Source organism: Microtus oregoni, unplaced genomic scaffold (genome assembly GCF_018167655.1).
Source record: "Microtus oregoni isolate MIOR12 unplaced genomic scaffold, Mior012 000067F_001, whole genome shotgun sequence".
Lineage (NCBI taxonomy): Eukaryota > Metazoa > Chordata > Mammalia > Rodentia > Cricetidae > Microtus > Microtus oregoni.
This window is the reverse complement of record NW_024543954.1, coordinates 32,779-104,473: the sequence shown is the minus strand read 5'-3', so window position 1 is coordinate 104,473 and position 71,695 is coordinate 32,779. Positions and strand designations below refer to the sequence as shown.

The 71,695-nt window shown below is 46.8% G+C and overlaps 1 protein-coding gene and 2 pseudogenes across 1 annotated transcript; 2 read left to right on the top strand and 1 right to left on the bottom strand.

The window, feature by feature from the left end:
* Nucleotides 1-40,160: 40,160 nt before the first annotated feature.
* Nucleotides 40,161-40,336, bottom strand: LOC121440320 (annotated as a pseudogene).
* An 11,148-nt stretch (nt 40,337-51,484) lies between these two features.
* Nucleotides 51,485-67,099, top strand: LOC121440280 (X-linked lymphocyte-regulated protein 3C-like). The gene is made up of 6 exons (XM_041641059.1): nt 51,485-51,590; nt 54,701-54,818; nt 55,861-55,960; nt 65,366-65,464; nt 66,858-66,953; nt 67,043-67,099. The coding sequence occupies exons 1-6, from the start codon at nt 51,485-51,487 to the stop codon at nt 67,097-67,099; spliced, it is 576 nt and encodes a 191-aa protein (XP_041496993.1).
* Nucleotides 67,100-71,276: 4,177 nt separating this feature from the next.
* On the top strand, nt 71,277-71,452 carry LOC121440319 (annotated as a pseudogene).
* Nucleotides 71,453-71,695: the final 243 nt, after the last annotated feature.

Below are 71,695 nucleotides of genomic sequence, written 5' to 3'. Positions count from 1 at the left end.
GAGAAAGAAGGAGAAAGCAAAAGCAAACAATCTTAGTCTCACTATGAGGAGATAATTGATTTTCAGGATCCTCCCTCAAAAGGGCACAAGACTGCCCAGGACTCTCCCAAATCCCCTATGAAGTGCAGTGTTATTCCATTCTCCTAGGTTGTGTGCATATTGAACTGTCCCCTGTAGCCATTATCAGTAACTGCATGGTTTGCATTTGTGGATGCTCACTGCCCTATATGTCCTATATGATGCTGATTTGTGAACAGCAGGCAGGAGCATGTGGGAGACATCATAATGCTGAAGGCTCACAGTTAAGCAGTAATTAGTTCAAGGGTGTGGAGGAATATGGCATTTCTTCTACTTGTTATTGGACATAAAACAATAAATAGAACAAGGTCACTTCCCATGGAAATGTAAGAATCCAGTACAGAGACAGATAAAAAGAAAACTAAGTATTCACAAAAATGGAGATTATTGTCACTATAGTAGTAACAGAATGTCAAGGTTGCCAGGGAGGATAGACCATGGGAAGACTATCTTGTATGAGGATATGTGGAGGGTGTCCCTTGGGTGATTAGGAAAAAGGCATTACAGATAGGGAAAAATGGATATCCTTAAAATACACAGACAAGGGAAGACCTTCAGCAGCACAGCCCTGCTGAGTTGGTGTTGATGATTTGACCAGAGAGGAGTTACAGAGGTGGGGACAGCAGCCTCAAGATTGCCCTTCACTTTTCAGAAATGTAGAGTCTCTTCAAGTTGTTCTGCTATGTAGGAAGGCGTTAGAGCTGCTGCGGAGCACCAAGACTACATGACTTGGTGGGCCTTGATTCTAAGCTCAACCTTCCTAGCCCACCTTAATAGACTTGTAACCCTGACCAATGCTCTCTAGTTAGTCTTTCTTAACATCTCATTTTCACAGTCTATGGAATGACCATGATGAAGACATGTGGTGGGTATGTATGGACTGTAAGTGGGGCAGTGTGTGTCAAGTACTCAGGCTTGTCTTCCACATGGATGTTTGTGTTACCCCTCAGCCGCCGGTTGCATTAGGAAACATTGCCTTTGATCCCCACAAGACAACTCTCAATATGAAATTGAGAACCTCAATTACCCCTTACCACTATCTGTACTTGCTTTTGTGTTATTGTGCACTTTATCTCAGTGAACACCATGCCCCCCTTTCCTCAGTTCCCTCATCTGAAGGATAGGGATTATAGAATGTCCTCCTAGGGGCTAGAGGGATGGCTCAGCAGTTAGGGCAAGCATGCAAAACTGGAAGTTTAGATTCTCAGAACATGTATAAAGCCAGACTTGTTCGCATGTATCTGTAACACTAGTGACATCACAGCAAGATGGGAGGCAGGGGACAGGAGAACCTCCAGAAGCTTATGGACAGAACAAAATGGAAGAAAAGAGACCCTGTCTCAAACAAGGTTGAAGGCAATGGCTGACACTTGAGATAGTATTCTCACTTCCACACTTATGCCTGTGAGCTCCTGTACTTAAACATATGAACACACACACACACACACACACACACACACACACACACACACACACACACAAAGAGAGAGAGAGAGAGAGAGAGAGAGAGAGAGAGAGAGAGAGAGAGAGAGAGAGAGAGAGAGAGAGAAGTCCAGTGGGGAACAAAAACAAATTCAGCAACTGCCTAGTGTTTACAGAGGCTGTCCTCCCCTCCTTCCTTCTCGTAGCTGCTAGGATGGATGTTCATGTGGCCCAAGAACTTCCTTTGGGACTGGGCATCATTCTCACTTCTCCTCTGCACTATCTATCATCCTCAGAGAATAATGCCACTATGGGAAGGAGCAGTGGGAAGATCTACTGTCATCCAGCCTATATGGCCTACCTCTGTCTGAGGGGCACTGTGAAATCTCCCATGAGCTCTGGAAAGCATGGAATTGTGACCAGGAATGGTCAATGGGGCTCCCAGGATGCTGAGTGGTGCATGGTTATATAATCAATATTTTCCTTACCAGACTTGACTTCTGGAATTGTTTGCATTGGAGTCAAGTTGAAATATAAACAAGTTAACAAGTTCAATTCCACCACTCCACTCCTTACTTACTGAATACTTATTCTGGTGCTCAGCACTGTGGTACATGTAACACTAATGGGTGGTGTAGTCCGTTCAAGTTTTACTTATCCACAAGCATTTCTGTATGAGCTCCTGCTGTGTGCCAGGTAGTGTCTGCCTCTGAGAAAATTAAAGCAAGTACAAAGCCACAGTCCTTTGCCTTGCAAAGGGGGCAGGTTACTCAGAAAACCATATAAGGCAATTTGCAGCTCTAGCCATAAAACAGTGAGACTCTCAGGGCAGTGAGAGTGAGTGTACAAAGAGACCTGGCCTGTGTTTGCAGTCCTGAAAGCTTTGCCAAGCCGTACCTCTACACAGATGTACAGAGTGTGCTGTACAAAGCAAGGGATCTACTTTCTACTTATCCGTTCTCTGAATTCCTCCCAACTCCTAAACTCTCTACTATTGGCAAGCATAACTTACTCCAAAGAGGCACTAATAATGTCTTAGGGTTTCTGTTTTTGTGAAGAGACACTATGACAACAGCAACTCTTATAAAGGAAAGCATTTAATTGGGGTGTCTTACAGTTCTGAGGTTTTGTGTATTATCGTCATGGCAGGACATGGTAGCATGCAGGCAGCCATGGTACTGGGGAAGGCACTGAGAATCATACATCTTGATCCTCAGGCAGTAGGGAAAGACTGTTGCACTGGACATGGCTTGAGCATATATGAGATCTCAAAGCCTGCCCCCATAGTTATACCCTTCTCCAACAAGGCCACACCTACTTCAACAAGGCCACACCTACTTCAACAAGGCTACCCCTACATCAACAAGGCTATACCTCCTAATAGTCCAATCCCTATGGGTCAAGCATTCAAACAAATGATTTTATGGGGTGTTGGGGTCCGTGGCTCCAACATAAAAACTAGTTTTCCCTAACTCGACCTGTACGGAGGCGTGGGAAAAAATGAGACACAGTTCACACAACAATATCGGAAGGGCATCTCAGGCTTCATTCAAATCCTGAAGATCACCCGCATTTATTATTCAAACACCTTTTATCCCCCAGGTAAACCAAGGTGGAAACTCATTAATATTCTCTTTCCAGGGACGTGGGAATACTGGAAACACCTGCAACTTAAGTCACCAGCTTGGAATCCACACCTCTCCCCAGGCGATCTACATACTAACAAAAGAGAAGGAGCAACAGTACATCCTGAGCCTTTGTTAGGTGGCTACCTGTGGTGTGGCAGGATTGCAGCTGCCTTGGAAATTAAGCATGGTCAGAGAACCTGGCTGCAAATATTTTGTATGAAATATGGGCCTACCATCCATTCTCTCTTATTAATTTTAATAACACCTGTGCTTCTGCAACAGGATAGATAGATCGCATCTGGCTTGGGCAAAGTCTTCTTCCTTTACCCAAATTTTCCCGTCTTTGGAACAGGCATTGTCATATGCAAGCTCCTGTCTTAGGCATCTGGGGAGAAGAAGCTTCAAACCCATCATTGACTGCTGATCTCTGTAAAGAAAAGAGATTAATGGAGAGAAATATACTTTCAGGCCCTGTGTCTCATAGCCATACCTTTTGTCAGGATAAATCATAACACTTTATGAACCTGGCTGCAAATATTTTGCATGAAATATGGGCCTACAATGGGGGCCAAACGTATTCAAAGTACCACAACTACCTTTGTAGAAGGGGTAGAGGATATGTAAAAGTGAAGCAGGCAGCATGACTGGCTTGTGCAAACAAAAAGGAAAAAAAATCTTAGTTTAAGCATCTTTCAAGGGTGAGTTCTCACTGCAGTTACTATGGAAGAATATTGAGGTGGTATCACCTAGCACTCTCTGTTTGGTTCCACCCCTTCTCATTTACTGGTTCTGTGATGAAGATGGACTGGTGACATTGCTACATAAGGAAAACCCTTTTATTCTGTGGTGGTTTGAAATCTTGACCTTTTTCTTCAGGGGAAACGACGCCTGTCACAGAGTAGGTACTCAGCTAGACTCTGTAAAGTGAATGAGTAACACAAAGAAGAGTTTTAACACAGGTTTGGGGGTGGAACAGAACGGTGCTATCAGGAAGCAACAGGGCTTCTGGGGACAGCTTCAGAGAACCCAGATCATGGTGATCCTTAGGGATCTTCAAGATTTCAGGCAAAGGAAGCGTTTGAAATTTGAAAGGCTTTGGAGCAGTCATGCGTGTCAACAAAATTCTTTTTTTTTTTTTAAATTGGGACTTTTATGCCCAAGGTTCTAGTCCCCAAATGTCATTCATGAGCCGAATTTCTGATGCAAATTACATGAGGGTTTTTAATAATATTCAAACTCAAGTTTGGACCAACACCTTTCCAGCACCCCGGCATGATGGGTACAGAAAGAATGGCAGGGAGCCCTGGGACGGTAGAACTTTTAAAGGGGAAGCGCCATAATCAGGAGAGTTCATGTCCTGTCTTCTTGGGGTTGGGTAAGAAGGGGATAGGATAAGGTAATTTTTGAAACCATTGGTAAGTTTTTGGGTGCAAAACCCTAACAAAGGACCATTAATAACTGACAAGGTATCTTCAAGGACAGGATGCCTCCTAGGAACATCTGAACCTTGACAAATTTTATGGTCCTGCTTCCTAGTTCCTTAATTGGCTATTTTCAGGGTAACTGTTCAAATTCTGCTATGGCAGCACATTTCTGGAGCTGAGATGGGCCCCTTGCTTAATATATGGCTTAAGATGAAGCCTCTTCTTTAAATCAGAGTTTGCAAAGTCAGGTCCTCACAGGACAAAGAGCCACTTAAGGGAAGAAGGGTTAATTTTGTCTTGCAGTTGAGAGGAATTCTGTTTATGGTGGTGGAAAAGTCATGGCTGCCAGTCACATTGTTGCACCAGTCAGGAAACAGAGATGAACACTGGTGGTCAGCTGGTTTCCTACTCGTTTCCGTCTTTTAGTCATTCTGGAACTCCAGCTCATGGGATGATATGGCCACATTCAGGGAGAGTCTTCTCTCTTCAGTTAAACCTCTCTGGAAATACCCTCATAGACACATCTCCTAGATTATTCAAAATCCAATTATGTTGACAATGAAGAGTTTGGTGGTCAGACAGAAGACAGGATTGGTGTGGGAGAAAGATTCTGAGAAACCTTTGGGGTTTGCAAGAGATTAAATCGACATGCCTGTGGCTGTTCTAAACTTATGGGTCTGGGAACAGGTGGCTGTATACTGTAACTATTTAAGAGGTGAGGTAGACAGAAATTGGTCTGCTTCTCCCACGGTCTGAGTGGCTCCCCTGAGCCGGTCTGTGGCACTATTGGGCTACAGTTCAAGGTGTAAGAATTCTTTCTGGAGGCTCCGACTGAGAACCTGTTCCTTGTGCCTATTAGTTTCTAGTTTACTGTCATTTTCCTTGCCTTACAGCCTCATCACGCCAATCTCTACTTTTGTGCTTACATTTTTTTCCCCTGATGTGGAACTTCCTGCCTTCTCCTTCACCACTTGAAGGCCCTAGTGATGACATTTGGTAACCAGGATACTCAAGAATAATCTCCCATCTCAAGATTGTGGAGTTGATTACAGTTGCAATGACCCTTCTGCTTTGTAAGGTAGGAACAAGTTCCAGGGATTGGTAGACATATCTTTGAATATATGCTGCAAGCATCATCCTACTGACCATGGAATACTTCCTGTAATGGAAACCAGAATGGTAAGCCTTTATATAGTAGGATTAAAGATTTATTTTGGGTAAGGGTGATGCTTTTCTGAAAGTAACAAAACAAAAACCAGGATTTTTACCTTTACGCCAGTAATGTTTGTCAGAAAATGTGATTTTGTATCAAACTTGACTCTTCTATTTGTCTGTTTCTTTTTCCCCTGATTTTTATCAGCACATTTATTGTACAAAGCAATGGGCATAATTATAACATTTTCACATGTATATCATATTTTTTATCACATCCTGCACCCCCATTATCTATCTTCTGTTCCCACCTTCCCATACGTCACTATCTTTGTAAAGTAATGTCCAAAGCTTATATACCATTGACAAGGGAACAAAGCTTCTGAAGGCTGGGTAGGACTGAGCCCTGATGGAGATACTAAAAAAGTGTCCACCTTCCTGATCTGCCTGCTGAAGACAAGGAATGCTGAGTGAGTCGGGCTTACATTATCAGTTATGAAACTGCCATGGTAGAAGGATGGATGATGAGGAGGAAGGGATGTTCTCTAACCTTAGCGAAATAGTTTCAAGATTTCTGTTGCTTTGTAGGTATAAACAACTGTTACTTTTTCACCTAACTTATTCTCCATTCCTCTTGAAAAGCAAAACAAAAGCCCAGTTTTGAAACAAAATATCATCTATTCCCAGTGATTGCTAGTGTCCTGTGATAAAGCCTGAGTCACTCAAGGTCATTTCTTGCTGATTTTTGTTCCAGTTCCCTCTGCTTCTTTTTTTTTTTTTTTTTCCGAGACAGGGTTTCTCTGTGGCTTTCTAGCCTGTCCTGGAACTAGCTCTGTAGACCAGGCTGGTCTCGAACTCACAGAGATCCGCCTGCCTCTGCCTCCCAAGTGCTGGGATTAAAGGCTTGCGCCACCATCACCCGGCTCCCTCTGCTTCTTTCTATGACTTGTATTTTAATTTTTAATTTCACCATATGCACATTGGTTCTCTGACTTCCATTCCTCCAATGACCTTGTTACCACATTCCTTGTCCAGACAGTTATTCTAATGGTTGTAAAGTAGTCTTAGCACCACAGCTGACGCTCTCTCCATACTCCTCAAGCTTGTGATCACATCCCATAACCTCCAATACACTAACTAGGAGTTTTACTATCTTTTCACTGCACATTATTCCTCATATTCCCTCTGTAGTTCATTATGCAGGTTCTGATTATACACCCAGTCGTTGTCATTATATCCTTGCTCAGTCCCTTCAGCTCCCTGGCTTCTTCACTCATTGCCTCCCACTCATGTCTGCTCATCATCTGCTGCAGATTAGATTTAGCTTTTCCACTTGCTTCCACAAACCCTAAGCTGTAAGGCTGATTATCACCACACTCTGATTTAAGGTCGGAGTTATCACTTGGGAGATCCCACCCTTTGTTATTCAGAGATAGTAGTCCTCCTTATTTTTTGAGATAGAATCTTACACTGCACCCAAAATTCACAAATAGATTAGGCTGGCTATTCATCATTTCCCCAGGATTCTGCTTCCCAACACTAGGATTACAGGCTCACACTACCAAGCTCAGATTTTGGTGCAGGTGCTGGGGATCTGAAGTCAGGTCCATATGCTTGTTAAACAAGCTTATTACTCACTGAGCCATCTCTCCAGCCCTTATCTATCATTCTGAGGTATACAGTACGTTATTGTTATCTACAGTTACCTTCCTGTGCAGTAGTACACCAAAGCTTCTTGCTAACGCTAGCTACCGATCAGCCTCTTCCACCCTGCCTTCTTCCTTGCTCTTCCTAACTTCTGGAAACAACCATCTCACACTCAACTTGCATTAAATAAAATTTTGTGTTTTAAATTTTACGTCCCTTTTGAGTCACTGTTTTCTTTATCTCTTCCCTTCATCGCAAAACTCCTCAGAATCTCCTAACTCTTCCTCTTTTTTCCCTTAACATATATTTAAGTAATATAATAATACAACACATAAAACAACACAAATAAACATAAAATAACACCAAAGAATAACACAAATCAGCCATTTTGTGACACATTTGCCATGCTAGGACTGATCTTGAACTTCTATTCCTCCTGCCTCTGCCTCATAAGAATCGAGATTACAGGTATCTGCAAGAAGCCTGACTCATCCATTATTCTTAATGCTTAGATGCCTACTTTTCTGGTGATAATTGTTATGGTTTGAAAGTGAAACACCCCCATAGGTTCATATGGGGAATGTTCGGTCTCTAGGTAGTAGTCCCATTTTGAGAAGTGGAGAAGAGCTGGAGGAAGACTGAGACTGAGGGCATGCCTTTGGAAGTTAAACCTGGTCCCTATTATCTTCCACTCTCTCTGCTTCCTATCTGCCTTGAGGTGAGCAGCCTCCCATGCCAAACACTCCTGCCTTCACGATGTTTCCTCCTCACTACAGGCCCAACAATAACAGAACCAAGAACTTAAACTGTAAACCACAACCACCCTTTGTTGTTTATCTCTGGCATTTTGTCACAAAGACAAAAGTCTGGTCAATAATAGTAATTCAAAGTGACCTTCACTTAGTGGGTGAACTACGTCTATAGAAAGGCTCTGGGCCATATACAGTTTGCACGGCAAAGGTCTCTGCTATGCTCTGAATATTTGCAGCCCCTCCACTCACTATTCATTTGTTGTAATCTAGTTCCTTATGTTATAGTGTTAGAGGCTGTGGTCTAAAAAAGTGAGGAGCTTCTGAAGATGGAACCCTCATAAATGAGATTCTGAAGGGCAAGCCTTACCTCATGAGGCCATAGGTATATGGTGTCATCTATGAGAAAGCAGACTGGCACCACTCTTGAGATCTACTGAAACCTTGATTTTGGCCTTCTCAAGTCTCCAGGCTGTGAAGAATACATTTCTGGTGTTTCCAGGCCATCTGATTCGATGCTATTTTGTTATGACAGTCCAAAGTGTCAGAAATTGCTACAAGTTAGATTTTTTCATTTATTTGCTAATTTTCCAAACAATGTGTAGATTTCTATCATCTAGTAACTTCCAAAGGTTCATTTTTTTTTTGTAGTGACATTTCATTTGTATTTTAAAAAATAAAGCTTGCCTGAAGATCAGAAAGTAAAACAGGCCCACTGGTCAGCCTTACAGACCAGGCAGTGGTAACACACACCTTTAATCCCAGAAGCCACACTAGTTTGCCACAGAAGCTGGGCAACAGTGGTGCATGCCCTTAATCCCAGTACTAGAGAAGAATATAAAACGGGAGGAGACAGCTCTCAGATCAGTCTCATTCTGAGGATTTGTGGAGGCAGGATTGCTATTTCAGACTGAGGTAGAAGTAAGAGCCACTGGTTGACAGGCTTGCTTTTCGGGTCTTCAGGTTGAACCCAAATCTGTGTCTTTGGGTTTTTATTATTTGTGCTACAGTTTTACTATTTTGAACTTGAAGATTTACATGCATCTATATATTTAATTAATGACATTGCAATTCTTATTTAACTGAAATGGATCATGCATTGGTGTGGGAGGTTCTTCTATCTGTGTGTTGCTTTCATTGGTTAATGAATAAAGAACTGCTTTGAGCCTATGGCAGGGAAACAGAGCTAGGCAGGAAAAGCTAGGCTGTGTGCTGGGAGGAAGAAGGGCAGAGTCAGAGAGAAGCGATGGAGCCTTCATCAGAGTCAGACGTGCTGAAACTTTGCCGGTAAGCCACTGCCACGTGGCAATACACAGATTAATGGAGATGGGTTAAATTAATATGTAAGAGTTAGCCAATAAGAAGCTAGAGCAAATAGGCCAAGCAGTGATTTAATTAATACAGTTTCTGTGTGATTATTTCAGAGCTAAGCTAGCCGGGTGGCCAGGAACCAACAAGTGGTCTCCTACTACAATATGAGGAAACTCCTTTAGGTTATTTCCCAAGACTTCAGAACAAGAACTTAGCTATTGTTGGGAGCTAGAGCGATAGCATAAACAGAGTGTTGGTACTCTTGCAGAGGACCTGAGTTTAGTTCCCAGCAGCCACATTGTGGCTTCACTGTAACTCCAGTTTTAGGGGATTCAATTCCCTTTCCTGACCTCTAAAGGTACCACACACACACACACACACACACACACACACACACACACACACGCGCGCGCGCATGCACACACACATAAAGGTAAAACACTCATATTCACAAAATAGATAAATCTAAGAAAAAAAAGAAGCTAGCCATTTTGGAGCTTTTTTTGTCCTGTGGGATGACAAGATGTTTTATTTTTCTCAGGGAACTGTTGCTAAACCTTCTTTCAAAAACATTTTTTAAGTGGGTAATATAATTTCTAGAACAATCTGAGTGTTCCAGAGTCTCCCTACTTCTGTGTTCATCACTTGTTATAGACTTCTGTAATGTTCAGTTTTAGGAATCACATGCATACTGTGAAAGATTAAGCAGTTTCATAGACTACAGAGATGATTCCAATTCACATTCAAGACTACAGAGTAACTTTATATACTTTAAATACATGTGACAATTAAAATATAACTTACATAAAATTTTCAACCATAATAAAAATAACAAAGATAGCCTTCCATTACAGTGTTAAAGGATGGTGTGAATAGTGTTTGCATGCCTGGTAATTCCTTGATCTTTTTGCTGTATAGAGCTACTCTAAGGTGTGTACTATAAACTTTCTTGTTAGCCTGGAACTTCTTGATTCAAGGTACAATTAATTTCTCAATCTCCATCCAGTCATTTCATTCAGTTGAAGCTTATTCTTGTACAGATTCATAAGAAGTGTCATGCTAACATCATTCTGCAAGTTGTTGCATGTCCGTGAGGCTTTGCTGAATTCACACTTTGAAGATGAACTTGCCTGGATTTAAAACCTTTGCTATGATTCTCTGTATCATGTATAATAAAAACCCAGAGATGGAAATTGGGGTTCAATCTGAAAAGCAAAGCAGCCAAGCCACTAGAGAAAGTGGCTTTCTACCAAGGCTGGGCAACCACAAAACTAAGCGGCCTAAACCTCTCTCTCCTCCCATTTTATATTCACTCTAGTATTGGGATTAAAAGTGTATGACTCCTTAGGACTGGGATTAAAGTGTAGTGCACCACGACCTGGATTTGTTTCTGCTCTGATCTTGTGTAGCCCAGGGTGGCCTTCAACTCACAGAGATCCATCTGTTTCTGTCTCCCAAATCCTGGGATCAAAGGTGTGTATCACCATTCTCTGACCTCTAGTGGCAATAGCTTTGCCTTTAGTCTTCAGGAAAGATTTATTTATTAAAACACAAACACTATACCGTTACAATTCCCTTCTTCCTTTTTTTCTTAAATTTCATTCTGTCAGAAAGCATTGCTTTTAATTTTCTTTCCATTATACACTTACCCTTTTTGGCTACATAGCCAGACTTGTTTTCTTTAAAGTTCAATAATTTCCTTATAATACAGTTTGCTTTTGCTTGGTCTGTGCTAGTTCTCTCAGGTACATGGTGTTCTCTTTCCATTTGTGATTTTGAACCCCTCGGGAAACTTCACTGAATTAAACATTTTCATGTTTGTCCTTTGCATTTACTTTACTTTTAATCTTAATATGAAGCATAGATTTTTTTTGTCTACTGTTTTTGTCATCTCATTCAAGTCTTCTTCCTCTCTTTGTCATTTTGTTTTACATACAATCTGGTTTCTTCATCTGTTTCAGTTTTTTAGAAAGTATGTGTATAGGTGTTTCCTCGTGTGCATGCCTGATGCCTATGGAGGCCAGAAGAAGATGTTGGATCCCTCAGAACTAGAGTTACAGATGCTTTTGAGCTGCCATGTGGGTGCTAGAAATTAATCCTGGATCTTCTGCAAGAGTAACACGTGCTCTTAGCCACTGAGCCATCTCTCCAGATTCCTTTCTTTTGAGTCATTATGTGTTGTGTTTAATCACTTATGGGTCTTTTAAATTCAATCTTATTTTATGAAATAAAAATTCTTAAATTTCACCTATAATTACTTTATAAATCAATTATTCCATTCATGTGATTTTATAATTCTGATTTGTGTTGCTCCTTCATGAATTGGATTCTCCTCCCTTGGTACCAATAATTTAATCCAGAGCCTTTGGAGCATGGTAGGCAACTGCTCTACCTCTGAGCTCCATATTGTAGCCCTTTCTTACCAATCATCTTATTTCCCCTGACAATTTTAGTTCTACTTTCCTTAGGAAATGTTATTCTCTCCCCACTGTCTACTATTTCCTTTTCTTTTTCTTCTCCCAAAGAACACAGACTGGCCAGGTTGGAGGATCTCAGTAGCTCAGTCTCTTGAAAGCTAAGAATGACAACATCATTTCATTTTATAGCTTTTTCCTTTTCTGTCTCCCTTCAGTCAAGACTGCTTCACTGTTCCTTCCTTTGTCCCTACCATCCTCTGTTCTATGTATTTTCTTCCTCCATCTTTTTGCAGCTCACTCATCACAAAGTCTCCCTTAGGTTCTGTTTTCATGGTGTTTCTTTCTCCTGTTGGTGCAACACAAAATAACTAATATTTTGGTATATAGCTATTGTCAACACCCCCTTTTCTTCCTAAGATAATTAACGCTTCAGAGGGGATTCTTCCCAAACATTTCCAAAGGCTTCAATGATGACTATGTTTTTTCTTTAGAAAAGATATTTCATCTGGCCAGTGGCGTGAAGAGCTCTGTCCAGCGATCCATTTATAATGGAGGAAAAGGTCTGGTTTATCCACCTCTACTTATAGTCCCTGCCATGGGCACAAGACTTGCCAATCAGTTCTTCAGGCTTAAACCGTACACTTGTCTCTTTCCCAGCACTTGTCACTGAATTGTTGCCAGCTTGAATGTAGAAATTCCCTTGAATGGTACTTGTCTCAGATTCAGCTGGATTGATCTCTCTCAGCATCATGCGGCCTGTCTTTACCACACTGAACCCCTCCCATAGCTATCACAGGCCCTGAATTCATGTACCTCACCAGCCCCAGGAAGAAAGGACGGTCTTTCAGGTCAATGTAGTGTTGCTTCTGGTGCTCATTAAAAGCCCAAAGAAACTTTATAGCTATCATGAGGAATCCCTTCTGCTTAAAGCCCTTGATGATCTCTCCCACCAGCCCAAATTTTGTGGTTCTCTTGACTGAGCCTCCAGAATATCTGAGATTATGTGTGTTCATTAACCTCACACAATTTAGGTTATTCTCTTAATGACTTTACCGTGGTTTAAAATGAGGAGTCTATGAGGGTATTATTCTGCTCTTATTCCTCTTCCCTGTTAGTGCTTTGCATGATATTTACCTTTGATCATCTCCTGTTAGTTCATTTCCATGTGAAATGAAATTTGTTTTCCTGCTCTTGGAGAAGTACAGCATAGGCTGATTGTCTCTGTTCACATATGTAGAGCGCCCTCTTCCGTTGACGTTGAGAACTCAGCCATACTGATAGCTTGCCTTGTGTTTCCTAAGTAGTTGTCCCTTCTCTGTCGTGAAGATGTTCTTATTTCTCTGACACTATTCTCATCACTCTGCATCTTTATTCTATCCCTTGAATTCTCCTCAGTAAAATATCCCCCATTCCTTCTGAAAAGAAGTTGAGATCTATTGAGCTAAGTTCTTCCCAGCCTCCAGCTACAGTGCATTGGCAAGCCCCTAGGTTATTTGGAGTGTGGGATGTTGTTAGCTGCTGCTTCTCTGTGTCTGAGGCTCTGAGGTCTGAGGTCTCCAGAGCCATATTCTATTCCTCATGAGTCCTAGGCTTGCCACTGAATATTAGCACATAGAAATTAGAGTTTCTAATCTAATTTCATTAGAAAACATATTTGTGGTGTCTAAGAACTGATTGTTTATTTGTGTTGTTTTAGTCCCTGCCTCAGTTCTGCCGCCCCTAGCCATCCCTGATCACATCGTACCAGATGTGGGTCAACTTCCTTGATGGCTAGATCTAGTGTGAAGACTCTTTGGAGCCTGGTTGAACTCAACTGAAAATTGTCCATGCTTCCATACAGTTCCTGGTAAGTGGGGACTTCCAGGTGCATCATTTCGGATTATGAGTTAGAGAAACAGTGAGGGAAGGCTGAGGAGTGGCAGGGTAGCAGCATCATGCAGGAGGTAAAGTTCCAACCATTTGATGAGTGATATAAGAATGTGACTGGCCTGCAGAGCTACTGTGAATGAGATGGACGCTAAAAAAAAAAAAAAAAAAAACAAACAAAAAACAAACAAAAAAAAAAAACAAAGGTCAAATTGCTTTAGGTAAGAGGCAGCCCCACATTTTTGATTCCCTCAGCCAAGAGAGAATTGGAACAATGGAGATGTAACTATTGTGTACACAATTAAATTAGACATTCCACCAGGCAGCACTTGTTGACTGTGTTTCTGCTAAGTCTCCAACATGCAGATGAAAGAGTAAATGCCTCTGCTCTGATGAACAAGGGACAATAAATAAACAACAGGAAATTTATAGCAACTCCAATTTCAGTGGTATTGAATGCCTTGACAAGAACAGAATTGGATGTTATGATGAGGCACAGAAGAGTTAGGCGGTCTCTATGTGGAATAGTTAAAGAAGCTTTATTCATGAGTTTGCTATTGCTGGCAGCCAAGTGCAATTGCAAGTGACTGTATCTACAGCCAAGAAATTGACTAAGATGGTCTAGTACAAAAATTATTAAATCTGATAGTCCATCAGAAAGACAAAAGGGATTGTGAAAATTTAAGCTGCTGGGCATCACCACCGAGGATTATTTCAGTCAAGATTTTGCTTTCCCATAAAGTTACCAGTTAATGTTGAGGATCCAGGTTCTGCAACACTGTGTCTGAATGTAGCTGGGAACAGAAGCCAGATTAAGTTCATATTTCAAGGTTAGGAGCATGAAAAGGGGCAGTTTGAGGTAGACAGAAAATCTAGAGGAGGGATTGTCCCTGAATCCAGGTGAAGGCAGTTTGAGAAAAGTAAGAATGATTGGTTGCATTTCCTGTCAGCTGAAGAGTTTGGGAGCTGAGACCTGTGAAATAATATTGAATTTAATGAGAGAAGGGTCATTGATGATTTGAGAAAGAGCCAACAAAGTGGTGGGTATATATGGAATTTTTAATACAATGGGTTTAAAAATTCCTTCCAAGAAAAATTTGTATTCAAGGGAGACGCAGCGAGTGATGAGTGGGAAATGGGAGTCAAAAGAGGCTCCTACTTCCTGGAGGTGGATGATAGCAGCATACATTGAAATTATCTGCTGAGATGAGGCGAAGAAAAGAGCGTGGTAAGTTTGCAGAGAGGAGACCACGAAGGGGTAAGTGGATCAGAAGGCAGTAAGAACTTAATGGTCAGTTCCAAGGAGTGAGTGACTTGATATGATTGGGGATATATCTAAAAAACTAGCCAAATGGTTTTGTTGGAATCTGATCACGGTGGTGTGAAGACACAGGAAGAGGGACTGGTGAAAGATTTGGTGGGACTTAGAAACTATTTGGAAATCAAGTGTGTATAGAAAGGAGAGAAGGGGTAGTCAGAGGGCAAGATTCTTAGCATCAGTTGTTCATAATAGGAAGTGAAAATGGGACCAAAATTGTAAGTGACAGACACTGTAGATCTGGAAAAATCTTCAGGAGTTGAGAAAAAGAGGGTGTGGAGAGTCAGTTATGTTCATGTGTTCTCTTGTCCCATGGCTGGTATACAAAGTGAGCAGTAAAAATAACACCAAGTTAACTTGCAAGGTATGAAAAAAATAATTGGCTTCTACCTCTGGAAGAGGATGGTGTAGGCAAGGAAAACGCCGTTACTGGGACATATAGCCCCATGAATGGTAGGTGAGGAGACAGGGTTTTGTTCTCAGAACTTAACGTACAGGGGCAGTGGCAGTTAAAGTCAGAGGAGAGGCTGAATATGCAGGTAAGAATATTTCTGACATGCAGGCTCTGAGCATTGCACTGCCATGTGCATGGCTAAGTAGAACACAATGGCCTTAGACATGATCTTCTCTTAGAAAAGAAATTAACACATTGAAATTGCTATTTCCTCCTCTAGATGGAGTCAAAAGCAGGAAGAAGGGAGGTCCAGAGATTTTTCCATTCTTAAAGGTAAGAAGGATTGAGTTACACTGTTGATGGCTTTTACAGAGAAACAGCTCATAACAAAGAGGGAAAATGTGGATCCATTTAAAAATCTTCTGTACATGTTCATTGTTGTGACCTTCTGAGTGTGGAATCCAGAAGCTGACAAGACGTGTCTGCCTCATCTATTCTTCATGTTAGTTTTTTAGACAGGGTCTCCTCATAGAACTCAGTACTTGCAAATCCAGCCATACTGGCTGGTCAGCAAGCACCAGGGTTCTTATCTTTGCAGTCCCACTACTGAAAATACAAGCATGCACACTATGTGTGATCTTCTTAACCTGGGTAAGAGCCCACATTGTGCAGAAAGGAAATCCAGGAATTAGTAGCAAGGACTAACGCTGAGCATTCTCCCGTACGAGGCAAACGGTACTGTGAATCTAGAGGCACAGGCTGGAGGACACAGGACATTTCACAGAGATTCAGACAAGAACAGAGACTGAGAAAGAAGACCGGGCTTGTGTAAGGTTGCACTTGAGAGCCCACTGAGGCACCAATTCGGTGCACAGTCACAAAAATATGTCATGGACTGTGATTCCAGACAAGAAAACAGGAGCTTCAGGGAGGTATGGCAGGGCTGCCCCTCATCAGTACATCACAGATGTCAGTGACTCCAAGGGATGACAGGTCCCCTCCTTTCCTGCAAACAGCAGAAGTCTCTGATCTCTGAAATGTGAGAAAAGCTGGGATACTGATGTTTTCTGCAAAAAGTCAGCCCACAAGTAGCAAATGTCTCATTTACAGTAAGAAGTCTCCGGGGAGGGGAAGATGGCTGAGAATGGAAAGTGCTTTCTGCATGAGGTGAAAACCCGACTTCATCATCCAGTACTCATTTGACAAAAAGGTATGTGGACAGGTATGTTTAATCTCAGCACCAGGGAGACAGAGACAGGAGGATCAAAAGGAGAGCACACACACACACTCACAAACATGCACGCGTGCAAGCGTGCTCACACACAGAGAGATAGAGAGGGAGAGACAGAGAGAGACACACGCAGAGAGACACACGCAGAGACACACACACACACAAAGAGAGGGGGAGTCCTTTGAAATCAGGCTATCCCTAGGGTCACAACATTTCCAACCCCTTCTTTGGCTTCAAAGCACAGCCTCAAAGCACACATGCGTTCCTCTCCTTCAACGTGAGTGAGCCAAGAGGGAGGTAATGGAGAAAGCAATGGGACCTGCCCCATCCAAGGCACCCTAGAGAGGACAGGGAGTAAGGGGAAGAGTCAGAGACACATAGAGAGACACAGTGTCATCAGGAACCTGGTGTGCTGTCTGGGTGCGTGGGGTCCGTGCAGAGAGGGCAAGTCTGCGCATAGCTAGCTAATACCCCACCCATAGCTGGTGACGGTCCAGAGAGGAGACCCCAAGGGACTTCTCCACGCTTGGGCACAGGCCACAGAGGGCTAGGCCCGGCCTGAGGCTAACAGGAATTGCCGAATCCATGTAGACAATCTGCAACGTCAAGCACGTTCGTGAACGTTTATTTCGGGGGTCAGGGGGTAGGGGTGGGGTCTGTGTGTGGAGAAACACGTATGCAGTGAGGAGCGGTCATAGCAAGCCCCACAGTCTCCCAGATGGTTCTCTTTTGGAGGTGGAGCTGCAGGGGGTGATGGCAGAAAGGAGGAGGCTCCCTTCTAAGGAGTGGGCGCAGGAGGGTCCCTGCCAGCCCCAATCCTGGCTGCTGACCTCTTCCGGGCCGCCTTTAGGATGGTCTTCTCAAAGAGCTCTTTTTCACGATAGTGCACAGGTGGGCCACGCAGGTACTTCTCTTCTGCCTCCTTGTAGCTGAGCTCATCCAGGGCAGCGATGGAGCAGATGATTGCCTCTGGAAGAAGAACCTCCATGGTGAGCCGGACTTGGTCTCCTCTTGCCAGCGAGAGCAGGGCCTGGTCTGCTTCCTTGGATATTTCTTGCAAATGTCTGGCCACGAGGTGCAACTGGTCTTCATCCTCCAGGTAGGTCTCAATGCAGAAGACTTCCCTCTTTGACTTCCAGAGGTCGTCCAGCCACCGGGACGGTTTCCTGCCCTTCACGATGTCCAGCAGGTGCTGGTCGGCCCCCTTTCTCTTCACGATGAAGTCTACGAGCTTCTGGTTGGCTCTGTCCCAAGCGGCTCTCATGCGGTCAGGCAGGAGTTTCTTGCGGGGCCTCTTCCCACCGGGGGCGGTCTCCTCCTCCCAGTCTTCCAAGTCGGCATAGCTCACCTTGGGGAAATCAATGCGCAGGTCGCCCTCTTGAATGGCTCTCCTCAGCGGGTAACTGGCTCGGGCGGTGTAGTAGTCCATAAAGGAGCCCCGGAAGGAGCCACAGGCGAGGTCCTCTCTGTAGCGGTCGATCACAGAGAGGCACCAGTTGATGCCCTGGCCGTACACTTTGCTGGCTCTCCGCAGGAGGGAGAATCTCTCCCCACAGTCCAGGAGCTTCAGCTTGCGGAGAGGGACGCGGACACCCCTGCGCTCAAACTGCATGTTGCCCTCGATCAGCAGCACCCTGGCCGTCTTGTCGTTCTTGCTGACACTCTTGACCACCGCCGGCCAGAAAGGATGGTCCTGGAATTTGAACCAGACCAGCATCCCTCGTTCGATGGTATTCGTCTCCTGGGCAGAAGCCACACTGGTGGCTTGGCAGTCTTCCTGAACTCCAGGGGCTCTCCTCTTGACCCTGGCCTTAGTCACCTTCGAGCGCACTCGAGTTTCCAGTCCCGAGAGCCCACAATGTGCACACAGCACATGGATCTTCCTTTTCCTGCCAGCAATGCGGACTGATCTTCGCAGGCTCGGGACTGGAGGCGTGCAGGCTGCCGATGCCCCCTCTGAGTCTGGCCTCGGGGTCGGCGGACCGGGATCCTCCTTGTTCTCTGGGAGGGTGGTCTTCCTTTGGGCTCCAATGGCCTGGATCTCTAGGCCACCACACCCTACTTGCTGCTTGAGAGCTTTGGGCGAGGTAGAGGCGTGCCTCCTCGGTGGCCCAGAGGCAGGTCTATGCTCATTGTTAGCAGGGGCACCCTCCCTAGTGGCCCGGGTGCTCAACTTTCTCTTGCCAGGATTATCACCAGCATTTCCTGTTGGCGTCTTGCAGGAACTTGGCCGAGCTCTGGTGCCCCTTAACATGTTCCCTTGCATTTCAGAGTAAGGGGACTCTACAGTGGCATGGGCCTGGGCTTCCCCCCCTTGCACTGCAGGCTCATTCCCTGAGCCCATCAACACAGGTCCTGGGCGGCCTCGCTTCCCAGGACTCCTGTGGGAGAGCCCTTGGCCTCTCTGGTTGCGCCCTTGGGGGTGCTGGCGCTGGCGTGGGCTGGAGCTGGTCTCCTCTTTTGGAACCTTGGGAGCCACTGTGCTGGTTCTTCGGCCACCTGCCCTTTCTCCTTGATACAAGCGGGTTCCCTCGCCCAGAACATCCAGGGCCACCCTGAGGGCTCTTCTGTATGCCCTGGTCTGCCCTGGCGGGCCACTGCCCTGTGACTCCTTTCCGGCCAAGGAGGCGATGGTTACGATTTCAGACTTGGTTAGGGGCCTCGCCTCTGTGCTCCTCACTCTGGTCTTCTCACCAACAGAGAGAATTTGGACCTCCAGGAAAGAGGCCCCTCTCCTCTTACTATGGGCCGAGGTCCTGGGTCTGGTCAACACCCTTGCAGGCCACAGCTGGCCCTTCCAGCCACAGAGCACATACTCTGCAGAGTCCATGGCGATGGAACCCTGGGGCTGTTCTGATCAGGGCAGGGTGACCCCCTGCGTTGTGGTGGGCACTGCTCCCTGCTGGTCGTCTCTGTCTGGCCTGGCTCCCCTGCCTGCGGTGCTGTCCTCCCTCCAGAATCTGGTAGACAAGCTCAACCTGAGGGCCTCTCTCAGGGTGATGTGGGGCTGCCCTGTAAGTGTGGGAGAGGGAAGCAGAGCTGCCTTAGGACGGAATTAGCCTTTAGTGGATACTGAGCAACAGCTCGGTGAGGTGAGGAGAGAGAAAGCAAGGGGGTGCCCAAAGTCTGTCGTTCCACAGGGATGAGGGTGTGTGCCTGAGAAGATATGGAAGGATCCAGAGCAGATGTTTGACACAGGGTCACCGACCCTGAGGCTAGGGTGGTGAACTTCCTCCCGGAGAGGTGAGTGTCTTTACTTGGCTTGTGTATTTTCCTGCCCATCCAATGCCTTGGGGGCTCCCCGGGATTCCGTCGGGTGGGGGGAGCCTCATTGCTTTCTTTCCTAGGGAGCTAACCCCCCCTGTGCCCCACCCCAGGAAGCCTGTGCACACCTAGTGCACCTTGCCTTCTGCACCAGTATGATACCAGGTTGAGGAACGGTGTGTGTGTGTGCGTGTGTGTGCCTGTGTGTGTGCGTGTGTGTGCGGAAATCTTCATGGCGATTTGCATAACATGGCAGGTAAGGATGGTTGCTGTCACTGTCATAGCTTCTGGCCTCCCTCCCCTTCCCCCGCCCCCTCATAGTTTGGTTCTGACCTCTTGCTCCCAACTCCGTGCTGGACCTCGCTATGGGATCAAGTGCACGCGTGGCACAAAGGAGAGCCCCCCCAAGGAAAGCACTTCACCGTGGAGAAATGCTTTCTAATTGGCAGACTCAGTGGTGTCAGATGAGAGCAACAGGGTAAGTGTCGCCATTGGTATTGCCCACTCTCCTGCTGCTGCCTCAAGTCCATGGGCCCTGCACGCCCATATCTGCTGGCGATGGGCACTGTTCTACCATCAGATCCCAGGCCACAGAACTCTCCTGCCCACAACCTCTGTGCCATAATGTTAATCCACAGGGTCGTCTTAGACAGACAGGAAATCAAAGCGGCTGTTTGATGCCCTGGATGGTCACTTGCCCATCCCTAAGTCCAGAAGGCATGCTTTGAATCTTAAGTGGTGTCCAATCTCATCTGTAGCGTAGCTCTCCCGTCCATGTCCCTCCATTCTCTGCCTCTCCACACAGGGCCTCCCCCGTGATTCTCAGTGGAGTCTCGTCCCTTTCTGCTCACTGTGAGTGGGTGTGTGTCAGGGGTCTACTCCTTTCCTGACTGCTCTTACCTTGGGCCCGCGCTTTCCTATCAGCAGTGAGCATGCCGTGCGTGTCGTGCATGCACTCTGGAAACAAAGCCCACATCTGTCTGATCCTCAGGAGAGGCCCACTGAGGGTGCCGATGACCACACATGGAAGAACCACGGAGGGCTCACAAGCCACAGTCGCTCACTGTTCCTGCCAAGACGCAGGCGGCTTCTGTCATTACCGGGCCAGCACCAGGCACAGTGCTGCAGAGCACTGTGGACCCGGGCCTCCTGATGCAGTTCCCTGAGGACCCTGGTCATTTTGGGGACTCCTGTTAGCCCACGACCCCTTCGGTGAGTGCGGGCACCCCGACCTCTCCCTTAGGGACTCCAGGCCTTGCCTTACCCATGGGAATTCCTGACCGGACAGAAATATGGGAGGCAAATGATATTCGCTTCAGTCCCTCAGCCCTCCCCTTCCCACCCTCTGTATCCATAAACACCAGTCGTTAATTCTAGCACCAGATCCCTATTCACTGCTCAAATGTGCAGTGTCCCCTCTGCCATATTCCCGTTCAAGTCTTACCGACTTCCAATCTGATCTCACAGTGCATAAAGTGGCTCTCAACATGCAGGAGTCTAGGTCTGTCCCAGTCTACACCTGCTGGATGATGCAATAGTAAATGTGGACTGTGCAATCTGGGGCCCAATTTAGGGATCACCCGCAGTAGTTCTTCCTCCGAGAAATCTGTGTGACCTCACAGGGTTGGCCTGCTCTGATCCAGCCTCCGTGGAGTCCTCGGCCACAGGTATCTATCTGCTGAGGACACAGAGGAAAACATAGGCACCTCAGTTACTTCCGGCTGCCCTCTGCTGGACCTTCCGAGCACATGCTCACCAGCAAGGCTGACTGAGCACCATCTAGCCCAAGCAACCATGCCCCCATCCATATGCGGGTACCACACCTCGGGCACAAGAGAGCCCACTGCTCATTCGGTGCCCTTAGCAATCACGGAGGCCCGCGTTATAGTTATAGAATGCAAGCTTTCCACCCCAGGCAGGGGTGCCTGCAGGAGCTTCTGCTTCCCTCAGGCGTGATGTTCTCAGCCTCACACACTTCCTGAGTTAGAAAACATACCCGGGAATATCAAGTTTGTGTTCAAGCCCACAAGCCAGGACATCCAGGCAGCATCTGTATCTCAGTCACAGAGAAAAGCGTCTGCACCCATTATCAGGCCACGCTCTTCCCGGCGTGTGTATTCCATCTGTGCAGGCCTACTGCGCCGTGCCTTAGAAAAGCCCTCCGTCTTCTACAACCTGCTTAAATATTGTCAGTTTTGCCATCCGGCTCCATCGATTCAGGCATCACCTCTAGTGCACTACCTTCGACAGTTACCTTTCCGATGAAAGCAGCAAAGTCTTCCCCAGAGGTGCACGGAGAAGGGTGCAAGATGGAACCCTGAAATCCCTGTCTCAACACATGCTTTGGCCCCGTGCCCGAGGCCTTCTGTCAAGAACTCGCACACGGTCTCCGTGTGCGACGTCCATTCACGTTTTGTCCAGATGGGAACTTCCAGATGGCTCCCCTCCCTGTGGTGAGACAAACAGACGGGGCCCAGTCTGACGAGAGGGTGCGAGAAGGGCACAGAGCGTATTGTTCACACGCAGGGGCCGAGATACAGGGAGAGATGCCGATGATGGGCTGCTGGGTCAGAGGGAAACCCCAGCTGCACACCCTGTAACACAGCCCAGCTGATGCTTAACCCATCTGTGAGCAGAGCAAAGACTCCGACCCGGGCACAAACTAACACCCGTCGAGGGAACAGACGCTGCCCCTTCTTCAGGTGCTCTCATACCGCACTGACTTTTTTTTTTTTTGCCTCAGTCTGCCTAGCTGCGATTAGTGGCCACTTTAGAGGCGGCTGTCTTTTGGAGGCATTTCTTCCCTTCTTGTGTCAGGTCTCCAGGCCAAGAGATCTGGAGACCTCGGCTTCTATCCTCCAAGGGAACTGCCAGTCCTCATCCACGTTTACCTCCTCCTTAAATGCCTTCCAGCTTCTCTCTCTCAGACAACACAAGCTACAACTCTCTCGGGTAAGGTGCCATCGCACCAACACGGCCATTCTGTCAAGAGCACGTGTGACAATCATTGCCAAACAGCGACGAGGCAGCCATTTATGTAGGTTGGCGAGCTATCCTTTCAGGATATCCTTTCAGGGCCTGAAAGGATAAAGCTGGCACCAACGCGGTGAGGTGTCACCCGAGGACAAAGAGACAGGGCTGGCTGAGCACCAGTCCTTGGAGCTTCGCGTCAAACAGTAATAGCCAGAACCTTTCCTGTCCCACGAAAGAGCCAGCACGTACCCACGGCACACTCACGGGCCCAGCTCACATTCACTCAGGATGGCTGCAGGCACCTACCTGTGTGCCTCGCGTGTCTGTCTAGTGATCCCACGTCTCCGCTCTGTGAGTATCTTTCGCTAATGTATCTGTAACCAGGAAAGAATGGCTTGTCCCCATTGTCATGGCAACCACAGTGTCATAGGAAAAACGTTCTCCCCTAGTAAGAGGCCAGTTCTCGGTAGAAATCAGGAAGGAGGCTGCCTGACTGTTCACTTACATCTCTGTCACCTAGTTCCCCCACCATCCCCTGCAGCTGCACGCATGAAACAGAGTAAGCATGCACACAACGACAGAAGACGATGTTGCCTGCCATTCCAGGGTGCAGGGTCCTTGGTGCTGGGCTTTGACAAGGGGCCGGGACAAGGCAAGACAAGAGCTGACAGGCTCCGTTCTACCTTCTACTATAATAAGATCAGGCAGGGGCCAGGTCTGAGAAGGACACCTTTTCACCTGACAGAATTTGGAAGGCAGGCACTTTGTCTCTCCAGCTGGAAATAAGTGTTCTAGGTCACTTTGCAACAAATATGGAGGACCGGGAACCTCCAGGAAACCAGGTGGCAGCATCATTCCCCCCACCCCGTCCTCACAAAAAAAAATTACATGGTGAATCTCAAGCAGAAAGGAGAGAGAACCCACTTCAAATGGCAGGAAGCTTTGGAAACCTCAAAGCCATGCACAGTGACATATTTCCTGCAGCAGTGCCACACCCCCAAACAAACCCAAACAGCAGCCATCTAGGAGAAAAGAAGTATTCAATATCCCCAGGCGGTGGAGGCTATCTCATTTAAATCAACACACCACACACACTCACACACACACACCACACAAACACACTCATACACAGACACACTCTCACACAGACACCAAACAATACACACACACACCACACACACCACACAAACACACTCAGACACACTCTCACACAGACACCAAACAATACACACACACACACACACACACACACACACACACACACCACACAAACACAGACCTCTTACACCTGTTTAAGGTAATGGCAGAACAGAGAACAAAGTTAAGTTTAGGGGAAAAAAATTAGGACCAGGGAATTGAAGGGGGTGTTTCTGACTGTTTTTTCCTGGAACTCACAAGAATTCTTAGGGTTTGTGAAAAAAGAAGTTTCAGACATATACATTGTGTAAACAGTAGCATATTTATGTCAGAATGGCTGTGACAGATATTATTGCACAATGAAAAGTGTTAAGACTACGGAAGACAGCGTGTGAGAGAAATTTGATAACTTGTGTTCATAACTTGTGTTTATAAAAGCTCACACCTTTATAACCTGCAGGTCTTGTATTTGTATTTTACTGAAATTTGTTTGGTGAGGTTGTCCTTTTAAACTGACAAAACCTCTCAGCTGTCAAACTGCATCAGAGATCTTTGAGAAGGATGAAATTTTACTTGAATTACTGATTAAAAAACGACAGAGGACTTACTTGTTTGGCACCTAGACCTCAGGGTTCTCCGTGGTCACTGAAGGTCGCGTTTGCCTTTTGATGTTTAGAGCAGGGCCTGCCAGGCTCCAGAAGATCCTGCGGGCTACGAAATCTGTAGGCAGACAAGCCTACCTTGACCTGAGCAGCTAGGCTGTCGATTCCAGAGATTCTTTTCGTGTCTGGAGATCCTCAGTTCAGATGAAAGGCAGTTTTTCTCGGTGGTCAGCGCTTGGCAGTCGAAGCAAAGTGTGGATGGACGTTGTTCTGTGCCCATTTGCTTTCTGTCTTCTTTGAAGGAAGTAGAGTGCTGCTGCTAGGAGCCAACCTGTCTCTTTTTGTGAGGAAAAGTTTATTAATAATTAAATATTTAAATGCCATGTCTCCCAGATCTCGGAGCAGTTGTGGGCCGTTTATCAGGTGGAACTACAGTATAGAATCTGCCTGGAGAGCCGGGCCTGAGCTTGACTGTACCGGCTCTTAATTTACCAGGCAAGATTTACATTTGTAAAAAGACAGAAAGAAAAAAAAATGCTTGCAATAGAAGGTTAAGGGCAGAACTGACAATAGTAGAGAACATCTTACTACATTTTAAATGAGGTTTGGATCAAATATAAAGTGTTTTTGTAAGAAACTTAAAAGTACATGCCAGCATAAAACATAAGACTTATTGTTTCTGTAGTCTGAAATGAGATGCAATGAACAGACAATTATAACATTTAACGGTAAACATAGGTGCACCTAAGTTACATGTACGAACATACACACAGAGGGAACAGGAATTGGGCAAAGTGGATGTTCTTGGTGCGGCCAACCTAAGGCGTGCCACTGCACAAAACACACAAGCAACAGAGTCAGCACTGGGGGAGCAGACAGGGAAAACTTCAGTAAAGATGACAGGACTTGGTCATCTACCTGGCTCTCAGTTAAGATGTCGGTGAAGTCATCTGACCTCAGTTAAGATGATGGTAAGTTCACCTGACCTCAGTCAAAATGGCAGCGGGACATATAGTGTATGGAAAAGCCACGAAATTTGAGCCGCAGGGATTTTAAGTTTAATAAAAAGAGAGACCCAGAGGCGTGATCCGCCCTGTACCGAACCACCATACCACAAGCCGTGGTGGGGAGCAAAAGGCTGGAATTGAAAACAGCCGCCTCATGGATCCGACCAATCTTGTTGGCAGCAGTAGTGGTGGCAGGGACAGTTTGAGGAATCTCCTTCCGTTTGTTTGTATGTTGACAGTAGTTAGAAAGCTCCCATAAAAGTGGAGCCTGGGGGACACTGGCGGAGTGAGGGAAGGAGCTGAAGAATTAGGACATTAAGGCCTGGGGTCTTAGGGCCTCTAAAAGGCACTCATCCCAGGGAATGGCTGGACTGACGGACATGGATGAAAGCCTGTGAAAATGGGGACACCACAAGGCCTATAGGGGGACATCTCCCATCTAAGGGCGGGTGACTAGGCTTCAGGGCCCGCGAGGTGATCATGGGCCTCACTTCCACCCTGGAGTGGACAAGGCCCAGAAGGGCTGCCTGGGAAAGCTTCCTGAAGGTGCTAGGGACCCCGAGGCATGAGCAGGACCGCTTGTACGCCCCTGCAGAGACTCGGGGCCTTCCACATGGCTCGTTCAGTACCCTTTGAGCATTCCCGCCATTCCTCACAGGTCCTTACTTCCACATGTGGGAGCATTGCAAACAGGGAGCAGAGGTGTTCCGGGCACTTTCAGCCCTTCCTAGGTGAGTTTCCAGTTTGTGCATGCACAACCGAAAGCTCCAAGTCAAGTATGCTTCATTGCAGGGTCGGTCTCAAGACGGACCAGCGCCAGCCTGGCTCACATATGCTGACATGGTTTTCTATAGAGGTAGAACACTTCCCCATAGTGAGGCCGACCTGGGATGCCGCCCCCTCCCTCGCCCACCCGGAGGACCAAGAGCTAAAAGGGAGTCTGAGGATTGTGGAGAGCTGCGTCCCTCTGGGTGAGTGAGTAGTTACTGAAACCCAGGTTAGTCTCTGAGATGACGTCCTGAGCCCAAATTCCCCAGTGGAGTGGAGGAGGCCTGGAAGGGCTGTGTGGAAAGCTCTGATAGGAAGCAGGGACTGAGAAGAGTGGGCGGGACGATATGGGTGCTCACAAAGGACCAGGGACCTACCACATGGCCCTTTCTGATGTCTGGGCCAGTGAGACATTCATCCGGGTCCACAGGTCCACAGTTGTGCTGAGTCAAAACACGAGTGTGGGTGTTTAAGGTCCTCCCGAGCCTTAAAGGGAAATTTCCCCTCGACACGTGCATACGTGTGTGCATGCCTGCGTGCATACGTGCTTGTGTGTGGTTGTGGGCGGGCCTAAAGACATTGGACAGGAGCACGCCTGCTCACGCGCCCACGCTTTTCCACAGAGGCCGACGATTTACCGGAAGTGAGAACTGTCTGTGACCACTGCCTTGGGGAAGCCGGGTTTCGGGTCGCCCTCCCGAGGCCATTCCTCTAGGTGAGTGACCAGGTGTTAGGACCCAGGATCTTCCCTGAGGTGGTTGGTGCCTGGCTCCTGAATTCCACACCACATCTCCTCTCCTCATGGCCCAGGTTCCCGGAGGAAAGTCTAGGAATGCTTTGTGAGGGACGCGGGACTGAGAAGAGCGGACCAGAAACAGGGGTGCTTGGGGAAAGACTTAGGGACCTCCCCATGGCCCGTTCCGAGGTCTCTGGGCACTTCTGATGTCCTCTGGGACATCCGTGGAGGGCGGGCCTAGGTGAAAGGGGCGGTGGGTGTTCAGGTCCTCGCAAGCCTTAATCCGCTCTATTCCGGGACATGCGTGTGCCACCCCAACACTCAAGTCACGTATGTGTCATTGCCCCGTGGGCCTAGCTAGGTGTGACGCACCTTCGTGGGTAAGGAGGGTCTGTGGGGATCAACGTGAATCCTGTCCTCCTAGGTTTGTGACGAGGTATGGGGCCCCAGGAGAGCCCGTGATGTCCAGAGCCTCGCTTCTGAATGTGACTGGAAGAGGCCAGATTGAGCAGTCTGAGAAAGCTGTGCTGGGGCCCCACGGCCTGAGGGCACTGGGCAGGGCAGTTTTGCCTGCTGCTGGAGGGACTAGGGACCTTCCAGGAGGCACCTTTTGTACCTCTTGGGCATTTTCCAGATTGGTCCAGGGCAGAGAGCTAGACGGGCGGGCACACCGAGAAGAGGAGGTGCTCTGGGCCTTTCCCACCCTCGATAGTGCGGTCCTGTTTCAGCCATGTGTGACTGCAAGCCCAGAGTCCCTAGACATGATTTCTAGGTGAACCTTACCATAGAAGTGGAAGAGCCTTGGTTAGACCCTTGCCTACCCTCCTTTCCGCTCTTCCAGAATCAGGGATTCTTAGGTTCAGGAAGTGAGGACGAACTAGGTGTGATCCCCCTCAAGTGGAAGGACAGTCTCAGAGGATGGTGGTGAAGCAGGTCCACCTTGGCGAGTGACTGGTCACTAGGGCCCGCCATGGTGGCCCTTGAGGTGATGTCTGGAGCCTCCCTTCTGCATCAGACTGCAATCAAGGACAGAGGGGAGATCTGAGAAAGCTCTGTCAGGACCGCAGGGCCCTGAAGGAGTGGGCAGGACAGCATGTGTTCTGGTGAAGGAAGTCCTGTCCCTTCGAGCCCCCGTCACTGCAGTTCCCGGACCAGTCGTGTGCACCTTCAAGTCCAGGTCAACACACAAGCTTCCTTACTTGCATGGGTCTAGTCCTTTAGCTCCTTGCAGCAGGCTCATCCATGCATGCCTGCATGCTTCTCCACCTGATCACACACCATCCCATTCGGGGATGTGGGGCCCACTCAGGTGGGACAAGCTTCCCAAGGGAAGAGAACTCTCAGGGAAATGTGGCTGAAGTGTGGTCACGTTATCTGGGTGGGTCCCTCTTCTGAAGATCTGGTGGTTCCAAAATCAGAGTCAGCCTGGATCCACAGTACTTGGTGCTGTATCACCTACCACACACGCCAGGCACTACCCCACCCCCATTCTGCCACACACACACACACACACACACACACACACACACACACACACACACTCACACACGCACGCACACACACAGACAAACACACACACTCTCCTCATGTCTGTGCACCAGCTGGGCCCACATGCGAGGCATCTCTCATGCATAGGAGTTGTTCCAGCCAGTAGGAAAGCATGCTTGTGGAGGCAGGCAATGTCTAGGTGTTACCTTCCTCTAAAGAGAAAGAGGTTTCTGAGGGAAAGGTCTTGGAGTAGGCTCCTCTTGGTGGGTGACTGCTAATTCAAAGAGAAACTGTGTCAGAGTGTGCGGAGGTGATCAGGCTTGTGCCTGGAAGATCCAAACTTGGCCTGTGAGGTGACTTGTCGAGGGGCAAATAGAAGGGCCCCCGGGGGCTGCACTTCATCACAGAGGGGTGTGGATCGTCATGGGGCTCCCTACAAATGCCACGGTGAAAAGAGTAACGATCCCCACGAGATCAAGATGAAATCTGTGTGCAAATACCTTAGTTATTTAGCAGATGTTGGTTCAAACTTCTAGAGGCTGACCCCAGGCGGGTTGTTTTTGACACGATTAAATAAAGCACAATTTGGGGGAAAAAATTCTTGGTAACGATGATCTCAGTAACATGTCCAGAATGAATATGGAGGCCTGACTACATAGAAACTCTCTTGCAACGTACATGTGACCTCTACCACGAAGATGGGTTCTATAGCTTAGGGACCTGGGGTCTGGTGTGGCTCAGTCACGCGGATAGCGTTGAGGTCACCAGGCCGTAACGTCCATGGGCCATCTCCCCTAAGGATGGGCTCTGTTGACCGAGAAACCAAACTAAAGGTGAAGGTCTAGGGAGGGAGAGTCAAACATAATGATCTGGGAGATCCGGGTGTGGCCTGGCTCTGCAGGCAGCACAGATCACCAGGCTGTTAACAGCATCCTCTCCAGGTCTTCTGGTTGGAAAACAGACGTAGGCATCCCTTCTGTTGACGAGACTAGCCTGGGTGCTTACCGTTCCTAGTTCCCATAGTGCTTGTCTGTGAGCACAGGGGCCTCATGCCCGCTTACAGGCTGTGTGTCACTCCCTGTGCGTGGGTATATTGGCGAAACTCTGCATTTGCCTCCATTGGGTCCTTCAAGGATGTTGGAGTCCATGTGTTGCTTCTGAGACATGCAGACTCAGAGTGGGTAGGGATTTCAGCTGAGTGTTCAGCAGGACTCAAGCGTGAAGTGCAGAGACTTGGCTCCAGTGACCCCATTGGCCGTCAGTGGGCTGGTGTCTGGGTTAATGGCCACTTGGTTTGGGGCCAGCCCAAGCAGTCCTATCCTGGGGCCAAGAAGTCAGCAGAAAGGGCCGAGACTGAGGGCTACAGGGCTGTGGAGAGCTCTGCATTCAGACAGAAAATTGGGACAGAAGGTGATTGGATGTTGCGGGATATCGGTGTCATCCTCCTACCTCCTCTTGGCTGCAGCACAGAGAGTGCCAGGACTCATGGCCACAGCCTGTGCAGTCCGGGTCCCTGTTTCCATTGCGACCACGACATTCTTCTCGGTGTCTTTACTGTCTGTGTGCACCAACATTTCAGGAGTCGTCCCCAGCCCCGCAGAGCCCCAGCCATGTCAAGCAAGGAGCAGAAACATACAGAGAGAAGTGCCAAGCGCCCTAGGGTTGATCAGAATCTCCCACCAGATGACTTGCAGAACCCAGGTCGAGTCACCCCCGGTAACAACTGATATGGGGCATATGGGTGGGGGGGATCCTAACCGAGGGGGGACATTCTGCTACTCCTCGACAGGTGGAGCACCGGGGTGGCCTAGTACTCACCGGGTCTTTCCCCGGAGTTCCAGGTGTGGGTGTGGGGATTCGCGTGCTGAGAAGTGATTCTCAAGCACGCTCTGGGGTTTCTGTCCCCACCCGATGTTCTTCCCCGTGGCTGGGGTGCAAGGGAGTTGGCCTTGGCCAACAGGCCTCTGAAGAACCCGTGGGCCACGGTGGTTTTCCTTGCAAGGCTTGTACAAACACAAGTACCTGCTGTCCCCAGACTCAGGCCTAGTTGAATTTCACCTGGGTGGGACTAGGGTGGGTCATGAGTTCCTGGAAGAGTACTTTAAAACTGCCCTCGGCGATGGATTCTGTGGACCCCAGACTGAAGCTGTTTCCCACGTGGGACCATGAGAACAGCACACTTCATTCACAAAGGTTTTTCCTTTCTTCTCGGTGCAGCAAACAATCCGGCGGCTGATACCAGTGAGATGGGCAGCTGTTCCTCAGGATCAAACGTGCAGGAGGCCAGGTGATGTCTTAAAGCAACTTTGGCCTGACCCAGGAGGTAGTTTCAGTGTGGTTTTGTGCAGAAACTTCTGCCTTTTTCTGGGAGACGGCTACAAACGGAGAGTTTGGTGTTTCGTGAAATAAGCCAGCACCAGAGACGACAGTCAGCTGTTTTCTCTCATTTGAGGATCCCAGATTATAAATAGGTCCATAAAATGATATCACCCGAACTCAGAAGGGAGACTGGGGAGAGGCAGGCAATGGCCAATAGAGGGGAAGGTTTGAGGAGTGGAGGCCGACTCTGGAGGTGGAGTGTGGTCACGTGGCATGAAGGTTGAAGAGACACTGCTGGGTAATAGAGGAGGGGATTGAGGATGGAGGAGAGTGAATACGGCTGTAGTTCACGAAAGACGGCTGGGCACACCTCTATGAAACCCGTCAGTGCTGTACAGTGAATGGGCTCCGGTCAGCATGTAGTATACCAACCCCTAGGCTGTCACAACATAACACAAAGCCGCTGCTTGCGGAGAGGAGACTCTTTGTGGAGCCCAGTGCAGTTGGGCTGGGAAGGCCAGGGATGCAGTTTTCCTGAGTCATCCAGCACCCAGCCTGAGGTTGGTTTCCTGGGGATATGGCTGACTTTGAGTCACCCACGCTCCAGTAAGTAACCCTTAACCGTGTGTCCATATGTATCTGCAGTGAGCTCTTTGGTTCCCTGTGAAAACCTGAGTAAAGGGGTAAGACCAATGACCCGGGAGAGGCAAATCCGACTTTGCCTCACATGAGCGCTGGTCTCTCCGAAATCGCGTGCCTCGCCTGCCTTTCCTTCAGAGCGAAGTTAGGATGTTTGTCCTCAGTTAAGGATTCTTGTGTGCATTTTCCACAGGGAGCCTGTTCAGAAGAGGATACGGGATTTCAAAGGTGTGTTTGAGCAGGTCTTGCTAGTCCAGGAGCTTTCTTTCCGACCCTACAACTCAAGCGTGGTGAGAACGTGGTCGCCTGTCAACAGGACAACAGGAGTCTGTTAACAGTTCTGTCGCTCAGGGGATGGATTTTTATCATCATTATTATTAATTTTTGGAAGAGTAAATTGCCATTGTCGTCTAGGGGCTACCTTTAGCTTAACTTTTCACTAGCTGCTCTGAACAGGGGGATGTCGCAGCTGTCACTGAGGCGGGGAGAAGGGGGGGGGAGAGTGTCCTGCTTCCTGCATTGCACTGGAGATGATGGGCAAGCAGGTTGATCTCTGCTTTTTATCTTACTGCACGAATGGTATGTGGCATTTCGGCAGCTGTTTTTCACCTTCTGAATTAAGTCACTTTTCTGGCTTTCCAAAGTTGCCCTCCTCCAGGAACCCCTGCCCAAGAAGGGCTTGGAGAGCAGCATTTAGGCCGTACACACCCGTGAGCCTGTCAGGGAATGGTGAAGGCAGCCAGGCCGTGGCCCGGCAAGAAGAGTGTCATGGCGTGCGAACGAACATCAGCATCACGCATGCCACACTAGCTTGTGGTCTGTCGTCCACGGTAACCAAGTCAGAGTACCACACGCCCCTCAAGCTGAGACAGCTTTTTTTTATTACTTGTGTAGGTGACCCTAAAACAGCATTACAAGAGAGACATCGTCAATTCTTTGCCGGTGTATAGAGTCAGTTCATGCAAGCAAGGATGTCCGACAGCATTCCTTCTTTGTGGTACAAATGAACTGCTTGGTTTTTGAGGTTTCCAGAAAACGGTTTGTCAGTTCAGTGGTGGTCACTCGTCAAAGCACGATGCCCCCGTTTCTGTATTGCTAGCACAGAGGAGGTAGAGGCGGGAGAAACCAGAACTGGAGGTCGTGCTCGCTTACCTCTCAGGTTTGAGACCGGCCTGGGCTACGCAAGAGGCGGTCTAAAATTTAAGAAAAGAAAAATAGAACAAAGAACAAAATGAACACCAGATCTGTACATACTCCTTCCTGTTACCGTGTAGGTGGTATGTCAGGGATGAAAGAGCACCTCTTCCTGTGGCTATTTGATTTAAAGTGATACCATTTCCTTTGTCGACTAGGGGACATTACCCGGTCCTTCCTGGCAAAGAGGAAGCAGTTTGAAAAGGATATACATGCCTCTTTCAGAATCCTGAATGCAAACCTCCACAGTATTTTCAAAGCGCAGCAGAAGTCAAGGTAAAGTTGTGACCGACCCTCTGTAAAGGAAACCTGTACCGCTTTCGCTCTTCCTTCCAAAGTCACTCCCGCCTGCCATTGTGACACTGTGCTGAGTGGAGTCGCTAATGGGACCTAGGTAGCACTGCATTTTCTCTGTGAGCTAGTCCTGTCCATAGCTGGAGGACCGCCCCCCTCGTTTATGCCGCTCAGGTGTGTTAGCTGCAGCAGGACTGGTAAGAGAACAGTTCCTCACCGGTCAGATGACAATACAGATAATGTCCTGTGAGGAAGGCCAGGCCTCTGTGGTCCTCAAAACTGTACCTTTTAGGATGTGCCATCGGCGCTCTCTTTGGTAAATCGTCGTCCCCATGTGGGGAAATGGTTCTGTGCACTCTTTGTGTATGTGACTCCGAGAAGATGAAGGGTATGTTGCCTTCAGTACACGGACTTGGGCTTTCAGGATCTCTAGGTTACTCCATAAGGGGAAGGGAAGATGAATCTAATTTTAAGCCGAAATGCAATCTTAGGAAACATATGCCTCCGAGCATCCTCGGCGTGCGAGAGGGAAGACGCACAAAGTGATGACACCGGTAGCAAATTAAGACAAGTTCTTCTGGGACGAGAGTGATATTTCCGCCTCTCAGGAGACAATTTAATTCATGCCCCCTTTCTCTTTTGTGCCTGGCTCTTGTCTCAAAATGTGAAGTGTGTGCATGCGTCCTTGCCGTAGCCTCACACAGCGTGACAGTGCTCAGTAATTGTGACTGTGTTTCACAGGCAAGAGCTTCACGCCATGCACTCCCAGATGTTTGAGTCGCTGCATCAGGGGTGGCTGGACGATGTGGAGAGTTCAAGGAAGCAAGAAGATCACCTCGCTGTGAGTGTCGCTCTTAGCTTGGAATAGAGCCACCTGTCTGTTTCCGAAGTGGCAGGGCTTTGATGCTTTGATGCTGCATATCGCCACGGAAAGGGACCCGACAGGACAGGACGGGACATGAGCATCGGGAGACAGGGAGGGTGGTGCTTGTGTCCCCGAGAGACTGGCCATCCTCTCCAGCTTGCTTCTTTTTCTGTGGAGGGGTGGTGTGGTCATGGCTTAGGAGCCAGCATAGGAGGGAGGCGGAGTAGGCACTGCTTGGAGAGCGCAGGAGAAGGTATGGGCTTGGGTGCTCAGAGGGAAAGCTATACCATCCGTGCAGTGCAGATGCCAAAGGTGCAGGACAGGGTGAGGGTGCGGTCCCAGGTAGACTTCTGACACAGTGACGAGGGAGGCAGAGTGAGAGCAGTCCCTGTGGCTGTGGCAGAGCAGGTGGAGGCTTAGCGTTCAGAGGTAGCTAAGTGTTCATGGACACAGACTAGTGCTGTCTTTGAGGAGTCTTTCATCCTGATGGAGGACAGGGCGGTACTCCCAAAGATGCTGACTTCCAAAAGTAGGGAAGCAGAGCCTGGAATCTGAGGGAGATGGAGACAGATTCCAGTCTGGCGGTGAGGAGCATGTTCTCCGGACCCCACTGATTGCCATGCAGCCATAGTCCTGCTGCTTGCTCCTCATGAAAACTCAGAAAATGAGTCACCTCCCTGCCTCAGTTTCCTAGGAGGGTGAAAGCAGAGCCGTGAAGAATCCCCGCCTTTCTAGACTTTGTGTATCGAGTGCTTGCAGTTTTTGACATGTTGCTGTGGAATGTTTGACCACAGGAGCTGCAGTATGTTTGCTATTCGTCTTCCCTGCCCTTCTTATTAGGTCGATAATACAGTTGATGGGATGATGTCACACTCCGGGGAATGACTGATTGATGAAGAACTTTGGGGGGGGGGGGGGAGGGTTGGGAGAAGGGATTCCTTGGAAGCTAGTCCGTGCCCTCGGTGTCTTAAAAATACTTTGTGAATAAACAAAAGAACGTTTTGTGCTTAATTTTGGCGAGTGAGGAGGGAATCCACAGATGAGGTGGGGCTTATGTTAATTTCAAACTGAATAACGATTTTATAGTATTTTTGCACCAGCTAGACGGACTATCTCCCTCTGTGACAGGTCAGGTCTTGTTATGTTGCTTTTGGCACTGAAGGGCATGTCTTCAAACGCGTTCTTGAAATGTCAGCACACAAAACAACACGGGAAGCGATTTCTGTGACTGGCAGCAGGGTTGGATGTTCAGTTGTACTGACATTTTGTCATTATTCTCCTACGTTTCAGCTTATAACTTGGAAGCAGATGAAGATTTTACAGAAAGCTATAGGGGATCACGAAACTACGATTGGAAACGCTAAAGATTTACGTGACACATTTTTGAAGGTCTGGTAGATTGCACTTGTCAACAGAACACACCCCTATGCCATGCCACGTGTCTATAAAAGGAGAAGACAGATTGGCCCTTTCTCAGCTTGTGGGAGAAGTAATTAGTTTTGCAGAGCATGATCACACTCTCTTGGGAAAATTTTCCCCACACCTAGGAGCGATGCTAAGGTTTGTTTGACCTGGGAAGCCGATGACAGTGTTGGGGGCAGCTTTCTAGCACAGGAGCTGGTGACGAGAGCTCTGCTTAGAGAGGATCACAGTGCATCGCAGTGATGAGTTATGGACCTCCGGTGACATTGCGATGGAGATTGGCACGTCTGGGGATCCTTCTGGTTTTCTCTGACTGTTTGGATTGGACAGATCAGTGAAATACACAATGGGCAAGGGTAGCTTTTATTTTCTTTCATACATTTATAGTCTTCCGACATTAGCATTGTTCTCCAGTGTTGGTGGTCATGCGTTTCAGCATCTCCCCAAGAGATGTGGGAAATGAAAAAACTGGTAGAGGGTTAATCCTCTTTGAACTGCGAGCTGGCAGTTCTACCCTTGCTGAAGCTCCAGGTCCTAAGTGACCTCTGTATATCCAGGGATTGAAACAGCCCTTCAATGGGAATTCTTTTTGATGCTCTCATTAAAATGCTCTGTGAAAGATCTCTCCTCAGACCCGACTCAGATGCCCTATCTAAAGTGCTCCATGTGTCATAGTAAGTTGAATGTTTTCAGGATGCTGGCGAGAAGCTAGGTCTGTCTTCTCTGAGCAAGTGTGAGTACCCCTGTTGGTACCCTAGTGAATATTCCTAGCACCCCCGTGTACTCCAGGAATGTGCCTATAAGCCCAGAGTGGAGAGGGTAGAGACAAAAGGATCCCTGGGGCTTGTGGGACCACCAGAACAGTCAAACTGTAAAGCCTCGTGTTTCGTGAGAGACCCTGCCTCAAAACTTGATGTGGTGAGGGGTTCTGGAAGGCGCAGGTGTTCCCGAGTGCACACGTATGCTTGCAGACAGGTACACGTGAAGGAAATCACTTTGAATTTGTTATGACCTCTGGTCGCCATACTCAGACACATGTGCATGCACACTCTCCTGCACCCCCATGCACGCAGAAATATAAGTTAGTATTCAAGACCTTGAGAGCCACCTACATACATCTAGGCCTTTAGGAAGAGCTTAAGAAAGGGAACATGCAGCTCTAATGCAGCTGAGTACTGCCTGGGAGCCTGTTGGAAGAGCCACCCAGAAAGGCTCCCTTCTAACTGTGGGTGCTCAGTGTGAGCAGCAGCAGTAGCTCAGAGGGAGCCTTGTGACTGGGTTTCTCTGGCTTCCCAGGTGGTCCCTTCTGCCCTGTGCTCGCTCTTCTCGCTCTCCCTCTGCTTCTCCACCCAGGCTTCCCTCCTTTCCTAGTCCTCAGTTCTGCCTCTGAGAGACTGTTGTCCTGAAACACGGCCTTTCCCTCTCCCAGATTTCCCGGTGGCCTTCTTGCTTTGTTCTCTCTGTTTCCTGTGTCCTCCGCACAACACCCTCTAACACACACACACACACACACACACACACACACACACACACACACACCACCCACACCTTCTTGAAAGCTTCACTGGCTGCTTGCTTCTGTCTCCCCGTCTTCCCTGCCAGAGTACCAGCTTCTCCTGAAGTGACTCCCATTCCCTACCCATGCTTTGCTTCTGTTTTGTGCCCAGAAAGCACCATGTGCGCTGTCTTCCCTAATGTTTCTACTGCTTGCAGTCGCCATCTGTGTCCTCTTCAGCCGCCAGCCCAGCAAGCTCCCCTTCCATACCTGTGTTCAGCTAGTGTGCAGGTCATCTGTTCCTAAGCTGCTCTGGACCCTGGGAATAGGGCAGGGACTGGACCGGCGTTTTGCCCTTTTCTGGACAGAGGGCGACACACTTCTTTCTCCTCTGTGTCCACCCCTGCAGTGTCCTTTGAGAGAACAGAGGGATTTGAGTCCTGGCTTGAGCTTTCCTTAGACCGAAGGGTCGTGGGGTTGCACACTGTGTGTTCTTCGGTGAAAATCACATTCTATGGGCATGGCAAATGGCTCCTTCCTCTGGGCAGCCTTGGGGGTGTCCAGTGTGGGAATCCTTGGGGAGTCTCCAATGTGGGCCCATGCCTGGCCTCCCAGGTCTGCCCCACGTGAGGCCTTTAACATATCTCCACCCATTTTCCAGATAAGTCCCTTTGCTCTTCTTGTCCCACAATGATACCACCTTAAAATGGGGGACTGGAAGGTTTCCTGAAGTGGAGTAACTCTTTAGATGTGCTGAAGTAGCCACTGTTCTTACTCTGAATTCCTAACAAGCATCCTTTGGCTATGCAAAGTCGGTTCTTTTAAAATTACATGAGGTGAGGTGTCAAGCCAGACTCGAGTGGAGATTTGTTCGTTTGTTTGTTTCAGAAAGCCAAGGACTTGCATGAACATGGCAAAACTCTCATTGGTGGCGAAGAAAGTGAAGTGAAGAAACAAATCTCCAAGGCGCAGGACAGAGTTATCATGGAAAGTGTAAGTCGTGGGTCTGTAATGCTGTGTGCCTCGGAATGGCTTCCTAAGGGCAGAGATGGAACAATGATCCCCTAACTCTCCGTTTTCCCACAGCAAGAGCAGGATGTGTCGGTAGTTGAAACGTACCTTCAGTCCCTGGTCCTTACAGCTGTGAAGAAACCTTCTGAAGCTCACCTGGAGGAGGCACAGGGAGCAATAGCCGTGCCCAGAGGGTGTTAGTAGTAGTCAGTGCAGCTCCTTTCTCTTTACTTTGTCGGTTAGAAATAAGACTGAGACTCTGTTGACCATGAAGTGAACCCCAACAGTTCTGTGAGTAGCAACATTTAAGTGTGGACCCTCCTGACCCTGACATTCTCCCCAGCAGGGCCAGTTACATTCAGGAAGCCAATGTCATTTGATTCTACGACAGGCTGCTTTGGTTCTCTGTCACCTGCCCAAAGTGAATGTTACCTTGCTTATTTCAGGAAGAAATAAATAACGGTGGGATCCGCCTTTCCGTGCTTGCTTTCATCCATTCATGAGGTCACAGAGCCAACTGCATTGCAAATGGAAAACCAGCCCCACCTGCTCACTCAGACGTTCATTAGAGCACAACTCTGTAGTTTCGTGCTCAGATGCGCTAGACTGTTAACACGGTTCCCGAGGCAGAGCCAGATCTTCACGTGTTGGCTTAGAGCTTGCAGTGGGGCTCTGGCTTTTCCCAAAGACATCCAGACTCATTTCTGGCATTATTCAACACTGGCTGGAAGATCCCTGCCCTTCCCTTTGGTCAAAAATATTTTATCTGTGAGTGTGTGCATAGGCACTTACAGTTTCAGTATTTTCGGTGGGTGTTTCCACGAGCATTTTCTAGTGTTCTCTTTAGAGTTTAATTTTACTCACGTAGTTCTGCGTGTGCGTGCGTGTGTGTTTGTCTGACTCTTGTGTCATTCTCTTACTCTTGTCCTGTGCTGTATCTTTTGAAGGAATCCTGAGAATCTGTGTTCAGTACATTTGACATTTATCTTCCTTGTTGAGTCTTTGCGAGCATATTCCCAGTGTGTGTCGGTACCAGGAAGGTCAGACTTTAGGCTCAGTTCCCCTAGGGCTTGAGTTACAGGGGGTTGTGAGCTACCCAAAGTCGGCGGTGGCTAGCTGAATCCCCTTCTTCTGGAACCACAGCTGGAGCTCTCAACCATGGAGCCATCTCTCCAGCCCTGTTCAGCACACTTGAAATTGCTTGACCTTTTACCCGGAGTTTGTGAGCTAAGCCTATTCTTTGTGTAGATTACAGAAATGAATCTATGATGGAGAACAAAAGCCTTCTGGGAGGGGAGAGAGGAAGGATGATCACATTCTCCTGTCCTTCCCGTCCTGTGGCTCTGCCTACCACTCTTTGTCCCAAATTTTCATGGTGAATTCTAGTCTTCCTTTGAAGGCCAACCTGATGGATTTTTTTCTTTTTTACAAAAATGTTACGTGTGTGTGTGTGCACGCACACGCACACGTACACAGATAGGACAGAGGATAGACCTTGGGAGTGAGTCCTGAAGTTGTCGGACCTGGAGATTGGACCCAACTCATCAGGCCTGGTGGAACGTGCCTGTTCAGCCATCTTACTAGCCCATTGACTTTACTACCACATACATCCCTTCATCCCTCCATCCCTCTTCCCTCTCTCCATCCCTCCTCCCTCCCTCTTCTCTCCCTCTTCCCTCCCTCCATCCCTCCTCTCCCTCCCTAGTATTCCCTTCCTCCTCTTGTGTTTCACCCTCACCCCTGCCGTGTGTGTGACTGTGTAGGGCAAAGGCTGACACTGCGTATCATCTGTAACCCCTCTTTTCCCAGACAGGATGTGATATTTATTACTGAACATGATTTAGTAGGGTAGAGGGTAGCACCACAGTAGAAGCCCCGAGGAGTGCGGGGCCCGCCAATGCCCGTGGGACCAGGATTGGTGATGCAGCTGACCCCTCGGCCATCAGGAACGAGTCACTTCTCAGCGACTGTGTCCTTCAGATCAATCTACATTCAGTTTAGTGAAGCCTCACCTCTTTGAGAGAGACAGACAAAGAAGAACTCAGTGAGGAGGACCAGGGCAAGAAAGTGGGAGGAAGGGGCTTAATAACACCACTTGCCTCTGGCAGCACGGAGAGCTTGAACTTGGCTTTACGTAGGGCCTCCATCCGATGTTCCTTATTCTGAGGCATGATTCAGGTGGACGTGATGGCCTGGACAGTGAGACCCCTGGCCGTGGTGACCTGAGGCTTCCCTAGGGCACAGCGAATACCTGTCTGGGGCCTAGATTGGAGGCGACATTGAGGTCAGAGCTCGAAGAGCCTTCAGAAGATTGTCTCCAAGGTCCCTTCGGGGAGCCCATACAGGCAACAGGGTGAGGTCACTCCGAACGAGTGTGCTGTTGGCAAGCATTGCACACCAGGCCCCAGTGAGAAGCTGCTGGCAACCGTTGCACAGCGGGCCCCGCTGAGAAAGGGGACCTCCCGTGCAGCTTAGTTGGCTGCAGATTTACCTTATCTTTTAAGACACAGTCTCTCAGTGAACATGAAACTCACTGATTTTGTCAGGCGGACTGGCCAGAGAGCTTTGCGGATGGATCCAGCACTCTGTCCTCCACGCCAGACGTGCCGGCTCTAGGGTTTAAGAGTATTGCTGTGCCTGGATTTTCCGTGGGCGCTGGTGATCTGAACTCAGGTTCTCAGGTTTGCATGGGAAAACCTAACCCACTGAGCCATGATCCTTGCCCATCATTAATTTTATGGTCAGTAACATTAGTGTTAGAAATGAATGACATCTGCGGTGCCATTTCATCCCACGTACACATGTGCATGGATGGTGTGCAGCCTCGCCATACTGCTACCTTCTCCCTGCTCTCAGATGCTACAACTCACAAACCTCTTCACAGCCTGGCCTATCCTACTTTCTGCTCCCTGGGTTTCATTGTGTTTGTTTGTTTGGTTGGTTGGTTTTCATTATGAGATAAAAGGGAACATGTGACACTTGGCGTGGCTCTCTTGCTGTTCTGTGATGTCCCGTTGCATCCATTTGCCTGTAGATGACAGGCTTTCCTTTGCTTGTCCCTCATGCGAATGTGCCATGTCATGTTTGTGTTAAATACTGTATACTGTATGTAACACAGCATTTTCTTCATGCCGTATTCGTTGATGGCCACCCAGGATACTTCCTTGAGCTTTTCAATGTCTCCTCTAACTATAAGGCAGCGTGTCTTTGTTGGTTTATGTTGTCAGCGTGGCTGGACTGACAGACACGTAGGGTAAGATTTGGGAAGCTCACTTCTGGTGTGTCTGTTCTAGAACCATTGTCAGAGAGGACGGATTTCCAGGAGAGTAACAGGGGAAGGTCTCTCCCTGGGTGTGGATTTTCCATGCAGTAGTCTGGGAGCCCAGGCAGAATTAAAGAAGAGAAAGCCTGCCAGGGCAGCCTAACTCCATCCTTCCTGAGCAAGAGCATGTAGTACCGTCACCATCACTCATGGCCACAAGACTCCAGAGCCTCCAGCCATCTAATGGAGATGCACAGCAGCTACAGTCCAGGGAGCTTCCAGGCCTGGATTGCAGCTACATCATTTGTTCTCCTTGAGCCGAGGCTTCCAGCTTGTCAGTTTAGCTGATACTGAATTATCCCACTGTCTGGCATGCAGAAATGATGTGGGAGTGATTTCTTATTAATAAAGAAACTGCCTAGACCCATTTGATAGGCCAACCCTTAGGTAGGCGGAGTAAACAGAACGGAATGCTGGGAAAAAGAAGCTGAGTCAGGGAGTCGCCATGATTCTCCCACTCCAGACAGACGCAGGTTAAGATCATTCCTGGTAAGCCAGCTCTTGGGCTACACAGATTAATAGAAATGGGTTAGATCAATATGTAAAAGCTAGCCAATAAGAAACTAAAACTAATGGGTCAGGCAGTGTTTAAAAGAATACAGTTTCCGTGTAATTATTTCGGGTAAAGCTAGCCGGGTGGCGGGACACAGCCCGCCGCTCCGTATTTCAACAGAGTGGCGCCCAACGTGGGGATAAATCCACTTAAAAACCTGAAAAGGCTTAAAAATAAGGGAGAGAGACTTTAACACAGATTTTTGCTGTTTGTTGGTGGCGTGCTGTAGAGAGATTTCCTGATTCGGCAACAGCAACAAAAAAAAAAGCTGCGTCATTTTAAAGTGCGGCTTCTTGGGACTGTGCCGCCAATGCAAACTCTGGCTTTAAAGCATTTCAATGGATTTTATGGGACTGGATGTTTGTGTTCCCGCTTGGGATCGGAAGGAGAGTGCTCTCAGCGCTCCCCGCCTGCACCTGGGCAGATGGCAGAATCAGGCTTAGGCAGGCAGAAGAACATGGTGGAAGAGACGTGTTTTCAGACTGCGCAGTGCTCTGCGTGTCAGATTTGGTTGTAACTTGGATAAAAAGAGTTTCTGTGCTGCATGCTCAGTCTCAAAATTAAACTACTGAGTGCGGCTCCAATGAGGACTTGCTATGTGCCTGGAACTGTGCACAGCTCAGGGGCACCAAATGGATCTGAGGCAGGAGCGGCTGCTCCTTGCTGAACTGTGCTGGTTGGCAGGAACTACCGTAATTACCATAAAAACAGCACATTTAAGGTTTCAACTGGGCAGGACACAGGTGGTACCGTATTACCTGTACATGGTGCAACTTAAGTTTTTAAGAAGTGCTTAACATTTTAAGAAATGCTCCTGGATAGTAAAAATATTACAGATTCACAATAAAACAGATTCAAACATAACAGACCTCAGTGGATCACAGTGTTGGATAAATGTACATAGGCTTGAGAGAGAGAAGAATAAAAATATAAAAAATAAAGTAAATGTCTTAAAAAAAAGGGTAAAGTCTTTAAAGAGACAGAGTACAAATAGTTAAGAGATTAAAATAAATAAAAAAAATAAGCCACGTAAAAATAAAAAATTCACAGAGAGTCTGGATTATGTACATTGTGTTTTCTTTAAAATTTTTGACTGTAAAGGAGCTAAGTACAGACAGACATTTCATTACATGGGCTGCCAAGCTAAACCAAAATGGATATAAAGGTATTACGATTTCAAAATTTGGGTTTAAGAATATGATGCTTTGGAGAGGGTCTTCTTTTGTTTTCACAGAGGACCAGACCCTATGGATTTCTTCTATTACAATTTGGTATGATAGACCACGCCCTCCTGAAAGGTTGTTGTAAACATCTTCAAAAAATTGCTTCGCTCAACTACAGACTGAGATAAAACTAGCACACAGGTTATACCATGAAAGACCTAATTAACGACGCCCCCATTCAGCAGAAAGCAGTTTGGAGAGAAAAAACTGCACCCATGTTCCCAAAATATTGTTTATAAATGTTCTTTTACATTTAAAGGGGGATATGATATAGGTATGAATAATTTGCATTGGTATGGATTTTAAGGTCAATTTTGTTATATGTATATGTATTTTTGATCTTAAATAAGGTGTGATTGTGTAGTTCATTTTTAAAATGTAATGTATAATTAGGAAATATAGGTGGTTGATGGATAATCATAATAGTCAAGTTTGTAGTCATGTTACTTAGATTTTCTAGATATATAGAGATATATTTCAGATAGGCATTCTTCATATCTCTCAAAGGCTACAGAATATGGCATTTAAAATATTTTAATAACTTAGGACTTTTCATGACAATGAGACACGTCTGCTCCTGGCAGCACCAATCTACTTCGAGAGGAAGATGGGCATCGAAGAGGCTCGTTATGGAGTTTGATAGCCATTTGGGCAAGAAACTGCTCTTGCCTGGACTGTTGCATAAAATGGACACAGAGAACCCGCAGAGAGAAGACTGCTAAACTTGCCTAAAGGTGAGATGGTCTTTCGGGGTTCCTGACTCATGAAAGAGTCTGCGAGACATTCTGCAGGACACAGCAGATAGTGACTAAACTGTCTTTAAAATTTCCTGCTTCATGGAAATGTCTGCTGGATACTATGGGCCTGAAGGCTGAAGATGGATGCCCCAACCATACAAAAAAACTTTGGGTGACTATCCAGGCAGCAAGATGTCTCTGTCATTTCTAGAGTTTTCTTATTTCTTGTTTACTTAGGTAGTATTATATCCTTCTGGAGTCTTTGATGGAGTTGAAGAATGAATAGATAGTTATAGTTTTCCTTAGTTATGATAAAAGATAAAATAGATATAAATATTGTAACTGTAATTCTTACTTGATAACTGTTTTGCTATATGTAATTTTACTATGTTAAAGTTAAAGCCTTTCTTTTTTGTTTAAACAGAAAAAGGGGAAATGATGTGGGAGTGATTTCTTATTAATAAAGAAACTGCCTAGACCCATTTGATAGGCCAACCCTTAGGTAGGCGGAGTAAACAGAACGGAATGCTGGGAAAAAGAAGCTGAGTCAGGGAGTCGCCATGATTCTCCCACTCCAGACAGACGCAGGTTAAGATCATTCCTGGTAAGCCAGCTCTTGGGCTACACAGATTAATAGAAATGGGTTAGATCAATATGTAAAAGCTAGCCAATAAGAAACTAAAACTAATGGGTCAGGCAGTGTTTAAAAGAATACAGTTTCCGTGTAATTATTTCGGGTAAAGCTAGCCGGGTGGCGGGACACAGCCCGCCGCTCCGTATTTCAACACAGAAAGCCATTTGTGGACAATCCAGCACCCAATTGGGTAAGGCATTCAAAGAATTCCAGCCACCCCGTGAATGTGTGTGTGTGTCTGTGTGTGTGTCTGTGTGTATGTCTGTGTCTGTGTGTGTGTACATTTCTCTATTGGTTCTATTCACCTAGACAGCCCTGACTTATACCGGATTCTCTCTTATGCGTGTGTTAGGATGAGGGGTTTAAGTTTAATTGGCCATGTTCATTAGGTGAAGCAAAGGGGGCTTCTGATTGCTGGACTTTGGTAGTCAACCTCAGGAAGAGGAAGTGACCACATGAGTGAATGGACCTTGGTGGCTAGCTTTAGGAATGTCATCTAACAGTCTTCAGCAAGGCAGAGGGAATGGGAGAGAAGGGCAAAGCCTGCCAGAGCCATGCACACCAATTTCAAGCTAGCCAGAGTCCCTTCAGCCATCCACGTTGGTGCCAGGACTAGAGAGAGCAAACTCGACATGGCACCTTTTGAGAGTCCTAAAACCCGTGGATTGCAACCTGAGGGCTGCAGACCCTCGGGGGTGGGGTGTCAAATGATCCTCTCACAGGGGTCGCCCGAGGCCATCGGAAAATGTAGATATTTCCATTTCTGTTCATAACAGTAGCAAAATTAGAGTTATGCAGTAGCAATGAAAACGACGTTTTGTTTGGGGTCACCACAACACGAGGGACTGTATTAAAGGGTTGCAGCATTAGGAAGGTTGAGAACCACTGCTTTACACTCTCAAAGCCCACCTCCAGTGACACACCTCTGCCCACAAGGCCACCCTTCCTGAGCCTCCCCAAAAGCAACACCAACTCGGGAACAAGAATTGAAATATCTGAGACTATGGAGGTGCATCCCCTTCTGACTACCATAGCCCTAATGCGGCTGAAGGCATTGCAGCCATGAATCAAGCCTCACGATAAGGGCCCTTATGGGGGGACACGCCCTGGAAAGCCTCCTCGAATCTAATACATGGACCCTGTTGGTCCCTGCTTCATGCATGCATCTATGTGCTGGACAGCCTCCCTCGTGAGCACACATTCTCCTGGTCTGCCTCATGCAGGCACGCCTCTGAGGCATCTCTCGGGCATGGCTCACGCATGAGCTTGCTGTGCTCACCTTTGTGCCTGCTAAGCCCGCCACTCACGTGGGCATGTGCTAGGCCCCACCTGCTGGAACACCCTCTCCCAGCCAATCATAGAGATGCAATCTTGGGGAGGAGAGGGACTGGTTCCATATGTCCTCTTTCTGAGGAGAAAGGCACTGGGGTGATAATGGCTAGGTGGGTGATCGGATATTGGGGGATGCTGTGCTGAGGTTTTGCGGGTAATGAGAGAAATGAAAAACCGGTCAGACTGATCTAATTGCTTTCCACCACGCTGTTTAGGCTAGGCTAAAACATTTCATATGTGACAAGGGCCATCTAGTAGGAGACAGTAGCACATGGGAGAGCATTGCCTTAGGATAGCCTAGAACTGGCCAATTAAAAATATGTCCAAAGTATGCTTCATCTACATACCCCAAGGACAGATAGGAACCGGCCAACCAAGGACATACGTATGTCCATACTTCATTTGTGTAATGATACGCTTATTGAATATCGCACCCTTTTGTCTCGATCCCTAGACTGGGTTAGGGGTCCAGGAGGGACCCCTGAGAGATTCTACCTGAGGTCTGACTGTTCGCTTTCAGAAGCTACTGGACGGAATTGGGGAGGGAGAGGATAGGGAGCCACCTGTGGAATTTATACCTTTGACTTGGAGTGTCTTTGGGCATATCCCACCTTGGAGGAAGGATGGTCTTCCCCTGGAATTCCAGGAAGCCTTGAGAGTCTGGTCGTCTTAATTTGTCTTGTGATTATTCTCGTTCGCTTCCTTTGTGGGATATTTCCCTATCTTCCCAGACCCAGAACTAACATAACCAACAACATGGGAACGACTTGCTCTGCTCCTTTGGATTTAACCCTTGCACACTGGCAGGACATGCAGGACACCGCGAACAACAATAGCTAGCATGACTGTGAAGTAGCGTAAGTGGGTAACATTTTGCTCTGTTGAATGGCCTACTTTCAATGTTGGCTGGCCGGCAGAGGGGTAGAGGAAATAGATTGTCGTCCCCAAACTGGTCACCCAGACCAGGTTCTTTACATTGTGACTTAGCAGGGATTGATAGATCCGGTGGAGAGTCCCTGTCCTTGGGTTAAACAGAGTCAGGCTTACCTGTTGATGCCAGACTTTGGTCTCCTTCCTGCCTTTAGTTTCCTTCCTCTCTGAAATCCAATGGTGGCTGGTGGCTGTTTGGAGAGGCTAAGGAGATGAGGCCTTGCTGAGGGAAGGAAGTATGTCGCTGGGGTGTGTGTAAGGGGGGTGGCCTTCAGGTTTCAAAGGCCTCCTTTTTCACTTGACTTCCTGGGTTGCAGTTTGAGATGGGAGCCCTCAGCTCCAGCTTCCAGCGGGAGGTGCCCTGTGTGCCACCTGCATTCCCTGCCATTATGGACCCTACCACTCTGGAAGCATAAACCCCTAATAAACTCTTTCCTCTCTGTTGTTGCCTTGGTTATGGATTGTATCACAGCAATAGAAGCCCTAACTAAGACAGCCTGATAGAAGACCTGAAGGGCTGGTGTGGGAGTCCCCTCTGTGTGCTGTGATTACCACTAATGAATAAAGAAACTGCTTTGGACCTATGGCAGGGCAGAACTTAGCTAGGTGGGGAAAACTGAACTGAATGCTGGGAGAAAGAAGGGTGGAGTCAAAAAGATGCCATGGAGCCACCACCAGAGACAGAAGCTGGGAACTTTATCCAATAAGCCACAGCCACGTGGCAATACACAGATTAATACAAATGGGTTAAATCGAGATGTAAGAGTCAGCCAATAAGAAGCTAGAGCTAATGGGCCAAGCAGTGATTTAATTAATACAGTTTCTGTGTGATTGTTTTGGGTCTAGGCGGGAAGAACTAGCGGCCCCCTTCCTACTACAAAGGTTCGGTCCCACGCATGGGTGCTATGTCAGCAAACCTAACTGTATCCTCTGGAAGGTGGCCTTTATCTGCATGAGACCCTCATGTCTATAAAAATAGAAATAAGCATCTGAGGTTACTCTGTTGGATCAGGGTGGTGAAGGTGACTGACCATTAAGGGACTCCACGGTGAGGCTCCAGCCGTGGCAATCAGAGACTACCTTCCTCTACAGCCCTTGGGGAGCAGAGTGTGCATCGTGAGACGTGCCTGATGGCCATCCGTCAGGCATGCATGCACGCCTGGATAGGCCACCGTACTCATCAGACCATGCTGTACCTGCCTCGCGTGTGAGCACGCCCTTCCAGCCAAAAAGGGGTGCATGTCCATTGGAAAGGCTGGGACTAACTATCTGTGGCTGGTTTCTGAAGGGAAGGAAGCTCTCGAAGGTGTGGTTGGGTTAGGATCACCTAGTGAATAACTGGGTGAAAGGGCATCTTCTGGCGAGGTTTTAGGCAAGTAATGCTTGAACCACAGCCCCTGGGGTTGGATGGTGGGGATCCCGGGGAGGCTTGCTCAAGAGGGCCTGTGATGTGATGTGCCTGAGTCTGGCCTTAGCCTCGAACTGGACTAGACATCTCTGGAGCATCAGAGGCGAGGTTCGAGAAATAGAGGGCCTGGGAGGTCTTAGCCAGACAGGGTGTTAGAGGAGGGACGTGCGGTATCCAACAGCTGGCCCCTGTGTACTATTCGGGGACAGGATGAACACCTGAGACCTCTGAGATACAGCCACGGGCCATCAGCAACCAGAGCGCCATTTGGAGAGAAAAGCACAGTGGACCTCTCAGGCATGCTCAACTGCTGTGCCCCAGGGTAAACGCCTGTCTCTGACCGATAGATCAGCCCAGCCCTGGAGTCTCGCCTGACCTCTCCCTGTAAGTGCTTATGTTTCATGTCCCGAGAGCAGCCCATCGGACCCACTGGCCCCCATGGCACATATACGCCCCTTCCGGTGGCATCCAATCAGAGACAGACACATACACAGGAAGATGGGCTTAACTGGCTGTGACCACGGCCCAATGAAATGAGGCCGTGGGCCATGCCTCAAGGGGAGGGCGTGACTGGTCAAGCTAGGCGTGCTGAACCCCTTGGCGCATGCGCATCATGTTGGCCCGCCCCTGCGCGTGCGACAAGGGGTATCAGGCCAGCCAATCAGAGAGTGTTATATTGGGAGGTGGGGCCAGACTAAACGTGGCCAACCTCTGAGTGGAGGGAAGCTGTCTAGCGGAGCCGAGGCACGTAGGTGAGTGGCGGGGTTTTTTGTTTCTTTGTTTTGGGGGTTTCGGGGTACCGTGCCAGTGCTCCTGGGGTGGTTTAGAGGGATCAGGAAGACGAAAGCTCTTGACGCAGGACAGAGGGACCACAGAGCGAGAGGGGTCAGGGTGGCCTGTGAGGTGACTTCGGGAGCCTCACTTCCACTTCAAGCTGCAAGAGGCGCCAGAGGCAAGAATGAAAAGAGGTGATGAAGGCAGCTGAGCCCTAGAACACTGGGTGGGGCAGAGTCAGGGGCCTGAGAGAGGCGGTAGGGACTCTCCACATCTGCTGTTTTGTGTTCCTTTCCTTCCTGGGGTCTGTGGGTCCTGACAGGACAACTGGGTCCTCCTGCGATGCTTCCACTGGCAAGAGTTCGACAGGCTCACCGGTCTGAAAGGGAACTCTGGGCACTTTAATCAAGCACATAGGCAACTGTAGGGCCCGAGTCGGGAATGGGCGACTGATGGACAGCGTCACACCTGTGCGAGGGCCTGCAGGCAGCCTCAGGAGTGCCAGAGGTGGGGCCTCTGTCTGACAGGGGCGGGAAAGGAGCCTCTCAGAGGGGCATTCTCAAGTGTGGTCACCGAGGTGAGTGGACAGGGTAAATAGCAGACTCGATCGCGAGCCCAGGTCAGGAGGGATGCACAGCCCTTTGGGGGAGGAGAGCGGGATCTTGAGGAGGAAGGGCGCAGGTTTATCTGTGAGGTGAAGTTTGAAAGACCCACTTTTGCCTGGTAGTGAAATAGGACGCTGAAGGCAGTAGAGGAAGGGGTTCTGAGGGTGGCAGGTTTGAAGAGAGCTGGGTGTGGCAGTGAGGTACAGAAGGGGAAGTAGTGACTGTCCATGTTTTCCTCCTTGTGTCCAGCTGGAGTCCTCAAGGGACATCTGGGGCCCACTGACATGCACCCAAGGGCCTTGCCTCGACAGAAATGCCTGTCTGCAGGGGGTGGGGCAGGACTGGGCCCCTTCTGCATCCAACGTCTGGGCAACTTCTGCATCCAGATCTCACAAGTGCCATTTCAGGCCACTTGAAAGACCCCCGTGGTAGGCAGTCTTTCAGACTGGGGAGACCCTCCCAAGGAACAGCGAGACCACTCTCCGGATGCAAACAGCAAGAGGCTTTTATTCAGTACACAGGTACCTGTGGCGTCTTAGTCTCTCGGGAGACTAGCGCGCCTTTAGGCTGGAGAAGTAGGCTTTTTATAGGTTTGGGGAGCAGAAAGCATGGCTACAGAAGCGAGATGCATAGTTACAATGTTCTGATTGGACAATTCAAATAAGGCCAGGTTCAACCCAAGGACAATTGCGGGGATTCTCAAGTAATCAGATAAAAATTGGCTAACTATCTAGGGTGTAGACGGTTTCCCTTGCTCAGTTTCCCCTTTTCTAGCGGGTTCCTTACTCAGTTTCCCCCTTTTCAAGTTGGTTCCTCATAACAGGGGCTAGGTAGCCAACCGCAGATATCAGATATCCTGCCTGGCCCTCCACCCTTGTCTTGTGGTTGAGCTTTCCTGTCCTAGTTTAACTTACGAATTTTAAGTTCAAGCCTTGCAAAAATTGCGTTACTGCTGCTTAGCTTTTGGGTGGGGGTCTTTCACACTTAATCCTGGGCGTGTATGCCTTTGCAGCCCGTCAGAGAGATGTGCATTGGGAGGTGGGGCCTAGATAGGCACGGCCACTCGCTGAGGAGAAGGAGGCTCCCAGGGTGGGAGAATACCTGCATGGATGATTTGCCATTGAGTAACTCTGTTGTGAGTCTCCCCAGTTGTGATAGGTATCCGAGAGGAACCTTACTTAGCTCATGCACCAGGACAGTGGGATCTCAAAGAGGCAGGACCGAGGGAAACCTGTGGGGTGATCTCAGGAGCTTTGCTTCTAAATGGGACTGAGCAAGGCCCCAGAGTGCAAGGTTGGGGAGGGGTCAAGAGGGCTACAGGGATTGGGCAGGCTGAGTGGGACAGCTTATGAGCTGGGAGATGTGGCCCAGGTGACTGAGTAGGCCCTCAATGCGTTGGCATTCCCAACCAGACACGGGCATTTGGTGCCTTGTTTGGCAGGCGGGAGGCAGTGTGTAGTGATGAGGCAAGCTGGCCTGCTTTTCCTCCCGCCCGGCTCCCGCATGGCTAGCTTTACACCCGAAATAACAACACACAAATCGTATTCATTTAAACACAGCCTGTCCCATTAGTTCCAGCCACTTATTGGCTCATTCTCACTTCTTGATTAACCCATTTCTAATAATCTGTGTAGCACTACGAGGTGGTGGCTTACCGGGAAGATTCTAACCTACGTCCATCTCGGGCCGGAGCTTCATGGCATCTGCCTGACTCTGCTTTCTTTCTCCTAGCATTCTGTTCTGTCTACTCCACCCACCTAAGGGCTGGCCTATCAAAAGGCCAAGGCAGTTTCTTTATTAACCAATGAAAGTAACACATAGACAGATGACCCTCCTACACCGGCAGTGCCCAGGATTTTCCTACCCAAGGGTCGGGAACACAGCAGAGGACCAATCTTGAGAGGTAGTGGGTCTGAGAGCTCCACGTTCAGATAGAGATATGGTGCAGAACTGAACTGTGGTGACATCCTCTTGCCTTCTCCTTGCTGCAGTACAAGTGCCAGGGCATCTGGCCACATCCTGTGGAGTCCAAGTCCCTGTTCCCATTGCCATCCTGTAATTCCTCCTGGTATCTGTAGTGGCCGGAGTCCTGTCTAGCCCAAGAAGATTCTAACCATGTCAAGCGGGGAGAAGAAAGCCCGTGAGAGTGCTGGCACGTGTCCAAGGCTGGATCCGAATCCCACGTGGGATGACACCAAGAACCCAGATGCAGTCACCCCAGGTAAAAAACAAAACCAGAAACAATAACAACAACAACAACAAGCCAGATAGGCCTTGTAGGGCTCTGTCCACCTGGGTAACGTCCTAAAGTCTTTTGGTGGGTGGGAAAGCCCCTGAGAGTTCTGAAACGCATCCGAGGCAGGTCTGATTCTCATGTCAGATGACACCCGGAACCCCGATTCAATCACTCCAGGTTTGAAGAAACAAGATGGGCTGCCATATGGCTGTGTCCACCACAGGGGACATCCTAAAATCTCTTGGTGGGTGGGAAAGTTCCTGACAGTGCTGGCACACATCCAAGGCTCATGCATATCACATTGCATGACACCAAGACCCCAGATTTCATCACCCAAGGTTAAAAAAAAATCAAACAACAACAACAAAAACAGAAGGGCCCTGTAGGGCTGTGTCCACCCCGGGGGACATCCTAAAATCTCTTGGTGGGTGGAGCACTGAGTGGACTATGTGCATGAACTTTTATTGGAATAGCAGGAGGTTTCAGATGCTAATAACTCTTGTTCAAGCTTCTTGGGGGCCTTTAGGTTCCCCCACCTGAAATTTCTGCCACACAGGAAACCTGCCACATGCCTAGTCAACATGCCTCTCCGGGAGCACATGGGTCACAGTGACTCTCTGGAAGGCCTGTACAGGTGCCTGGACCAACTGGTCTGAGAGTCAAGCCTAAAGTGGTGTGTGTGTTGTGTGTATCTCTGTGTCTCTGTGTGTCTGTGTCTCTGTGTGTGATGTATATGTGATATGTATGTGTGTGTCTGTGTATCTGTATGTCTGTGTCTCTGTGTGTGATGTATATGTGACATGTATGTGTGTGTGTTCATGATTTCACGGATGACTATTGAAAAAGTGTAAGGAACAGATGCTGGCTATGGAATCTAGAAACACTATAATGACACTGCTTTCCGTGGGGGATGATGAGAACAGCACACTTTGTTTCAAAATAGTTTTTCTCTTTCGTTTTAAAACACCAGGAAGAGAAGTCATTGATGTCAGTGGTGAGGACGGTACTTCCTCTGGAACAGAAGGGCAAGAGGCCAGGTGATACGTTTTCATGTTTTCACGAAATAAATTTAGAAAAGTCTGGCTGGAGAGAGGGCTCAGTGGAAGAGTGCTTAAGGTGCAAACACAGGAGCCTGAGTTCAGGCCCTCAGCACCCACAGATAAAGCCATGCGTGGCCACACCCAGCTTTTAAGCCCAGAAGTGAGGGCTGAGGCATGGCAGAACCTGGGGGATATTCCGGGTCCTTGCTGATTGCCAGACTAACAGAATAAACGGAGATAGTAAGTAAGTAAGTAAATGCAGCAACTAAGGCGCATGCACCACGTGGATGTACTTGGGTGCATTGAGCTGAAGGATCTCAAAGCAGCATCCTACAGTAGATCAGATGTTCAATGTGGTAAGGAATGAAAATCTCATGCCTTCAACAAAGTACGGATCCTGTCATAGAGCCTGTCTGACAGGAATAAGGTGGCCTGTTCTTGAAATGTGAATTGTATGTAGGCTGTGTGGCACCCTCCACTTCTTCCACTCACTACAAGAATGACCTTTTATGTACATCGAAGTAAAAAGGTAATTTCTTTGCAGGAAGAAAATACAGAATTTATTTGAAGAATTTGAAGGTACATTCTAGGAGATATCAGGAATTTGAGAAAATTGTTTCAACCAAAGAAGTGCAAGGCGAGGGAGGTATCGCTTGGCAGACAAGAGAGTGTGTTTACTGCCTTGTTCTCAAACAGTGTCAAATAGTATTTATTAGATTACCAACTCTCTACTTCACGTTAATTGCCAATATTGAGAACATGGCACCTGTGGTGTGGATGCTGTTATTTACTAACAGTGGGATCTTTGAAAATTAGATGTAATTATCTGTCTTCAAGGTTTTGATTCGCACAAGTGATATGTCTGTTTCTAATATCACATTTGAAGCCAGCCGGTGGTGGCACATGCCTTTAATTCCAGCACTTGGGAGGCAGAGGGAGGCAGATCTCGGTGAATTCGAGGCTAGCCTGGTCTACAAGAGCTAGTTCCATGACAGGCACCAAAGCTACACAGAGAAATCCTGTCTCGAAAAACAATCCAAACAAAATACCACATATTACTTTACTTGTTTGTATTTCAGTCCAGCTCTCTGTCTCCTCTCTCTCTCTCTCTCTCTCTCTCTCTCTCTCTCTCTCTCTCTCTCTCTCTCTCACTCTCTCTCCCTGTGTGTTTGTGCGTATGTGCGTGTGTGTTGCGTGTGTGTGAGTAGGGGTGGTGGCCAGCCTCCCTTAAATACCTGACCACTGTTTAGTGTGTAAAGAATGGTACATGCAGTGGGGAGCTGAAGTCAGCACTGGGACCATTGTATGCGCAGACTGAGTCCTGCTTTAAATGTCTCTGTCAGAAGTCAGTCACACAAACAGTTAAAAAAAACATTGCAATCCGAGAACGTTCTAGGAGCTCTGTAGAGGTTTCTGACAGAGAATCGATTCTGGAAACTTCAGGAATCAGGATAGGGAGGTAGCTGAGTGGGAGAGCACTCGCCTTCTATGCTTAAGGCTCTGGGTTCCATCCCCAGTACCACAGACTTATCGATCAGTGTGGTTCCCCCGTTAGAATATTCAGGGTGTCTACCCTGTCAAATTTGCCTAAAAGCTCCAATGGCTACAATAGTTACAGTATTTTCATCTGACTGTGCAATAATCTCGGAGCTTTGGAGATCTTTGTAAACGGACTACTGTTGTGTTTTGCACAAAGCGGCCCAACAGTCCCTCAGAATGTGTCCTTGAACTGGAGCATAAATATGTACATTGATTGAATTTTACCTTTTAATGATGCCCCATGAGGAAATTGCACAGCGATTTGAAACCCTTTCTTGCCAGTTTTGCTAAGTTTCCTTCACTGTGTTTTGTCTGTAATATATAGACACTGAAGTCCAGCTCTCCAATCTCACCTCAAGGTCATAACCACTGAGATTCTTGACTGAAAGAAAGGAGGCAGATATTCTTGCCATTGACAGATTGTTTCCCTCTATTAATAGCAAGTGGTTTTCTAAGTAGAAAACTAAAGCTGGCGGAACTTTACAGTAATGGTTTCAAGAATGTGTTTCGATACAGAACCCAATAAGAACTTTCTTCAGGGCAACAGCAAAAGATTCACAGCGATCATCATGGAGTCTTCTGAAACCTTGGAGCTGAAATTTGAGGATATTCTAAAAGTCCAGGGCGAGCAAAGGTACGGTTGTTGCTTCTTGGTGCTGTTATCCCGGACGCTTTGACATTTGGTTAGTAAGCACGATAGCTAGAGGTTGAGGAATAGCCGTGACCCCCACGGGCCAGAAGCTCAGTAGGAGAACGTGTTCGGCTTGGCATTTCTGTATAGGGTAGACTTCTTTAGTCATGTTATAGCCTCACATCATCACCGAAGTCAGCTGCGTTTCCTAGCCATGAATTACGATGACCGTTTTTTATTTTTGTTGTTGTTTTTTTTTTTGTTTGTTTGTTTTTTTTGGTTTTTTCGAGACAGGGTTTCTCTGTGGTTTTTTTTGGAGCCTGTCCTGGAACTAGCTCTTGTAGACCAGGCTGGTCTCAAACTCAGAGATCCACCTGCCTCTGCCTCCCAAGTGCTGGGATTAAAGGTGTGCGCCACCACCGCCCGGCTATGATGACCGTTTTGACACATTGCTGTTGAGTCAGTGGAACAGTATGCATCACGTGAACGTGCTGGGCACCTGGAGCTTGAAATCCTCAAAGCATTCATCCCACAGTCGGTCGAGCCTCTGTTCGGTGCCATAGAAATGAAAATCCCATGCCTCCAAAGCCTTATAGCTATCAGGAGCAGTGTTCACTGTGCTACTGTACCGAGATCCACACTGGCACAGCGTGAGGAAGAGCAAGCAGGTAGGCCACCGCAGAATTCTCTGATGGGAGCGGATGTGCATGCTCCTTGGACCTGTTCTTCAGAAAGAGAGAACTAACCACAAGTTGTGTCTGTCAGACAGACGAATATTTGTGGAATGATAGTAAAACAATAGTTCTTCCTGAGCTTTCTGGCACAAAGGCGTGGGAAGGTACTTCTCTCTCAGCAGGGAGGAGCAAATGCTGTGATGTAAAATGAAATAATCCAGTCAGCTTCCTTTTCCCTGTCTGCATAGTTTAGAGGCCATTTCCCCATCCTCCACCAATAGCGTTAGTGAGGGGAAGTCAGTCGTGCTTCGAATGTACTTTCTTCCTATTGGGATGGAGTATCGCACTGTTCCTTGCTATATCATTCACAGGCAGAAACTTTATCAAGAATATTCTCTTCAGATGAAGACTTTGAAAAGAAAGTTATCCGAGGATGCAGCTGAAGTCAAGAAACATGCAAAAAAACTCGCTGTGAGTGTCAAGTGAAGGCGTAAGTCACAAACAATGCCACACCAATTCGGGGTTATGATTATTAGGGTGGTATTTATTTAAAGGGGAAAAAACTTACAGATCACTGTCCCAGGCAACAGCCCTCTATGCAACCAGGAGTCTAGTTGCAGGCGGAGCAGGAAGTGAAGAGAGAGAGGAGAGGGAAGTGGCCGCTTTTTTAAAGGGAGAGAAACCACGCCCCAATGGGCTGGTACCTCAGCGGTGATAGGCTGGAGGAGTGGGAGGACCTCCCGCAACACCTCCCCCTTTTGTTTAAATAAGAGAGTTCTAAACCTACTATGAAATTATATACAATAAGTACAAATATCCTATTCTAACTAGCTTAGGTCGTGTGTAATAAATAACTTGGCCAAGTCATGAGAGAAAGTAACTACATTTATATAGTCTTCAACCCCATCGAAGATCTGAGAAGGGAAATAATGTTACCTGGGTAATTAGGAAGTTCAGTAAAACAACTTCCAAAACATGCAACAAATTACAGAGACAACTAGCTACCTGGGCAATCACCCAAAGTCACATTAGCAGCGTTGAAGCAACCAACTTTGGCTAAGGCCTAACATAACTGACATACCATTTTCTAAGGTAAGCAACTTTTCAAAACTGTCTTACCCTGTCTTGGCAGGATATGACAGTCCTGTTTTATCCATTGATGCATGCTCTGTATCTTTGTCAGTTGTTGAGGTATGGGCATTTCTTTGCCCAAACGCCAGTTCTGCCAAAAAGAAAGGCTCCAGGTGGAGTGTCTTTGGTGCTCAACATTCTCTCGGGAATAGAGTGGTGTTGCCAGGAGCAATTGTGTCTCACTACCACAAAACTCTGAGTTAGATTAAAGGCCATTTTCTACAGCTCTTTGAAGAAGTTGAAGATTATCTATCTATACTGAGTATAATCTCTATATATCTAAAGAACCTGATTAGTCTATTATAAATGACAAACTTAGATGACTATTAGTCTATATAATTCTCAATATCTATCTAACTTAAAGACTAAGACAATAAACGACTGTGAAACAAATGAGGACAATGACCTCCAAATATAAACAATGTACAAATATACATTGCAGTAGGTAAATATATATCAATACACAATCATTATATAAGTATCTTAATCAGAGGTAGAAATGTACACTGCAATATGGTAAATATATACAATATATATATATATATCAATACAATTTATGTCAATACATAAAAAAATGTTTTAAACAGAGGTAGAAACATGCATGCGTACAATAGTCAATATAATTTAACTTTGTATCAATATACAAGAATCTATAGCAATGTATTTGTCTAAAAACAGTAACTCACAATTACAAATCTATTATCCCATCAAATCCCTCTTTTTTTTCTTTCAAAATGATCCCTGAGCGTATAAAATTCCTCCCCCAACCCTCAATCGTATACTAATTATAATCGACCCCTAAATGATGTCCCTAAACCCAAGGGCAAGTTTTATTGGGAAAGGGGACGTCGTCCTCTAGAATTACTTCCAGCTGTCATGGGGGCGACGTTCTTTCTGGGGGATCCTGTGAAAGTGAAATGATGGTTAAATTTCAAGATCAATGTCTTTTAAAATTGCCAATAGTCTCTGAGTATTTTGTGCAGGTCTGGCCAAAATGTTGTATAAGATGTGCACCATTTCAGCTAACCAAGTTGGAACTGTCTTGTGCAGCTGGTACCAAAAGCAGGTCTTGTAGTAGCGCTATCAGTATCATGACGTCATATCAACAAGGTGGAGTTGCTGTTATGGGGCCCCATCTTCTTCCTGGAAACTTCAAATGTCACTTCAGGAAAAACTCATTGTTCATTATGAAAAACTTAAACATTAATCATATAGACATATATAGACATATATATATATATTCAATGAAAGACATGATAGATATATTCAATGAAAAGTATGATAGATATGAAGAAAAGCAAAGATGTTTTCTAAACTCATATTTCTTTCTGTCCCATATCATGGCTCTTGACATGAGACAGAAACTCCAGAAACTCTGGGTTTTTCTCTTACTAACAGGCTTGGAATTGGAGAGGGACTGAGCCAGAGTCCAACTTCAAAACCAGCTTTATAAATTTAGAAATATGGTTTAATATTACTTACACAATCCATTCAGTTGTCTTGATATTTCCTATTGGGCAGGTATTTTTCCATCTGTCAGTATCCAAACATCCAGGGTCCCTTGAATTTCTCAAAGATGAGTGTTTTCCTGTGGAGATAAGAACAGAACCCTGCCCCCATTCTGTGTTTTTCTTACCACCTGTATGAATATCATCATTGTGGATGAGTTGTCATTTCTCCTTTCCAAGAGGTTTCTCCTCTTCAAATCGAAACTTTATTAATTTTGATGGTATCCACAATTTTTCTTCTCCTGTGGAAACAAGAGCAAAACCCCTTCCCCAACGTAGCACATCTCCTGGCTTCCACTGAGAGGTCAGCACATCTTTGAAATAAATCGGTTGATTTAGTTCAGCAGACTTTTCCATTATCCAATGTCTTTCTGCTGCTGTCGTTCCTTTCTCATTAGCGTTAAGAAAATTCAAGGTTAATAAAGCATTATGTAATCTATTTCTGGGGGTATTTTCAGTCCCTTTCTGTTTGTTCAGCATATCCTTTATAGTACGATTTGATCTTTCTATAACTGCCTGACCTGTAGGATTATTTGGTATACCTGTAATGTGTTTTATATTATAATAATCAAAAAAGCGTTTCATTTTCTTAGATACATATGCTGGACCGTTATCTGTCTTTATTTGCGCAGGTATACCCATGATGGCCATAACTTCCAATAAATGTGTGATTACTGAATCAGCCTTTTCTGAGCTCAGGGCAGTAGCCCATTGAAAACCTGAATACGTGTCTATGGTGTGGTGTACATATTTTAATTTACCAAATTCCATAAAGTGGAACACATCCATCTGCCAGATTTCATTTCTCTTAGTACCCTTTGGGTTACTCCCTGCAGGCAACGGTGTTTGATTATAGAAAGAACAAGTAGGGCATCTCTTTATAATGTCCTTAGCTTGTTGCCAAGTAATGGAAAATTCTTTCTTTAGGCCTTTACTATTGACATGATGCTTCTTATGAAATTCCGAGGCCTGCAACACACTTCCAATCAATAATTGATCAATCTCAGCATTGCCTTGGGCTAGAGGACCAGGCAGACCTGTATGGGACCGGATGTGTGTTATGTACATCGGACAAAGCCTGTTCCTGATTATGTCTTGTACCTGGATAAACAATGAAGTCAACTCTGTGTCATCTGGTATAAATTCAGCGGTTTCAATATGCAAGATAACTCTTTCTGCATATTGTGAATCTGTAACTATATTAAGAGGTTCTTTAAAATCCCTTAGCACCATAAGAATGGCATATAATTCTGCCTTCTGGACAGAATTATAAGGGCTTTGTTCCACCTTACTCAATTCATCTGACTTGTAACCTGCTTTCCCTGATTTATTTGCATCAGTATAGAACGTACGGGCTCCAGTTATTGGAGCATCACGTACAATTCTAGGAAGAATCCAAGAAGTTCTTTTTATGAGATTAAGTCTATCACTTTTGGGATAGTTGCTATTAATTTCTCCCAAAAAGTTAGCACAAGCTCTTTGCCACGGTTCATTGTCTTCCCATAACTTTTTTATTTCTTCAGTAGTAAAAGGCACTATAATTTCTGCTGGGTCTATACCTGCTAGTTGACGAAGTCTCAGTTTACCTTTTATAATTAATTCAGAGACTTTTTCCACATAAATTTTTAATTTTTACTTGGTTTATTAGGTATAAATATCCACTCTAAAATAATATCTTCCCTCTGCATTAGAATCCCTGTAGGAGAAATTCTGGAAGGCAATATGACTAGGATGCAGCTAAGATTTGGGTTCACCCTATCCACATGTGCCTCCTGTAATTTTTCCTCAATCATTGTCAGTTCCTTTTCTGCTTCAGCTGTCAGTTCTCTTGGACTATTCAAATCTTTATCACCATCTAAGGTTTTGTTTAAATGAACTATTAGATCAGGTGTTATCCCAACAGCTGGTCGTAGACTGGAAATGTCTCCTAACAATCTTTGGAAGTCATTAAGAGTCTTTAACCGGTCTCTCCTAATTTGTGCCTTTTGCGTTTTAATTTTCTCTAACCCTATTCTGTAACCTAGGTAATTAATAGAATTTCCTCTTTGAATCTTTTCAGGGGCAATTTGTAATCCCCACCTAGGCAAGACTTTCTTTACTTCTTCAAACATCCTTTCTAAAATATCTTTATTTGAATCAGATAATAAGATGTCATCCATGTAATGATAAATGATGGACTTGGGGAATTGTTTACGAATTATTTCCAATGGCTTACTTACAAAATATTGGCACAGTGTAGGACTATTGAGCATACCCTGTGGGAGGACAGTCCACTGATATCTCCTATTAGGCTGAGAATTATTATAAGTAGGCACTGTGAAGGCAAATTTTTCTCTATCCTTTTCTTGTAACGGTATAGTGAAAAAACAATCTTTCAAATCAATAACTATAAGAGGCCATCCTTTTGGTAACAGAGAAGGCAAAGGAATTCCAGATTGTAGTGGGCCCATAGGTTGAATTACTTTGTTGACAGCTCTTAGATCTGTCACCATTCTCCATTTACCAGATTTCTTTTTTACAACAAAGACAGGAGAATTCCAAGGGCTGGTTGATTCTTCAATATGGTGAGCATCTAGTTGCTCTTGCACCAGCTGTTCCAATGCCTGTAGTTTATCTTCAGCTAGAGGCCATTGTTTGGTCCATATTGGCTTCTCAGTTAGCCATTTTAAAGGTAGGGCCGTTGGTACCTCTAAAGGTTTGGTATTTGCTGTATGTTCTTGTACAGCCTGAATGGCTGGTGACCTTTTTCCATAATACCTCATCATATCCTTCCCAGAATTATGAGTTCCTGGAAATACAGGAATGTTAATCTGGGTATTCCATTGCTGTAGCAGGTCACGGCCCCATAAATTTATGCCAATATTGGCTATATATGGCCTTAGTCTTCCTATTTGCCCTTCGGGCCCTATGCATTCAACCCATCTCGTGCTTTGTTTTACACGAGATAGGGTTCCAATTCCCAGGAACTGAACATCTACCTCTTGAAGAGGCCAATTCGGATGCCAAGATTCTGGGGTAATGATACTTACATCCGCACCTGTGTCTAATAAGCCTTCAATAAAAGTGCCATTTATACAGACTCTTAGCTTTGGTCTTTGATCATTAATAGAAGTCTGCCAAAATATACGTTTACTCTGTCCTATTGGGTTTTTTGACTCATCCTCCACACGTAATTCTTCATTTAGACCAGTATTACTTTTTACAGCAGAAATTGGAGCTTTTAATTTTCTTGGTGAGGCACGTTCTCCACTGTGACTGGGAATGACTGGGCCACTGTTGGCTTGGGGGCCTGCGAGAGGCCCCCCAAGGAGTTTCCCGATGATATCGGATTGCCCCGTCTGTCTGTTGTTGACCTACATTCGTTGGACCAATGCCTGCCTTTACCGCATCTCCTACATATACCTGAAGGCCGAGGTCTCCTATTTTTGTCATTCCCAGAAGAGATATTATTCCTAGAAATTCTTTGCCTGCAATTTCTTTGCAAATGTCCTAATTTACCACAATTAAAACACCTGGCAGTTTGATGTCTCCTCATTGCTTTGGAAATCGCTTCTCCTACCCAAGATTCATCATTATAGCTAAACGTCTCAACATTCATCGTATGCTGAATCCATTCATCCATAGGTGCTGATCTAGACTTTAAAGGCCCAATTATCTTTTTGCATTCTATGTTTGCATTCTCAAAAGCTAGAGATTCAAGAAGTATTCGTCTAGCTTCTGGGTCTGTTACCCCTATGTCCAGAGCCTTAATTAATCTTTGCAAAAAGTCAATAAAGGGTTCTCTCTGTCCCTGCCTAATTCTGGTATATGATTCAACCCTTTTTGCTGGATCTTGTATCCTATTCCAAGCATTTAAAGCTGCTTGGTGACATAGACACAGTACTTCATCGTCATAAAGAGCTTGGACCTGTGGATCAGCATATTCTCCTGCACCAAGAATTTGATCTTGGGAAACCTCAATACCTTTTGCTCTTCCTTGCTGTTCCATATGTTTGGATTCTTCTCTGAAATAAATTCCAAACATCAAGGAAGGTCCATTATCTAAAACTGCAGACACTAACTGATGGAAATCATGGGGAGTAGCTCTAGCATTAGAAGCCCAAGTCCTTATCATTTCCTTTACATATGCATTGTGCAAGCCAAAATTAACAACAGCTTGCTTAATTTCTTTCAGATCATTCATTGCTATTGGCGTCCATCTAGCTTCTCTGACTCCCTTTGAGCCTTTAGAAGTTGATGCTTTTTCAGAATTAAGTATAGGGTATGTCGCTAGAACCCTGGGTAAGCCAGTTCTAATAGCTGGTGGAGGCCTTGTATCCTGTCCTTGTGCCTCCTTACTCTGTTCACCAGCTGCAACAATTTCCCCAATCTTTTCAAATCTTTTTATCATTGTCTCTCTTAAATCCTGAATCTCCTGACCTGTATATATTTCCAGTGATTTCACTGAGGTATCAATTTTTTGGTCCCCATTCTGCACCTGTGATTCCAAAGCTTTAATTTTTTCCTTCAAAGATAACATGTCCTCCTTAAACTTTTCTTGTATATCATGTAGATTCCCATCTTGGAGGTACATTCTGTCTGTTACCTTATCAAAACTTTGTGATAAAGTCTGAACGTCAAATTCAACAGCCTGAACCCTTTCAGGTAACTTTCTAATACCCTTGGATATGGAATCAATTTTGTCTGTCATAGTATCCACTTGTTCAGATAACCTCTGATTTTCAATAATTTTAATCCTGTCAATTAGTTGTTCATTATTAGTTCGTAAAGATTCTATCATCCTTAGGAGTGCCATATTCTTCTGTTCATTATTAGTTTGTAAAGATTCTATCATTTTTAGGAGTGCCATATTCTTCCTTAATGATAGAATATGGAAAAGAAAACTGAAGGCTAGTAACAAGCAAATTAAGGTATCCCCATAATCATATAAACCTTGTATGATGTAATTCATTGTATTAGTAAATATAAATTTACTAATCCATTGTATTAGTGAAAACAAAGCAGTAAAATTTGCGTTAGAAACAAAAACTGCAATATTACCTATTATCCAGCAGGTGGCGCTGTTGCAGAGTCGCGGTGAAAACATGGTCCTGTTTCAGTGCCTTAGTAGATGTTAAAAACTGGAAAATGCAAGTTTCTCAACAAAGTAAATGTAATTAAATCAATTCCTGAGACGGAACCAGAAACCCAGAATCCAGGGGTTGAGAAGAGCAATCTGGAAGCCGCTTATGCCTCCACGTGACAGAGTCACCCTGAGGGGTTGCAGCTTTCAGCAACCACGTGCTCTGGTTCGTGCCACTTAAGAGCTGTACTTGCAAGGGAGATTTAAAAATGACTCAGAAAAGAGCAAACCACGCGGCCAGAGACTACGCGGGCCTGTGGAATTTAAATCCACGTGGGGAGTCCAAGGCCGCTGGCGGCTGAGGAAGGGGAGGGCTCCCGCCAAGCCGAACTAGAGCCCGCCAAGCCGGCGGCCGCCAAGCTGAACTTGCGCCCACCAAGCCAGCAGCCGCCAAGCCGAACTTGGGGCCGCCAAGCCGAACTCGCGGCTGCGAGTGGGGAAAGGAGAGGTTCTAAAACCAAACGTAGGGCGCCAAAATGAAGGCGTGAGTCACAAACAATGCCACACCAATTCGGGGTTATGATTATTAGGGTGGTACTTATTTAAAGGGGAAAAAACTTACAGATCACTGTCCCAGGCAACAGCCCTCTATGCAACCAGGAAAGGAGTCTAGTTGCAGGCGGAGCAGGAAGTGAAGAGAGAGAGGAGAGGGAAGTGGCCGCTTTTTTAAAGGGAGAGAAACCACGCCCCAATGGGCTGGTACCTCAGCGGTGATAGGCTGGAGGAGTGGGAGGACCTCCCGCAACAGTCAAGCAGCTTAGCTTTCAAGGAATCCATTGTGTCAGCATCAGAAGTAGCAGGGCTTCCTGCAGCAAGTCTGGAGGGAAGGGACGAGACAAGAACTTAGGGAGGCAAGCAGGGTGGTGGATGTGCTGACAAGAGACTGGCCACTGACCGTTTCCCCCTGGTTTGTTCCTTTTCCCACAGAGAGATGACAAGGTCAGTGATGGTTAGCAGCCATCAAGGGGGGGGGGGAGCAGGTGAGCAGGCACTGCCTGGAGAGTGCAGGAGAAGGTATGGGATTGTATCTTAAGAGGGAGCCCTTTCTGATCCACCCAAGAAGTGCAGACACCAGGAGCAGGAGGCCCACCAGAGCCTTCCGACACAGTGACGAGGGAGGCAGAGTGAGAGCAGTCCCTGTGGCTGCGGCAGAGCAGGTGGAGGCTTAGCCTTCAGTGCTTGGAGTTCAGACCAGCCCACTCCCAGAGGTGAAGAAGGCAAGGCTTCAATCCGTGATAGCCATGGGATGACTGACTCTCCTTTAACCTGGAGATTTGAGTGAGGTTTTTATGAGTTTTGGGGCACAAATAAATGCCTGACACCGGACAGTGCCATCTTTGAGGGAATCTTCCTTCCTGGTGTAGGATGGAGCTGTCCTCCTGGAGATTCTGACTTCCAAAGTGGGGAGGCCGAGGCTGGGATGTGGAGGGAGATGGAGGCAACCCCCCCCCCCAGTCCAGTCGAGTGGGCAGGAGTATGGCCCCTGCATTCTGCATTCCCACCAGTTGGAACGCAGTCACGGTTCAGTCCCTTGCTAGTCACGCTCACTGGGGAAAATAATTTACCTCTGTGTCTCAGATTGCTAGGTGTGAGAGGAGAGATACTTAAGGTCCCCATCTCATGGAATTGGTTTCAAAAGACTCTTAGATGTGCATTCTTATATTGGTCCAGGACAGTATCCGACGTAAGTCTTACAGAATCCTTGCCTGTTAAGCAGGCCAGCTGTGGACTCTACTCTTACTGGCAAGAACAAAAGGGAGTGGGTTCCTATGTAGGGAGTGAGAGACGCTGGGGCCATCTCAGGGTAATTTCTGTAAACACAGAGGGTTCACCAGCTATGACAGTCTCTAATGGATGGGTTTTCAAGTCTTCAGAAACTAACAGCAATGTTTTAGATACTGTTACGTAGGAAAACGTTCCATTAAATGAATGAGTTCTCATCACTATGGTAATATTTTAGTATTAGATAACTTGTGTGAAGTGGTCATCGTGCTTGAAAAATTGCTAGTGATTTCCTTGTATATGTTTTGCATAAATATGATACAGAGTCGCGTTTTTGTAATATTTCTGAGTTTCCCTGTATTGTTCTTACATCTTTTACTGTCTGTGTCTCAGAATATCTTCAAGGAGCAGCAAAAATTTATTCATCAGTCTCTGGGTATTCAGAAGAAGAGAATGGAAGAATTTAAAGATCTGTGTGAACAGTACTTGGAGGTCTGTTGTACATTCTGAAAGCAACCCACACACAGGGACATTGAATACTCTGGCGTTCCTTCCATGCTTTGGCTTATTCCTTCGGAAAGTTACCTGTAAACATCTTCCTGTCGACAGAGGTTTCTGTCCCGCCTGGTCCCGCAGTCATTCAGTCCCAAAGAAGCACACAGAGGCCTACATTTTATTTATAAACTGGTTGGCCTATTGGCTCAGTCTTCTCATTAACTCTCATATCTTTCATCTCAACCCACAATTCTTGTCTGTGTTAGCCACATGGCTTGGGACCTTTTATCAGCGAGGCATTCTCATCTTGTTTCCTTTTGGACTGGGTCACAACTGAAGACTTGACACTTTCCTCTTCCTGGAATTCTTCTGTTTTCTTGGCCCCGCCTCTACTTCCTGCCTGGCTACTGGCCAGTCAGAGTTTTACTGAAACAGTGCAAGACCATTGTACCAGAGCATCTTCCAGCATTTTCCTCATGGTGTCATGGTTCCATGTAAACCTAAGTACAAAATGAGTTTTTACTTTTAGAGTTCACATACGGTGGGTAGAGTCCTTTGAAGCAGGAATTGCTGCCTTGGCGATTTCATCCAGAGTTGTTCGTATTGTACAGGGCATTGATGCCTTTCAGACCGTCTGTTCTTGCTTCACAGTGCATTTTCCCTTGGGTGTGTGTGTGCACTGAGGCACACGCACGTGTACGTTCCTCTGGGTCTGTGTGTGTGAAGGTCAGAAGCCAGCCGTGGGTATCTTCAGTCACTCTCCTTCATATCATTCAGGATGGCTCACTGAACCAGCAACTCGCTTGCCCCTGTGGCTGGGCTGGCTGTTCACCAGGTCACAGGGGTGGCGTGCCCAAGGGAAGAGGTCTTGCGAAATTTTATAAGCTCCCCCCCCACAGCATTTCACACAAGCATTTAAATGTGGCATGTGCTATTTCACACACTACTGAAGGCACTGTGGGGGTGGAAACCATGAGTTTTAATTTCATGGTATTCAGTGGTACACGACAAGCTACTCCAGCTCCCAAAGAAATGAGTGGCAGTCAATGAGCTCATGCCTCATGCTCTCTGTTTTCATTGGGATTCATTCTTGATTTGCGGGGAGAGGGATCCATGCTAGGTAGGCAAAGCACCCTTCCCCCGAACCCTCCGCCCCCCCCCCGCCCCCCGCTAATGCCACAAGGTTGAACTTTCAGCAGTGGGTTGTGGAGTGGTAACGTCTGTGTCTCTTTGGTGGGTGACGGATCTCCATGTTGCACATGCTGTATGCTTGTTTTGGAATAATGAAACCATGTCTTTTCACCACATCTACTCCCTTTTAAATATTGCTGTTCGCATTTGTAAACAAAATGACCGGGGCTGATTTCTGCCCATGTCTCTTTCACTTTAGAAACTTGTAATACTGAGGGATTCTCGGGGAGATTCCCCCATTGAAGAGCTGAGACGTCTAATAGCCACCTTGGAAACAAAACTTCTGATGCTGAATGTAAGTACTGAGCCTTTCAGGGTAAACTGAGGCTTGACGAGCACTGTTTATTTTAATATGTCCGTTTAATATGTCCTTGTGCTTCACAGCGCCAGCAAGAGAATGCTGCTGGTCAACTGTCTCTCCTGGATCTGTTATTCTCATAATACTCTGAAGAAATGAAAGTCGATACGAGGGGAGCGACTCTCTCATGGAAATTCTCTGGGAGAAGGTGCTTGTGGTTTGCGGCTTCAGCGACTACATCTTCTTGTGTTCTCCTGTTCCTAAAGATACCCCTTTCTGCTAAAACCCAAGTAAACCGAAGGATTTGTGTGACAGCAGTCCAGAGATGTCTATAGCATCCTCCAGCCCACGGGTCGTAATGGCAAGTTTTTCTTGGTAGCGTCGTAATTAATGGTTAGCAGTGCATTGGGGTCGATACAGTGGGGTCTTGTACCTCAGTATCACTTGACCAAATTAGAAGGCACAAGAGTGGTCCATCCTTGTCATCTTCAGAGAAATAGTTAAAGGAGGCACACTCTTGCCACTGTATACTGCTGTTACATTTGTTCAGTCATGGAGCCTATGGGAATGACGATAACCCTGCAAAGGGAATGCGTCCTGTAGACTTGAAAAGACTGTGCCCCAGAAGTAGTGAAATTGGTAGAATTCATTAGAACTCCTGAAGAAAAAAAGATGTAAGTATTGTGACGAGTATGTGAAAATGTCACTTCCCGACAAAATTTATAAGGTCTTTCAATGCAATGTGGTCTGCTACCTGATGTCAACTGCCTGTCACATTAAGAGTTGATCCTTAGTATGCCTATAGCTCACTTCCTCGTGGTTTATGTATTTCCTCCTTTGTATGGATAGCGGTAACTGAGAATGTTTTGTGATTCAAATTTATTGTGCATGTAGTATGTGAACATCAGTGATAGACAAGGTCTTCTGTACACTTAAGACTCTTATCCTGTGGTGTCCTTCATATATATGTGTGTGTGTGCGTATACATACATACATATATACACATATGTATATATACATATATATATATACATACATACATACTCCATGGGAAATCATTACTTGGAAACATTTGGTTTAATAAATATGGAATTGTTTCAGACTTGCTGGTATGAGTCATGTAATTGCACTCCCTTCCCAACGTTTCATGCCCTTTTAAACAAAAATGGTCCCATGCTAACTCATGTTTCTGCATGGGGCCTCTCCTCGTCCTGACCACTTGTCTCATTGTGTCCTGTGATGCAGAAGCATTAAAAACAAGTGTGTGTTCGGCATCTCTCATTTTCTACAAGCAGAATTCATTTCTCCACAGTCAATGAGAGAACTTCCCCTCTGGCCAGAATCATGGTACTTCCTAAACTGTGAATCATCTAGGGGAACTTCCCCCTTTGTTCAAAATATCTGTGATCGTATGGACCTTCAGTAATGCTTCCAGCACTGAATATCTCCTACTTGAGATATTCTATCAGTAGGAGATGAAAAATACATTTCCCTATCATTGAATCTTGTATTATTCGAGTGTGTACTCCTGCGTGTATGAGAGAGAGACAGAGAAACAGAAAGAGACAGAGAGCAATGGAGAGAGGGAAAGAGAGAGAATATTTTGGTATGTGGTACATGTGTAAATGTGTTCCTGTGTGTAGCACATGTGTGTGTGAATACACGTGTATGGAGTATGCAGGTTTATGCATAAATCTTTTAGTATGCAGTACATGTGTAAATGTGTTCCTATGTGTAGCACATGTGTGTGTGAATACACGTGAATGGAGTATGCAGGTTTATGCATAAATCTTTTAGTATGCACTACATGTGTAAATGTGTTCCTATGTGTAGCACATGTGTGTGTGAATACACGTGTATGGAGTATGCAGGTTTATGCATAAATCCTTTAGTATGCAGTACATGTGTAAATGTGTTCCTATGTGTAGCACATGTGTGTGTGAATACACGTGTATGGAGTATGCAGGTTTATGCATAAAACTTTCAGTATGCAGTACATGTGTAAATGTTCATATGTGTGGCACACCTGTGTGTGAGTGCATGTATGCATCTCTGCATGTTTTCAGATGTGTGTAAATCATTTGGTATGTGCTTCATATATATGTGTTCTATGTGTAGACACACTTGTTTTTGAATGCATGTGTCCACCTCTGTGTATGTTTGCAAGTGTAAATCTTTTGATATGTGGTTCATATATATGTGTTCATATGTGTAGCACACATGTGTGGATATGTGTGTGAGAGAGTGTGCAGATCTTTTGGTATGTGGTACGTATGTTTATGTGATCATAGGTGTAAGTGGAGACTTCACGTTCATTTCCTGGCCAACCAGACCCAAATAGTCACAACAAAAACTTTATTAATTACAACACAGTTTTGCCGACGGCCCAGGCATATTCCTAGCTATGTCTTACATCCTAAATTAACCCATTTCTACTCATCTGTGTATCACCACGAGGCTGTGGCTTACCGGTAAGTTTCCGGTGTCTGTCTTTTTTGGCAGGTGCATGGCATCTGCCTGACTCTGCCGTCTTTCTCCCTGCATTCATTTTAAATTTCCCACCTAACTTTGTACTGCCCTGCCATTGACCAAAGAAGCTTCTTTATTAACCAACGGTAGTAAAACCTATTCATAGCATACAGAGGGGAATCCCACAACACATGTGTGTAGAACTCATGTGCGTGAATGCATGTGCACGCATGCGTGCGTGTGTTCACAACTGCATGTGCATATGCTGGCAGATATGATTTTGCATGTAGAAGCCATACATACTCCAGGCACCCACCTAACTTATTTTGACACAGGGTAACGCTGTGACCGTGGGGCTCATTGATTGGTCTAGAGCGTTAGGCCATTGAGTGCCAGGATTCTACCCTGTCTCTCTTCTTCAGTGCTGGTGTTATAGACACTCACCGTTGGCCTTAGATGTGGTATGTGTACGTATCTGTGCATGTGTATGTATGTGTATATGTATGTATGTGCAAATATGTTCGTTCAGGTTCCCAAGGAGGGTGTCAGACCCCACAGAGGGGGAGTTATCAGTCACCTGACAGGTTTCCTGGGATTTGAACTCGGGTCTTCTGGAAGAGCAACAAGTGCTCTTAAACACCGAGCCGTCTCTACATCACCTTGTGCTGAGGTTTTCAAAGGTTCTGGAGATCTGAACACATCTGGGCTATTTGGTATCTCTGGTCCTGGTTGTAGGAGCCTGATATGGCCTGGTCCAACAGATAGTGAAGATCACTAGGCTATTAATCACCTCCAATCCCCAGCCTTCTGGATGGAAGAACAGGTCTCACATCTTTTCCGTTGAGAAGACATTACTGCATGCTTAACGTTCCTGGTTTCCCAGGAGATCTGTGGGCACAAGGATCTTCCTGCTCCCCACAGACTGGGACACTGTGATTGGAGCTGAGATGTGACCCAGGAGGCAGACCCACATTTGCAAAGTGTAGATGCCACACAGTGAAATAATGAGAACTGTCACAGAATGTGTTCTGTATGCATCATCAGTGTGGACAAGGAACGGATAAAATTTCTGAGTTCAAAGCCTATGAAACGAATATGTACATGGAACTGGGGAGATGGCTCAGCAGGTAAAATGCTTGCTGAATTAGCATGAAGACCTGAGTTCAGATCCCCAGAACCATTGAAAACCTCGGCACAGGGTGCTGTAGAGACAGCTCGGTGTTTAAGAGCACTTGTTGCTCTTCCAGAAGACCGGAGTTCAAATCCCAGGAACCCTGTCAGGTGTCCCAAGACTGACTGATAACTCCCCCTCTGGGGAGTCAGACACCCTCCACGGGAACCTGAACGAACACATTTGCACATACATACATGGACACATACACACACTCACAGTTACACACACATACCACATCTCAGGCTAACGGTGAGTTTCTGTAACACCAGCACTTGAGAAGAGAGAAAAATTTGTGAGTTGTAGCATCTGAGAGCAGGGAGAAGGTAGCAGTATGGCGAGGCTGCACACCATCCATGCACATGTGTACGTGGGATGAAATGGCACCACAGATGTCATTCATTTCTAACACTAATGTTACTGACCATAAAATTAATGATGGGCAAGGATCATGGCTCAGTGGGTTAGGTTTTCCCATGCAAACCTGAGAACCTGAGTTCAGATCACCAGCGCCCACGGAAAATCCAGGCACAGCAATACTCTTAAACCCTAGAGCCGGCACGTCTGGCGTGGAGGACAGAGTGCTGGATCCATCCGCAAAGCTCTCTGGCCAGTCCGCCTGACAAAATCAGTGAGTTTCATGTTCACTGAGAGACTGTGTCTTAAAAGATAAGGTAAATCTGCAGCCAACTAAGCTGCACGGGAGGTCCCCTTTCTCAGCGGGGCCCGCTGTGCAACGGTTGCCAGCAGCTTCTCACTGGGGCCTGGTGTGCAATGCTTGCCAACAGCACACTCGTTCGGAGTGACCTCACCCTGTTGCCTGTATGGGCTCCCCGAAGGGACCTTGGAGACAATCTTCTGAAGGCTCTTCGAGCTCTGACCTCAATGTCGCCTCCAATCTAGGCCCCAGACAGGTATTCGCTGTGCCCTAGGGAAGCCTCAGGTCACCACGGCCAGGGGTCTCACTGTCCAGGCCATCACGTCCACCTGAATCATGCCTCAGAATAAGAAACATCGGATGGAGGCCCTACGTAAAGCCAAGTTCAAGCTCTCCGTGCTGCCAGAGGCAAGTGGTGTTATTAAGCCCCTTCCTCCCACT

Excerpts from the sequence above, each read along its gene's own strand:
- LOC121440280 (XM_041641059.1), top strand. The coding sequence starts at position 51,485 with ATGTCAAGCGGGGAGAAGAAAGCCCGTGAGAGTGCTGGCACGTGTCCA. Across the intron at positions 51,591-54,700 it reads CCCAGATGCAGTCACCCCAG|AACCCAATAAGAACTTTCTT; the intron begins GTAAAAAACAAA and ends GTTTCGATACAG. Across the intron at positions 54,819-55,860 it reads AAAGTCCAGGGCGAGCAAAG|GCAGAAACTTTATCAAGAAT; the intron begins GTACGGTTGTTG and ends TATCATTCACAG.